The sequence below is a fragment of the Camelina sativa genome, chromosome 5 (assembly GCF_030686135.1).
Source record: "Camelina sativa cultivar CO46 ecotype springtype chromosome 5, ASM3068613v1".
Lineage (NCBI taxonomy): Eukaryota > Viridiplantae > Streptophyta > Magnoliopsida > Brassicales > Brassicaceae > Camelina > Camelina sativa.
Genome location: NC_141884.1, coordinates 34,792,400 through 34,862,271, shown reverse-complemented (window position 1 = coordinate 34,862,271; position 69,872 = coordinate 34,792,400). Strand labels below are relative to the sequence as shown.

The 69,872-nt window shown below is 36.1% G+C and overlaps 5 protein-coding genes, 1 long non-coding RNA gene, 1 other non-coding gene and 3 pseudogenes across 23 annotated transcripts; 6 read left to right on the top strand and 4 right to left on the bottom strand.

The window, feature by feature from the left end:
- Positions 1–17,431: 17,431 nt before the first annotated feature.
- On the top strand, positions 17,432–17,538 carry LOC147944756 (small nucleolar RNA R71). The gene has a single exon (XR_015558690.1). It is a non-coding gene; the product is annotated as a small nucleolar RNA R71 (small nucleolar RNA).
- An 11,894-nt stretch (positions 17,539–29,432) lies between these two features.
- Positions 29,433–30,770, bottom strand: LOC104787738 (arabinogalactan O-methyltransferase 2 pseudogene; annotated as a pseudogene). The gene has a single exon (XR_015557713.1). The product of XR_015557713.1 is annotated as an arabinogalactan O-methyltransferase 2 pseudogene (transcript).
- Positions 30,771–33,156: 2,386 nt separating this feature from the next.
- LOC104787737 (diphthine--ammonia ligase-like) lies at positions 33,157–36,547 on the bottom strand (annotated as a pseudogene). Its single transcript, XR_015557712.1, has 12 exons — positions 36,395–36,547; positions 36,201–36,272; positions 35,889–35,968; positions 35,634–35,819; positions 35,510–35,542; positions 35,346–35,428; positions 35,180–35,252; positions 34,815–35,108; positions 34,406–34,738; positions 33,998–34,323; positions 33,585–33,906; positions 33,157–33,501 (listed from the first exon to the last, which is right to left on the bottom strand). The product of XR_015557712.1 is annotated as a diphthine--ammonia ligase-like (transcript).
- A 1,944-nt stretch (positions 36,548–38,491) lies between these two features.
- On the top strand, positions 38,492–41,829 carry LOC104787736 (ranBP2-type zinc finger protein At1g67325). Of its 2 annotated transcripts, none has more exons than XM_010513358.3 (10): positions 38,492–38,669; positions 38,945–38,990; positions 39,211–39,326; positions 40,035–40,308; positions 40,433–40,512; positions 40,626–40,671; positions 40,780–40,889; positions 41,071–41,095; positions 41,180–41,334; positions 41,544–41,829. In XM_010513358.3, exons 1-10 carry the CDS (start codon positions 38,661–38,663, stop codon positions 41,544–41,546), a joined length of 864 nt encoding a protein of 287 aa, XP_010511660.1. In that variant the 5' UTR covers positions 38,492–38,660; the 3' UTR covers positions 41,547–41,829. The 2 variants fall into 2 exon arrangements, with proteins under 2 accessions (XP_010511660.1, XP_010511658.1); XM_010513356.3 differs by having other exon boundaries at positions 41,068–41,095.
- A 257-nt stretch (positions 41,830–42,086) lies between these two features.
- On the bottom strand, positions 42,087–44,289 carry LOC104789666 (putative L-type lectin-domain containing receptor kinase II.2 pseudogene; annotated as a pseudogene). The gene has a single exon (XR_015557711.1). The product of XR_015557711.1 is annotated as a putative L-type lectin-domain containing receptor kinase II.2 pseudogene (transcript).
- A 2,448-nt stretch (positions 44,290–46,737) lies between these two features.
- Positions 46,738–50,774, top strand: LOC104787735 (putative DNA primase large subunit). Of its 2 annotated transcripts, XM_010513355.3 has the most exons (18): positions 46,777–47,046; positions 47,143–47,204; positions 47,292–47,395; positions 47,480–47,561; positions 47,641–47,700; positions 47,851–47,908; positions 48,192–48,211; positions 48,302–48,385; positions 48,485–48,549; positions 48,632–48,680; positions 48,755–48,802; positions 48,880–48,969; positions 49,062–49,121; positions 49,300–49,359; positions 49,612–49,686; positions 49,787–49,872; positions 50,232–50,325; positions 50,428–50,774. In XM_010513355.3, the coding sequence occupies exons 1-18, from the start codon at positions 46,908–46,910 to the stop codon at positions 50,554–50,556; spliced, it is 1,365 nt and encodes a 454-aa protein (XP_010511657.1). In that variant the 5' UTR covers positions 46,777–46,907; the 3' UTR covers positions 50,557–50,774. The 2 variants fall into 2 exon arrangements, with proteins under 2 accessions (XP_087307202.1, XP_010511657.1); XM_087451076.1 differs by lacking the exon at positions 48,192–48,211 and having other exon boundaries at positions 46,738–47,046; positions 48,278–48,385.
- A 2,212-nt stretch (positions 50,775–52,986) lies between these two features.
- Positions 52,987–60,996, top strand: LOC104787734 (calmodulin-binding transcription activator 4). 11 transcript variants are annotated; one of them, XM_087451069.1, is made up of 14 exons: positions 52,987–53,220; positions 53,334–53,371; positions 56,323–56,448; positions 56,563–56,678; positions 56,769–56,857; positions 56,946–57,000; positions 57,095–57,590; positions 57,912–57,988; positions 58,136–58,220; positions 58,306–58,526; positions 58,698–59,377; positions 59,520–60,099; positions 60,174–60,467; positions 60,592–60,996. In XM_087451069.1, the coding sequence occupies exons 5-14, from the start codon at positions 56,847–56,849 to the stop codon at positions 60,688–60,690; spliced, it is 2,598 nt and encodes an 865-aa protein (XP_087307195.1). In that variant the 5' UTR covers positions 52,987–53,220; positions 53,334–53,371; positions 56,323–56,448; positions 56,563–56,678; positions 56,769–56,846; the 3' UTR covers positions 60,691–60,996. The 11 variants fall into 11 exon arrangements, with proteins under 11 accessions (XP_087307195.1, XP_087307198.1, XP_087307200.1 ...); XM_087451072.1 differs by having other exon boundaries at positions 53,021–53,220; positions 58,136–58,210; XM_087451074.1 differs by having other exon boundaries at positions 53,021–53,220; positions 58,133–58,210.
- On the bottom strand, positions 53,365–53,862 carry LOC147944755 (uncharacterized). Its single transcript, XR_015557710.1, has 2 exons — positions 53,729–53,862; positions 53,365–53,644 (listed from the first exon to the last, which is right to left on the bottom strand). It is a non-coding gene; the product is annotated as an uncharacterized LOC147944755 (long non-coding RNA).
- A 2,558-nt stretch (positions 60,997–63,554) lies between the features above and the next one.
- On the top strand, positions 63,555–66,055 carry LOC104787731 (uncharacterized). Of its 2 annotated transcripts, XR_015557709.1 has the most exons (3): positions 63,592–63,868; positions 63,969–65,114; positions 65,234–66,055. XR_015557709.1 is itself a non-coding variant. In XM_087451065.1 (2 exons), the coding sequence occupies exons 1-2, from the start codon at positions 63,809–63,811 to the stop codon at positions 65,061–65,063; spliced, it is 1,155 nt and encodes a 384-aa protein (XP_087307191.1). In that variant the 5' UTR covers positions 63,555–63,808; the 3' UTR covers positions 65,064–65,183. The 2 variants fall into 2 exon arrangements, 1 of the variants encoding a protein (XP_087307191.1); XM_087451065.1 differs by lacking the exon at positions 65,234–66,055 and having other exon boundaries at positions 63,555–63,868; positions 63,969–65,183.
- Positions 66,056–66,299: 244 nt separating this feature from the next.
- Positions 66,300–67,970, top strand: LOC104787733 (uncharacterized). Its single transcript, XM_010513349.3, has 3 exons — positions 66,300–66,568; positions 66,675–67,399; positions 67,492–67,970. Exons 1-3 carry the CDS (start codon positions 66,509–66,511, stop codon positions 67,877–67,879), a joined length of 1,173 nt encoding a protein of 390 aa, XP_010511651.1. The 5' UTR covers positions 66,300–66,508; the 3' UTR covers positions 67,880–67,970.
- Positions 67,971–69,872: the final 1,902 nt, after the last annotated feature.

The following is a 69,872-nucleotide window of genomic DNA, read 5'->3' as shown; positions in this document are numbered from 1 at the left end:
CAAGGCAAACAAGCTAGCAAATAATCAAAGCAACGCAACAGAAACAATAGCGGAAGCAATAAACAACACACCTGCGTGAAATGGTTAGATCTACGCGACTCCACTCGGACGATCTAGACTCGCAAAGACGACTAGAAATAGACAAGAAACACTTGAATACTCTAGACTCTTCCTACTCAACAAACCAACAACCAAGGACATCTAGAGAATACTACAAGGAACACTTGAATACCCTAGACTCCTTCACCTATGGGCCCTCGATAATCTGTTCCATCCCACAACAACTCTCATGCCTAGACCACAAAGGTAACCGGCATGAGCCACATAAGTGCTACATCGTCATGTAGCGGTCACACTAGTAGCTAGCTAGTCGTGATATTGTCCGGCGCGAGTGGTCATCGGGAACTCTCGCGAGACAAACCGCATTTGGAAACAGAAGATCGACACTCTATTCTAGCTAGGACTCGAGAAAAAAATTCAAGAGACTTCGCTAAAATACACCTACACATTCAAGCAATATAAGCAAGAAATTGTAGCAAGAAAACATGCAACAATCAACAAGCATTACGAATGACAATTCAACTTAGATTGTTCTACATGCATGCAACCGTTTTAATATACTTAAGCAAATTAATGCAACAAGTTTGTTTATGCATGCAAGCCAATTTTTAAGCGATTTAACTCAATTAAATCTTTTAAGTCCGATTAGGCATGCAAGTTAATTTACGCGTTTTAACCCATTTAAATCCTTAAGTCCATTTATGCATGCAAGCTAACCTCACTCGATTTTATGCAATAAAATTGCAAATAAACTTTACCAAGTTTTAATCATGCATGCAACCGGTTTTAAGCAAATAAAGTTGCTAAACACTTCAATTCTCATTTCGCATGCAATAGCCTTGCCCAAATTTGAAGTATGTCCAATTTACTTAAATGCATCCAAATTCATTCGCGGTCTTGCATGGTGATCCCTAGCTCAAATTCGATATAATTTTAACATGAATCTAGCATGAATCCTACCAAATTTATGCATGCAACAATTTAACTGATTCTTCCTTGAATCTAGTCTACATGCAACACACAATTACCGCAGAACTCACCTTTACATGATCGGTGATGAGTGGACTTCACGGCACCGCGGTCAGACAGTCTTCCCCTTTCGCGTTAGACAGCTTCCTGCTCTCGTCCGCCTTTACCGCAAACTCCGTCTCTTCTCGTCTCCCGCTCTCGACGCAAGCAGCACTTTGCTTCGATCTCCCTCTCGACGATCTCTCTTGTCTCTCTCGGCAATCTCTCTCGGCGATCTCTCAATCTCGTCTCTCTCTCTTTCTCTCGGATTTGAGAGAAAAATAAGCTTTTGTGTTTTGAGTGGAATGAGAGAAATGAGAGAAAATGAGCAAATGAAGCCACAAAGCCTCTATATATAGGCTCGACCTCCCCTTTTCTTCCCTTAGTGCGTTTGGACAAGTGGCGAAAATTTGGCTGCATGTGGAGCGTGCATTACACTGCCCAATCCTCGATCAACATTTTTCTTGCAACTCCAAAATTCTCTCTGCATGCCTTGCATGTAAGCTGATTGGTCAGTTTTTCAAGGGAAAACGATTCCGCATTTTCTCGGCAAAACCCGTCCTCTCGTCCGATGCTCTCGACGTTTTCTCGGATTTCTCGGTCTCGCTCGGACACGCCTCTCGGTCATTCTCGGCATTTCTCGGTATCGCTCGGACACGTCTCTCGGTCATTCTCGGCAGTTCTCGGACACTCTCGGACATCTTCGGAAACTCTCGGATGTCTTGGTCCTCTCGGTAAAATCCAGGCAATTTTCTCGGTTCCTCGGACGCTATCGGTTCTCCCGGCATTCCTCGGACAGTTCACTCGGTCTCTCGGACAGTTTTCTCGATGACTTCTGGACTTTTTGCAATTTCCTCGATCATCTCTCGGCCATCTCGATCTTCCCTCAGACATCTCGATCTTTTTCCGGACATCTCGATCTTCTCTCAGAAATCACCCGGACATCTCTCTCGGTACTTAACCATTTCTTCCGCAGATGCCATTTCCGCAAAAACTGATAATTTTCGATCGGTCTTATGGTCTCGATCGCACCTCCGGTCACTTCAGTTTTGGCTCGGCCATTCTCCGACTCACGAATATTTCTTCGAACTTCCTTTGGTCGTTCTTCTTTGTTTTACTCCCTCTTTCTTCTCAAGTCTTTTCCGGGCCATTTCCTCGAGTTTTTATTTTGGAATTTTTGTCCTAAGGATCATTACAATAACAGCATGAATATTATTCTCTGTGAAAATATGGTCATGGTCGGCTCTTAGAATAATGTGATATAGGCTATATAGCAAATAACATGACTAACAAAAAATATCTAACAGATTACAGATAGTATATAAAACAATGGCTAAGAAAATAAATGGGTTACTGATGTCTTGCTAGCTCATCCGAAAATTGAAAATGAAACAACCCAAAATTTTAAGTATAATAATTTTAAACTCTCTCTTTTCCAAATTAGTATGATCATAATTATTTTTATTATCTATTTGGTTTAAGTATAATAGTTTTAAACTCTCTCTTTTCAAATTAGTATGATCACAATTTTTTTTTTATTATCTATTTGGTGACATAATTAAACGAATTGGGCTAGGCTTATATTATATATTTTGATTTAAGTAGCATAATTTTTCTAGTTTAGTAAGCTCATTTTTAGACATGATTGTCTTGTCTTCTCAAATGGGCCTTATTAAGAAAGTTATTAAAAGTCTAGCCCAATTTCTTTAATTAGGCTGAATCACAATTATGGTTTTTTTGGAGGGGACATTCACCAAATTGTATAAGGGGCTGTACTTTGGTCGTTTATGTTTACGTGTTCGCTCCACTCTTGTAATTTCCACCTTCGCAGTTGGAAGTCAACTCCCTTTAGTCTGAGTTATAACATCAATGGATTGTACTTAGTCCTATAGAAGAGGCTCAAGTTTGGCCGAGAATATGGTTTTGCTATCTAAAGTGGGAATTACCTTTACCACGGAGACTTTTGTCAATCATATTAGTTACCATGATGGCCATTCAAAATCTATTTATTTTTATGAGAAATTCTCTAAAATAGCACTAAAACAAGTTTTGTGGACAACTATAGCACATATTCCATAAATGTCTAAAATAGCACTATTTAACACATTAAAATATTTAAAATTAATTTTTAGAATTTGTTTTTTTAGGTTTGGGTTCCCAATTTCACATTTAGGATATAGTTTTGAGGGGTATGGTTTAGTATTTTGAATTTAGAATTTAATTTTGAAATATTAATTGGTGCTATTTTTGGAATTTTAGAAATGTTGTGCTAAGTTTGGGAGAAAAACTTTTTTTAGTGCTGTTTTTGAGAATCTCCTTTTATTTATTTTCATATTATATCAACAAAATCACAAAAAAACATGTAAATCGCTCTTCCCTAAATAGGCAAATGTAACTAGGCCTCATCACAATTATATAGCACAAGAGACCCTGACATGGTGGAGAAGGAACATATGGCATTGAAAGCATTTCTTAGCTTGGTCAGTCGATGAAAATATGCAGTATTGAGGTCACCTTCTTTTAACCAATTGATTCGAGATCTTTGTTTAAAATAGGCTTCCTCAACTCTTCTTAACATCTCCCATTTTCCATGCAACATTTTTTCCTGCTGGAACAGGCCAGTGGAGGGGTTATCTAAAGCTTGTACCTGCACAATTTGAAGCAAACAGTTAGTTTCTCTCACTCTATTTTGAATATCAGAAAAATTCTCTCTAGAAAGTGTTTTTAGCTCTTGTTTAAGAGTTTTTTGTTTTGCACACAGTGTGGACAAACATGTTTCCAAGGGATGTAGATTTCCAGCCAAAATCCATGCAGTTTCAATCGTTTGGAGGAATTTGGGATGGGAGGTGAGGAAGTTGAAGAATTTGAATGGTTTTGTTCCCCCAGTTGGAAGGGTTGTATCAAGGTTTAAAAGGCAAAGAGAATGATATGAGAATTCAGGAGCCAGGAAGGACGCCACACTGTTCGGGTAAGAGGTAAACCAACCATTATTGACAAGAGCCCTGTCTAGTTTTTTATACACTGGGTTTGATGGACTCTTGTTTGACCAGGTGAACAAGGAGCCTTGGTAACGCAAATCAAAAAGCTCAAGTTGCAAAAGACAGTCGCGGAGCTCCATCATTCTAGTAGTCAGATGGTTTACCGTTGGGCTAGAGTGTTCACTCGGGTGGATAATTTGGTTGAAATCCCCACATACCAACCTAGGGCATAGAGTCCAACTGAAACATTTGTTGAAGTCCAAGGAATTCACACCAAAGGTCAGTGCGATCATCACCAGTGTTTGGAGCATATATGGTGGTAAAACAGAACCTGTGACCACCATGGATTGTTATCTCACTAGTTATCATATGTTTAGACTGGTGTAGGACAGTAACTGTGACAGGCGGTTTCCAGATGAGGACTATTCTCCCACTTTCTTCTTCAGTATGATTCGAGGTTAAATGCTAACTAGGACAGGTAAGATTCATGACACGGTTCAGGTTTGGTTCCTTAATATGGGTTTCTATAATAGCACCAAAAGAAGGCTTATTAATAGCAAGCCAAGTAGCAAAAGGCCGATGCTTATCCGGGTTATTTAATCCTCGGACATTCCAAAAAAAAGGTTTTATATACATGAGGGTTAAAAAAGGTTAGTGAGAGTGAGAAAACTCTCCCACAACTGGGAGACTTTTCACAGTGGAGGAAGTAGGTGGATTGGGGTCTAGATGAATAGATGGGCTAGAGGAGGCTTGAGGCTCAGGTAAGGCTGAGTTTTTTAGAGTAGTAGTAGATGAAAGTACATCGAACGGGTTAGAAATGGAAATTGCTGAATGTGACAGGGGGGAGGTGGAGCAGTCCATGGGGGAATGGGAAGAACTTTCAGGAGGTTCATGGAGGTTTCCGGATAAAGGAGGCTGGTTGAGGTTAACAGATGAAGACGATTGAGGTAGGGGGTAACAACATAATCAGATAAATCAATGATTGGAGGATCAACAGAGCACCTTGCAGAGGAAGAGGAAGCTTTCTCCTTGCCTTTTGTTCCCTTGGGAACAAAAACTTGCTTAGGAGGTACTTTTTCTTTCTCCTTACTTTCCTTTGGCAATTCGGCTTTTTTAGTATCTGACCAGGAAGGCTTGACAGTAGGGCAGAATCTAACAACATGGCCAATTTCCTTGCAGTGAGAGCAAGTAGGAGGCAACCAAGGGTACTCAACTGAAATGGTGATGAGCTCGCCACTGTCTCTAACAATTTCCACAGAAGAAGGAGGAGGTACAGTTAGATCTCTCTCCACTTTTACATGAGCTTCAGAAATGCTTACTAAATTTCGAGTAAAGTCATCCATCTCCTTTGGTTCACCAACTAGACCTGCCACTAAACTTATTCCTTTATAGTGCATCAAGTCAAAAGGCATTTCTTTGAGATGAGCCCAGATAGGAATGACATTTAAATCCGTGTGAGTCCCACCTGACGAATCCCACTGAGCAACTAAAAACATACATTCACCAATGTACCACAGTTTTTTCTCCTAGACCTTAGTACGAATATATTCATTAGGCAGCCGTACCAACATAGAATTTTTGGCATGATTTAAGTGAATTTCCAACTTCTGACCTCTACCCCACATATGACTGAGTACACTCTGAATGTGTTTATAAGTTGGTAGCAGGCCTTTGAACTTACCAATAATAAAATCCTTGTGAATTTCAGCCCCTTCATGGAATACTGAGTCAGGGATGGCTAACCGAGGATGACCATCAGTCAAGGGGACAACAGGAGCCAAGCGGGTGAGTGATCTATCAGCAACTTTCCTCAGCTTTTGAACCATCGTAGCCGAAGCAGTGGGAGGAGGGGGAGAACAGGGAAGTGGTTTTGAGGAAACTGCAGGTAACGGCAAAGTTGAGTCATCTTGTTGCAGGGAGGGAGGAGGGATTACTGTTGGGGTTTTATCTAACGGCAAAGGTAGGAGTGGCGGTAAGACATGAGCAGGGAGGGTTGTGGTTTGGGTAGTTACAGAGGGTATGTCTGACAGAGATGGAGAAATGATCTTTCGAGCAACCTTAGGCAGAGCTTGAGGAAGGAGACCATCAGTTTGATATTGAACTGCAGTCTTACCTAAAGTTACTGTAGCACAGTTTTCAGATCTAGGGTTAAGCTTCAGAGAATGGGTGTAGGATTTTAGAATAGCTTGAGCTTGGGCATTCACTACTACAGGAGTAGATTTGTGTTGAGCAGGGAGAGCAAGAATCACATTCTCAAACTCAGGAAAAGCAGTGCGAGATTGTGGGGAGAGGGAAGCAGGGGAGACAGGGAGAAATTCAGATAAAAAAATGAAGGGTGGATAGTCAGGACGGTCGGGGAGGGGAGGGAGACGAAAGGAACTATCTTTTGCCGTGGCTGAAGCTGGATTTTGTCCAGAAATCTGGTCCTCAGAAAACCAGCGGTTCACCATTGACATTCTCCAGACCTAAACTCTAACACTAGAATGGTCATATATGGAGACATTCCATTTTTGTTATTATTCTAATAACCGAAAATATATAAATTGTACAAAGTCAGTTCGTTAAATCCTAATACTTCTCAAGTATAATAACAAATGAGCGTGAGACAACTCTTCTATTTGGATAAGTGCACTGAAATTCTTAATTGTTATTAACACATGATGGATAGTATATATAGTTTAGTGGTGCCTTACCGATAGAATCATTAAAGCTTTTCTGATTAGTTTAGAGTGATCATAATAGCATATTAAAATAATTCCTTTCTAATCATATACTGTAAAAATACTATGACATTTTATTAATTTATAGTGATATTAATTTGTAAATAAATTAATATCTATTATTTTTTAGTGTAAATTAATAATTAATAATTTATAGATATATATTTTAATTGTTTAAATTCTTAAAAATTATTAGTTGAAAATTTTTTATTAAAAGAAAATTAGACTTTTCAATGTTATAATTTTTATAGTTTTAGAATTGAATTTGTAAATTATAGAAAACATTATTGACCATAAATTACAAATATTATAAACAATATCGATTATACATATGACATAGATAAATTAAATTTATCGATAATAATATTAATTGTCGTATTTTAATAGTCTATATTACTATCAAAATGAAAATGATGCATATCTAGAAATTTGAGTTTTTTTTTTTTAAAAACTAACTATTTTTATGATATGTTATATAGTATTTTATATCAATATAGTTTGAAAATACAACATAACAATTGTTTATATATGAGCTCTTGGAAAAAATCAAAATTATAAAAAATACATTTGTTTGGGCTATTAGTTTGGGGTTCAGTTTTATCGAAACCGTCGGAAAAAGAAAAACAGTGGAGGTGGTTAACGATCCAGACATGGTCGTCGACGAGATTATTGCGTTGAGCCAACTAATTTGTCCGTATGCTGAATTGCTATTGTCACGCCAAGAAGTACTTGGAAGAGTCCAATGATCCAATCCCCAACCCCGAGCAACTGAGACCAGTTTCATGTATCATTGTTGTTTTAATAAATTATACATCACTCTCTATACTTTACGTAGTCATTGTGATTTATTTAATTTTATTTTTTGAATTTTAGATGCTCAAGTGAGCGCTTACCTTTCTCTGTTGACGGCCTCGCCATATCCTCAACTTTCGGTATAATATTCATTCTAACAATCACCATAAACTCCTTTTCTAATCTTTTTATTCTCTATTTCTAATCTTTTTATTTTTCCAGGTCCAAAAAGTTAATTATGGTAAATCCATAATCGGTTGTTTCTGGAATCTCGATGATTCTAGGTTATCATTCGACTTCAACACTTTCGATGGTTTTAATCAAATTCAAAAAAAAACTTGCAAGAGAATCTCAAGGCCAACAATGTGGAGTTCAGTGGCGACATTACATACAAGGTTTTTGGTAATAGTGACGCCTATGCCGGTATAAAATTTGAAACATTAGAAATCAATTTTATTTTAATCTACACTCTTTATTACAAACTTACAATTCTATTCTGTATGTGTAGTTCATACTCGCTATGGTACGAAAACAACCAGCGACAAAAAGATAATAGAAGCAGCTGTTCGCTGGACTTACGAGTACCTAAACGAATACAATCAACCTGGTAACATTATGTTCATCACTGAGGATACTGATATCATCTCTGCTGTGCTCGAGGCTAAGAAGAATCACTTTCGTGTCCTTGTTGCTCATGGTAGTGGAGCTATAACTCGTGAGCTACGTTATCTCAAAAGTTTCACATACTTTCGTGGTGAATGGGAGACACTTGCTTCACGTGCTTCAGCTTAAGTATCAGATACAGTTTTATTTGGTTAGAAATCTATGTGCCTTGTTTAGCTCTCATTAACTCCTTTGGATTTTATTGCATTAAATAACGTTGAAATGTATTGAAAACAGGGGGATTTTTCAGATATTTCTATATAAATCATACCAAGAGATATAAATATAAAAATAAAAATAGTTGAATTTTTGGTGTAAATAAAAAAATAACCCATACCCATGTGAAAATTAGTTTAACAAAATTCTTGATCCATGTGAAATTCTAAGGGTACATTAAGCCTTATGAACAATATTAAGCCCAATAACTTTTTTTTTGTAAATATACTATATTTTTAAGCTCATTCCTATAAATTAACCTAAATATTTAATATCTAATTTTTTTTTTAATTATCGTTAGTCTAAAACAATTTAGTTAAATTTATGTATTTTTTGTTTTAAAAAATATTATGATCCTAGAGGATAGATTTTTTGGCTCCGCCACTGAATACAAATCCTAGATTAATGACTTTACGAACCATGATGCCGTAATTGGGCTATTATTTGTTTGTTAATTTTTGTTACGAACACTGATTATAAATCTTAGTTGATCTAAAGGTTGAATCCAACGTAGAATGGTCATATATGGAGACATTCCATTTTTGTTATTATTCTAATAACCGAAAATATATAAATTGTACAAAGTCAGTTCGTTAAATCCTGATACTTCTAAAGTATAAGAACGAATGAGCGTGAGACAACTCTTCTATTTGGATAAGTGCATTGAAATTCTTAATTTGTTATTAACACATGATGTATAGTATATATAGTTTAGTGGTGTGAAACAAGTCTTTTGTATGGATGGTGAATGATGATGAATGTATGCAATGAGATATGAATGGATGGATGGTAAGGTGTTTCAATTCCCCTTATGCAGTTGCAGTATAAGAGGTATCAATCCTAAATGAGTGTTTGTGAACAATTAAGATATGTATATGAATCTAAGTTAAGCCAAATGTAAAGATTGTTTGTCACTAACAATCCTATGATTAAAATGCAAAGTGCAGAAAGTAAACTACAAGAACTAAGAGCTAAATGCAAATAGAACAGAATGATTGCAGTAGTTATGAACCAAGAGCAGAAATAGAAACTATGCTAATGAGCTAATGCAAGACAATAATGAACAGGACAATGAGTAAACGAAACAGAAATGCAAATAGAATGATACTAGAGATAAGACAGAACAACTACAAATCATAAACAAGAGTTCTGGGGATGAACTCGAGCAAGCACTCGATCGAGTGTAGATCGAGTGCAGGGTCGAGCTGGATAAATCCGGGAGACAGAGCAACACAATAAAAACAGAGCAATGCAAATACGAATCAAACAATAAGCAAGCAACATGATTAAGACTTTAAAATCAATAAACAAAGAAGGTCCTGAGGAGGGATTCATGGGCTGAACTAACCATTGTGGTTATCTAACTTGGTCAACAAATCTCAAGCAAACTTTGAGCTAATCTCTAGACATATTATTCTAAGACAAGCTTCTTCCACTCTCATGGCAAGAAATAATCAAACCTATGCATCTCTAGACTTGTTTTCACAAAGAAAAGAATCTACACAAGCATGCATTAAGCAATACATCTCAAACCAAACAAGACCTCTAATCTCTTAGCAAATCTAATGGTAAGCTCTAGATCTAGCCTTATCTATGCTTCTTAAACATTGGTGTGATGCTAAGATGCTTGAAATCAAACCCTACCCTCTCAGATATAGGATCAGCATTAAGATCATCTAGCCTAGAAGAGATCTACAACAATCAAGCTTGACCAAATCAAACAAACCACAAGATCAATCCATCCTAACCCATCCTCAAGATCCTAGAGAACTACTCACAAGAACACATGATGAACAAAGTCAAAAACCCAGAAAATACGAAACTTGCATCATTAGAAAGATGAAACAAAGATCTTCAATATTGGAGAAAGAATCAAACTCGAATTCTCAATATTAAGAAAGTTATGGAACCAACAATATTGAAGAATTTAGCTTTTTCTCCTTAAAAACAAGTACAAGATCTAAAAATAAAAGAAGTGCAAAGGGAATAATTCCCAAAAGGGTAAAAACTAGGTTTAGAGAATATCTAAAAAGCTGGACTCTTTTGGTGGCTGCAGGTACAAGGCTTTATATAGGAGAGGGAGTGGAAGCCCTAAAAATACTAAAAGACAAAATAGTCAACGGCTCGGTCAACTTGACCTGTGCTCGGTCGAGTGGCAGGTCGAGCTGGCTTCTCTCTTGCATCCTCCACTCGGTCGAGTCCTCCTTAGCACACGGTCGAGTGTCTGGTCGAGTGTGCGGTCGAGTTGGACTCTGGACCTTGGTTCTTCAGCCTTAACTCTCTTGCTTTCCCTTCATGTTTGGCTCACTTCTCCTCAGAATTGCTTCCATGCTCCTTAAGCTCCAAAATCACCTTATTATGCATGAAAAGATGCAAATGCAATGCAACTAAACTCTAATGCATGATTAGTGCTAAAACTACACAATAATGGCCTAAATGGATAGCAAAAGATGTGAATAAACTAAGGGAAAACATGGTAAAATATATGAACATCAACACCCCCAAACTTAGTCTTTGCTTGCCCTCAAGCAAATAAGCAAGACATAAGAAGGTAAGTGAGGTTTGAAAGTGGGATCTCAGCTCCTAAAGCTTGCAAATAGACCATCTAGAATCAATGTCCAAGTTACTAATACTATGATGCAAGTTGAATGAGCTGTACTTAAAGACTTTAGACAAGCATATCACAACCTTTACTGATTTGAGCCTTAGACATTCACATGCATTCAAATCAACCATTTCCTTTAACATTCATTAATCAAGAACATGAATCAATTCTATGCAATGCTTAAACTCATTTGGCTTGGAGATAAAGGTTTAGAGACAATGATGGTCTCTTTTTAGAGTGGGGCTTGTCAATATCAAGGTTCTCTCATAAAATGGATTGAGCTTTAGAAGAATGCAAAAGGTAAGAACACTTAGACACATACAAGAACAAAACCTTGTCTACCCAAAGGTACCTAAAGTGTTTATCCTAGCAATCTAAACCCAAATGATCCTAGTGCTACCCTTTACTTCTTCTTTTCTCTTTCACCCTTTTCTCTTTTGGTTTTCAAGTCTTAGGAGAGGTTTCTTATTTGATCTTTCTAGTGGGATGGGGGATTCTTACTTATTTGCTATGGTTCTCTTTTCTTCTTTTCCTTAAGATATACAAGCATTTTGCTAGACTTTCCTTTTCTTTCTTTTCCTTTCTTTAGCTAGAACTATTTTCATCAACATTTTACTTCCCATCCTTTCACTAGACTTTGTTTAAACTCAATCTCCTCTTAAAGACTCTACCCTTTTTCTTTCTCTTTTCTTTCTTTTCTTTTTATAACAGCCAAGTCCCAAACCCAACAAGTGAACCACCTAGTCTTATCTAGTTTGAAAAATGCAAACTAGAACTACACAAGGTTTTACTCTTGTCAGTTCAAACCTAACATTTTCTACCAAGCTCAATCCCAAAAATAGGCCTCACACACACAAGAATAAATATGGCTTGAAAGAAGGGTTGGTTTAGGGGTAGGGGAACTGATTCTTAATGAGGAAATCAGCTACTTGGATCAACAAGAGTGGTAAGAAGGAGAAAGATGATCCAAATATATATATTGTATCCATGAGTTTAAAGCAATGCACACATTGATAATTTAGATTCAATATTAGGTTCTTATAAATAGGAAATAATGTCAAATCACAACATGCTTCAATATAGACCAAATACAATGCAGGAATTCAAAGCTTGGTTCAACCTTATGCTTCTAACTACTCAACTAGCATCAAAGTACTATTAACTTGGGCATTGATCCTAGTCTAGTGAATAAGCAAGCTAACAAGGAAAAACTCATCATAGATCCCTAATGCAAATATACAATCCTAAATGAAACATGCTAAACAAGATCCTAATATGCAATGCAAACTACATGAACACTCTTTTTTTATAAAGATTTTTTCAAAAAATTTTCAAATTTTTAGGGTTTTTCTATGCCTTAGATGCTTATGCAAAACTAACATGAGGATGCTAAAAATTTGAAATAAGAACACAAAACACAACATCAAATGCTATCTCAAACCCTCCCCCAAACTTAAATCACACATTCCCCTGTGTGAAAGAAATTTGTAAGAGGATTCAAGATTAAAAATAAAACACAACTATGAAATACAATGATATTTACAAGTGAAGGTGATGGTGGTACCTTAGGGATTGTGGAAGAAGTTGTCCACATCCATCTGCATGCTGTCATAGGAGTAGTTGGAGTCTTGTTGGTGACTTGGAGATGGAGTTTGGGGCAGCTCGACGATGGCGATCGACCGTGACTCGGTCGAGTGCGTGTCCGAGTGGGGGGTCGAGCTGGACCGCGTGTGTCAAAATGTTGACCTTGCTGCTGGCAAAACTGCTGGTAGAGAGCTTGATCCATGTAGTATTGAGGTGGGATGGGAGGGTAACTTGGATAACCTGGATAAGCAGCTGGAGGTGGGAAGCCATAGGGTGATCTGGGAAGGAGCTCGGTCGAGTACGTCGGTGGTGCTCGGTCGAGTGGGTGCTCGAGTGACCCGGTCGAGTCCCTCGAAGACTGATGTTCTCGGGTACTTGAGCTCCTCTTCCTCTGATTTGGCTCATACATTGAAGCCCTAGCTGGTTCCAAAGGATTTGCAACTCTTGAAAGTGTTCTAGTTGAGCTGCTTCTCCTCAAAGGGCTTGATGGTGAAGGTGAAGAATTCCCACTCTTCAAGTCAGCAACCTCCTTCTTTAAGCCCTTGATAGACTTAGCCATGTTGGTCATCTTTTTCGTCAGCTTATCAAACCTCTTCCCATGCTACTTGTTCCACTTTTGCAAAAGTGTCAACCTCTTGCTAGTCTCCCTCACTCCTCTACTATCCCTTGGGTTGGGCTCATAATCCTCAAAATAAAACTGCTCCTCCCCATCAGCCACTTGTGCATTCCCAGCTTCCTCAACTCTAGCTTGAACTACTCCATCAAATAAGTGCTCCTCAGCTGGCCAAAAGTCAATGTTGGCTCCTTCTTGAATGGTGGTGAGCTCTTGGTTAGGCAAGATCAATTGTTTCTTTCCAAGTGTAGGAAGCTCAAAATTGAAGATGTGATGGGGAGGATGAGAGTAGAGGTGAGGTAGCTTGAGTCAATCCATCTTGGTGAGACCCTTTCTCCTCTAAGTGGGACCTTGGCAGCTTGTAGAATTGGAGTAATGATGCCTCCAATGGTTAGTGCTCCTCTTGAGCATTTGTTCTCCAACTTGCCTACCCAACTTCTCAAATATATCATATGGTCTATGAGCACCATTGCAAGATCAGTCTCTACAGTGCTCCCAAGGATGATGGTCCCATCTATTGCTTTGAGGATGATCCCTTTGAGAGCCATATCAATCATCTTTAGCTCCTCCTCATTGATATTTCCAGTTTCCTTCCTTGCAAAGAAGGTGTTGGCAAAAGCTTTGTGGAAGTACCTTAGGACTGGGCTCCTTATCCTTGAGCTCTTGGAATTGGAGGATGAGTAGAGTTTGTTGTCCCCAATGGTTTCCCAAACTGAATAGAGCTCCTCTCTTGGTATCATCAAGCTCCTATTGCTCCCAACTTCAAAACCAAACACATTGGCTATCTTTCTCATTAAAAGCTCATGCTTCTTCCCCTTGATTGTGAAGGAAATGTGACCAGCTCCAGCCTCAGCATCCTTCCTTGCATATGTATGCAACTTGACAGTGGCTAGGAACTCACAACTTTCTTCTTTGTAGCCCTCCATGGAAAGCCCCATGAACTTGGTTAAATTACTTTTCTCAAAAAGAAACTCCACATCTTCATCAATGGCAAGCTTCTCCATGGTTTCCTTGTGAGGATATCTAGTCCCCAAGAACTCCATTCTCATAAAAGCATCATAAAGCTGCCTCTTTGACAACCCACAAGATTCTGCTTCCCCATCATCCTCTAACTCTTCTTCTTCACTTTCTTCCTCACTCTCATTTTCACTCTCCTCTTGCTCAACCTCAACTGTTGGCCTCTTCCCTTTGGCCTTGTGTCTCCTCATAAACTCATTGAGAGTTGGCTCCCTTTCCTCCTCACTTTCAGTCCTCTCAGGATCTTCCTCAACTGATTCTCTCCTTGGACTCGGCATCTGGCTCGACCGGCTGCTCGAACCACCACTCGGTCGAGTGCATGATCGAGTGGGGCGTCGAGTTGTCTTTCCAGCTTCTCTCCTTCTTTCAAGGCCAGCATCACGATGTTCCATGGAGCTTGCAGCGGTTTGTTGAGACTTCCTGGTGATCTTAGAAGACATTTTCAAAAGGAACTGAAAGGAATAGACTCAAAGCTCAAAGTTAATAGGTTAGTGACCCAAAAACTTGAAAGAACAAAGCTTGAGCAAAAGATGAACTTTGAGAGAGATTTTAAAACTTGAAGTTAGTTGTTTTTAGCAAATGAGAGAGTGTGAGAGGTATAGGATCGTGCAAGTCCTATTTAAAGGAGCTAAGGGGATAAGGAGACAAGGGTGGAGCGTCCATACCATTCAAATTTGAATTGGGAATCTTTGACTTGCTTTTGGCTGCCACTCGACCCCACACTCGACCAGCACGTGGTCGAGCTCCCTTGACCAAAGTTTGAAAATTCAAAATTTTCTTCTTGTTCTTCCCTCCACTTGATCGTTCTAGCGATTTGAAGATCAAATGGGCCTTAGTTCCTTTCCAGCTCGGTCGAGTACCTCTCGTGGGCTGGCCGAGTGGGCTTGCGTTTCTCCTTCTCCAAGTCCAAATCTCTCCTTACCCAACTACATTCTCACTAAAAGGCCTGTCCAACACAAACATAAAAGAAAACACATCAAAACTACTAAGAAATTAAACCATATTTACAAAGGATACCTTAGGGACTTCCTCCCTAGTGAGCTTGTTTAGAGTCACTAAGCTTGACTTTGGTTTACTTCTTAGACTTGGTCTAGGTACCAAGGAGGTGATGAAATCCTCCCTGGAACCTCTTGGTCACTGTGAAGTTGATCCTTGATCACCTCACCCTTAGCACACAAACCATACTTCTTCTTGATTTTGAGCCTTGGTCTTGCTTTCCTCAAAGACCTCTTGTTCAGCTTAACTTGGAGATCCTCAACCATACTAGACAGCTCTTGAACAGACCTCTTAAGCTTTTCCACAGAATCTTCTTGAAGAGAGAGCTCAGCCTTTGGAGTTGCCTTATCACATAAGACCTCTTGACCACCTTTGTCTTTGATAGTAAAAGGCTGATCATCAATGGTGGGAAGGTTGGTTGGGTTATAGATATTGAACTTCATAACTACACCCTCAGCAATATTCAAGGTCACAAGACCTTCCTTGACATCAATGACTGCTCCAACAGTGGCTAAGAATGGCCTCCCAAGGATGATAGGATCTTCAGGTTCTTTGTCCATCTCCAATACCACAAAATCTGTGTGAACCCTTGCCTTCCCTATCTTGAGAGGGATATTCTCCAATCTTCCAACTACTTCTCTGTTTGACCCATCAGCTAGGCATACATGGAGGTTGGTGGATTTGAAATCAGTTCTCCCAAGCTTTTGAGCTATGGAGTATGGCATCACACTAGTTGAAGCTCCCAAATCACAAAGGCATTGGTTGTAGTGAAGGTAACTGATTGTGCAAGGCAGATAGAATGGCCCTGGATCCTTAAGCTTAATTGGGATGATCACTCCTCCAAGGTTCTCAAGATCCTTCTCATCTTGAGTTTGAGCCTTCTTCTTTGACAAATCAAGCAAAAAATCTCTATAGAGAGGATAAGGTTCATATTGTTCCAAGGGAGGTCCTCTCTCCTCTTCTTGGTAAGCAATGATGATCTCTTGAATAGCCATCACTTCCTCTTGTTTCTCAACCACAACTTCTTCTTTCAAAACCCTTACTTCCTCTTGTTGCTTAGCCAACATTTCTTTTCTCTCAATGATTTTCCTTAATTCCTTGATCCTTTATGCTTTGAAACGACCTGGCAAAAGGTAGAGGTTTTTTGTAAGCAGGAGGAATGTACTTAGCAGGTTTAACAGCTCCTGATCCTTCAGCTCGATCAACCACTCGATCAGGCACTCGGTCGAGTGCTTGCTCGAGTACCTGGTCGAGTGCAATGGTGGATTCAGATTTCTCTGCACAAACTTCAGTTAAAGCTTTAATAACTGACCAATCCTCCCCATCTTGAACATCACTGTCCTCAGTGACTTCCTCATCAGAGATATGGATGGCTTTTGCAGTGAACTCCCTTGGATTTTGAACAGCTTTTCCAGGGAGTTGGTTGGGTTTAGGAGCAGAAGTAGAGGCAATGTTTCTCTCCATATACTTAACTCTAGAGTTGAGACCTTCAAACTTCATGTTAAGGTCATTATACTAGGATGTGAGCCTTTGATTCAATTCAGCAAACTGCTTGGCTTCCTCAATCTTTCCTTGTGTTTGCCCAATCAACAACTGTTGCATCATAGCTCTTACGTCTTGTTCTTGGCCTTGGTTAGTCTGAAACCCTGGTGGGGGACACAACTGAGGCTGGAACAATTGATGTTGTTGTTTGGGGACATAGTTTTGTTGCTGTTGAGGCTGTTGAGGTGGGTAGACTCGGTCTTGAGGGTTGGCTACATTGGTACTCCTATAAGAGAGATTGTTGTTCTTGAAACCTCCTTGGTTGTAGCCTTTGAAGCCACCCTGGTTTTGCATGTAGCACAACTCAACAAATTCAGTCCCCCCCTCTTGAACTGGAACCTCTTATTCACCAATGAAGTGAATAGACTTTTGTTGGCTAAGAAGGATCTTGTCAAGCTTCTCATTGACCATCTTCAAGTCCTTCTTGAACTTGTCCTCTTGATCAGTTGATGATGACCTTATGGTTCTGTCATAGTCCTCATTATAGTTGCCATCTGACTGAGCAAGATTCTCAACTAACTCCCAACCTTCTTCCACATTCTTGTTGAGGAAGTTGCCATTAGAAGCTGTGTCAAGAAGCATCCTGATCTTGGGAAGCACTCTTTTATACAATGTACTCAAGAGTGACTCATTGCTGAAGCCATAATGAGGACATTGAGTCTGAAATCCTTTGAACCTCTCCCAAGCTTCACAAAAGCTTTCATTGTTTCTTTGAGCAAACCCAGAAATTTCATTCCTCAATCTAGCAGTCCTTGCATTTGAGAAAATGTTTGCCAAGAAAGCCTTCTTGCAAGCATCCCATGTGGTTATTGCTCCAGTAGGAAGAGTCTTCTCCCAAAGGTGTGCCTTATCTCCAAGTGAGAATGGGAAGAGCCTCAACTTGAATCCATCTTCACTCACTCCATTGATCTTTGTAAGACCACAAATTCTGTCAAACTCATCAAGATGATCTAGTGGATCCTCCATTGGCAACCCATGGAACTTGTTGGCTTGAATCATGGAGATCAATCCACTTTTGATCTCAAAGTTGTTGTTTGGCACTGTTGGAGGCACAATACCAGCCCTTTGGTTGTGGGTGTTGGGTGCATCTCCAGCACCAATGTGCCTAGGTCTCTGCTCATGGTTAGCTTGTTGCTCCATGATCACTGGATCCTCTTGCTGAACTTGAACTACTCTTCTTCTCTGATTTCCCAAACCCTTTTGCTTCCTATGGATGTTGTCAATAGGCCTCTGAAGATTGTCTTTCCCCTTAGACCTTGTGTGCATCAACAAACACGAGTACAGACTCGAACAGGTTAACAATTGAGCTCAGGCTCGTGTGGGTGGTTGAGTTGACTGGGAAGTGGTGTCCAAATGTACACGGCTTCTGACTCGATCAAGTGCTCGATCACTGCTCGGTCGAGTGGGTACCTGAAACTCAAGACAACCCAACAACAGAAGATTCGAGTCCAGCAACTCCGCAAGTGTATAAACGAACTTAATCTTAGACTAATATGGATCCTAAATGTCACAAAAACACACTCAAATGGGCAACGACGCCAAATTGAAACAAGTCTTTTGTATGGATGGTGAATGATGATGAATGTATGCAATGAGATATGAATGGATGGATGGTAAGGTGTTTCAATTCTCCTTATGCAGTTGCAGTATAAGAGGTATCAATCCTAAATGAGTGTTTGTGAACAATTAAGATATGTATATGAATCTAAGTTAAGCCAAATGTAAAGATTGTTTGTCACTAACAATCTTATGATTAAAATGCAAAGTACAGAAAGTAAACTACAAGAACTAAGAGCTAAATGCAAATAGAACATAATGATTGCAGTAGTTATGAACCAAGAACAGAAATAGAAACTATGCTAATGAGCTAATGCAAGACAATAATGAACAGGACAATGAGTAAATGAAACAGAAATGCAAATAGAATGATACTAGAGATAAGACAGAACAACTACAAATCATAAACAAGAGTTCTGGGGATGAACTCGAGCAAGCACTCGATCGAGTTAGATCGAGTGCAGGGTCGAGCTGGATAAATCCGGGAAACAGAGCAACACAATAAAAACAGAGCAATGCAAATACGAATCAAACAACAAGCAAGCAACAAGATTAAGACTTTAAAATCAATAAACAAAGAAGGTCCTGAGGAGGGAATCATGGGCTGAACTAACCATTGTGGTTATCTAACTTGGTCAACAAATCTCAAGCAAACTTTGAGCTAATCTCTAGACATATTATTCTAAGACAAGCTTCTTCCACTCTCATGGCAAGAAACAATCAAACCTATGCATCTCTAGACTTGTTTTCACAAAGAAAAGAATCTACACAAGCAGGCATTAAGCAATACATCTCAAACCAAACAAGACCTCTAATCTCTTAGCAAGCCTAATGGTAAGCTCTAGATCTAGCCTTATCTATGCTTCTTAAACATTGGTGTGATGCTAAGATGCTTGAAATCAAACCCCACCCTCTCAGATATAGGATCAGCATTAAGATCATCTAGCCTAGAAGAGATCTACAACAATCAAGCTTGACCAAATCAAACAAACCACAAGATCAATCCAACCTAAGCCATCCTCAAGATCCTAGAGAACTACTCACAAGAACACATGATAAACAAAATCAAAAACCCAGAAAAATACGAAACTTGCATCATTAGAAAGATGAAACAAAGATCTTCAATATTGGAGAAAGAATCAAACTCGAATTCTCAATATTAAGAAAGTTATGGAACCAACAATATTGAAGAATTTAGCATTTTCTCCTTAAAAACAAGTACAAGATCTAAAAATAAAAGAAGTGCAAAGGGAATAATTCCCAAAAGGGTAAAAACTAGGTTTAGAGAATATCTAAAAAGCTAGACTCTTTTGGTGGCTGCAGGTACAAGGCTTTATATAGGAGAGGGAGTGGAAGCCCTAAAAATACTAAAAGACAAAATAGTCAACGGCTCGGTCAACTCGACCTGTGCTCGGTCGAGTGGCAGGTCGAGCTGACTTCTCTCGTGCATCCTCCACTCGGTCGAGTCCTCCTCAGCACACGGTCGAGTGTCTGGTCGAGTGTGCGGTCGAGTTGGACTCTGGACCTTGGTTCTTCAGCCTTAACTCTCTTGCTTTCCCTTCATGATTGGCTCACTTCTCCTCAGCATTGCTTCCATGCTCTTTAAGCTCCAAAATCACCTGATTATGCATGAAAAGATGCAAATGCAATGCAACTAAACTCTAATGCATGATTAGTGCTAAAGCTACACAATAATGGCCTAAATGGATAGCAAGATGCAAAAGATGTGAATAAACTGAGGGAAAACATGGTAAAATATATGAACATCATGGTGTCTTACTGATGGAATCATTAAAGCTTTTCTGATTAGTTAGAGTGATCATAATAGCATATTAAAATAATTCTTCTACGTTCTAACCATATAGGCATATACTGTAAAAATATTATGATATTTTATTAATTTATATTGATATTAATGTAAAAATTAATATCTATTATTTTATAGTGTAAATTAACAATTATTAATTTATAGATATATATTTTAATTGTTTAAATTCTTAAAAATTATTAGTTGAGAAAAATTTATCAAAAGAAGATTAGACTTATCGATGTTATAAATTTTATAGTTTTAGAATTGAATTTGTAAATTATAGAAAATATTATTAACCATAAATTATAAATATTATAAACAATATCAATTATACACATGACATAGATAAATTTAAATTTATCGATAATAATATTAGTTGTCGTATTTTAATAGTCTATATTACTATCAAAATGAAAATGATGCATATCTAGAAATTTGAATTTTTTAAAAAAAAAAAATAACTATTTTTATAACATGTTATATAGTATTTTATATTAATATAGTTTGAAAATATAACATAATAATTATTTATATATGAGCTCTTGGAAAAAATCAAAATTATAGAAAATACATTTATATCAGCAGATATATATATATATATGAAAATTACATGATTATTAATTTATGATATTATTGGGACCCTATTTTATAAGGGAATTTCAAAAGAATATATTATCTTATTATCCTATCAAATTTTACTATTTTTTATATTTGCCTGACTTGGAACAAGTAAAATTTATTAATTTATAATGTTTTGTTAACTTATAAAAATAGAGTTTAAACTGTATATCAAAGAAAGTCATGCGACCTAATATAATACAAAATTGAATCTATCTAATTCATCAAATTAAATTTAATATACGAATTCTCACATTACTGTAGTCACTATTGTCCCTTAAGTGACATTAATGCATATTCTATTAAAAAATTAATGGATGCCTTAACTATATTATAAAAAAACATAAGTAGAGCGTTTGAGACATAAACTGATAGAAAGATGCAATATCTAGGAGTTTCTAATAAAACAAAGAGTAATATTAGTAACTACCACTAGAAAAAGAATTGAGAAAATACCACTGAGTCATAAAACTTTGGAAACTACCATTTTTTAGTGATGTGAAATATCAAAACTGCCCTCAAACAAAAACAAAAGATGTATCAGCATTACATGTGATCTTAATAAATAACGTCTAATACAAAAAAAATGCATGTTATAAAAACAAAAGACGATGGAGATTCCAAGAAAATTTGAGATTCAGTGAAATAAAAATGAAAATCTTTGACTATTAAAGGGAGAATGCACACATAAGCATGTAGAGAGTTAGGATGACACTACTGTTGATAGCATAGAAGAGGTAAAGAAGGTGGAGAATCAAGAGCAGTTGGAGAATGAAAAGAGAGAAAGTGATGGTGGTGTTGGTCTTCATGACTGTAGTTAATGGTTAAAAAAAAAGAAAAAAAAAAGTAAGGGATGAAGATGAACAGAAATGGAAGTTGTTGTATCTTTGAACTAAAAAAAAAAAGGGTATTATGGAGAAGATGAAGGCAATTATACTGTAAATTTTGGGTACTATTTGGTCAAATGGTAGTTCCTTAATTTCTTTTAGAAATTGTGCTATCTACTATATATACTCTAAAACAAAAGCATCCAATGAGTTATGTGGTCAGCTTTTCTTCACGCATCTATTTAGTATTATGTGGTTTACATTTGGGATAACCAATTATATGCAGATTGGTATCAACGGAACGAAAACATATAAACAAGCACATTCCAACCAAAGATAACCAAAGCATGACATATGGAACAAATCAAATGGTGGTCTTACCATTTGTAAAAGATCAAACCAAAAAAGAAACAGGTAACGATTTTTTTTCTAAACATATAAGTGACCAAAGAAATATTTTGGCCAAAACACAAGAGTAGGTTTAAAGTTTGCTATCTTGGTGGATTTTCTAAACATATGACCAACTCACCACGTACATAAAAAAGTAGAATCAGTTCATAAAAAATTGGCCAACTCACCACGTACACGTGATCCTCAATCAGAAATCTAAAAAGCTTCCATTTAGCAATAAGGTAATTGTCATACTGCTCATATTTTGCATTTGTCCAGTTCACCATGTTTTTGGTTTTAGGAGACTTGGGCAACTCCCAGACAAATATGGGATCCGCCTCAATGTTGTTGAAAGCATTGTAGACATGAGGTCTCTCATCATCAGAAGATCCGGAACTGCTGTCACTACCTCCATCTCCTATAAAGACCATTAGAAAAATACTAACTAACATAATAACATTGATTGCATATGTCATGTTTGTTGTCTTTGGTGTGACTATCTTATTTGTCATGTCATGTTAGCAGGACTAGTTTTTAAATGTTTGTGACTTAAAGCATATTTCAATAATTTGGTTTTCTATATAAAAATTAATGAATTTTTTTCACACTAAAATAATAAAAATATAATTAAAAAAATTATTGAATATTTTAACAATGTAAAAAATTTATTAGCCAAGTTAAATCAAATACTTTATTGAATATTATAATATTTAGTAGCCAAATTAAACCAAATATTTGAAGATTTTTTGTAAAAAAATGGGAATTAATCCAAAATATAATTAAATAATAAAAAAATTCGAATACGCCAACCAGAAAAATTGGAAAACATAAAACCATAAAAAAGCAAACAAAAACAAAAATAAATAAACAAAAAAACTGTAAAAGAAAAAACAAAAAAAAACTGTAAAATAGAAGCTGCTAAATTTGAAGACTCTGAACACATGAATTGCCACATGATTGATTGTACCATTCATAATCATCTAAATTTGAAGTCTTTTAGAACCTCAAAGTTGCTGATCTTCTCCTGCCAACACCAGGGAATGGAATCTGGACCTTATCAAACACATACTACCAGCATATGAGAAAGATATACTGTTGGTTGTTGCTGAAGCCAAGTTTAAAAGGAGCAGAGGATTTTTGGGCCTGGCTACCTACCAAAGACGGTTGCTACACGGTCAAATCTGGTTACTTTAAATCTACAAACTCTGATGTCGATCCTCCAGAAGATAATCCAACTGACAGATCCCTTTAGTTGGCAAAGCAGTATCTGGTCTCTTAAAACTTCCCCAAAAACCAAGTTGCTACTCTGGAAAGCCGCACAGAACGCTCCAGGTAGGTGCAAATCTTCTCCACCAGACAATAAGTGACTCAGCAAAATGCCCACATTGCGATGAAGAGGAAACAGCCCTCCATCTGTTCTTTCATTGTGGCTTTGCACGCCGGATCTGGTCAAAGATTCCAGTCAAGTCATCACTACAACCGGATACCATAACCTCAACAAAAGAGAGAATTGAATTGACAAATAGACTTATCTGTTTACCTCCAACTGGTATTGGAGCTGGACCAATCTCCCCTTGGCTCTTGTAGTCGATCTGGACTACTCGAAATCAGCTAATCTTCAGCAAAAAATGGATCTCGGAGGAGGAAACAAAGCATCTAGCCTTGGCAAGAGCCAAAGATTGGCAGAACACACAATCCTCCTTTGCCAGACCCGATCCACCCCCAAAGACTCGCTTACAACCCTCAACCCCTAGATCAAATTTAGTATGTTTCACCGACGCTTCTAGGTGTGACGATGCTGCAAGTTTAGGCTGGGTGATCAAAGATCAATTTGATCAGGTGATAGGGGAAAGCTCTACCTCGATGAATCACGTAGGCTCTCCTTTGATGGCCGAAGCACTGGCAACTCTTACCGCGGTAGGAGTTGCAATTGAATCGAACATCACAGAAATATCTTTCGCTTCCGACTCGCTCATGCTGGTCCAAACCCTGAATCAGAAGCTCCACTTAAAGGAAATTCACAGGACTCTCCACGACGTCCTTGCACTATCCTCTAATTTCACGTATTGCTCGTTTAATTTCATCCCCCGATCACATAATCGGCAAGCTGACCTTTTGGCAAAAGAGGCTTTCCTTTTGTATAAGAATACCTAATTTCTAAATGAAAGGTCTTTTTCGTTCCAAAAAAACAAAATTATCTATTTACCTAAACTCTTGTGGATGTGGCCTTAAAAAGTTTAATATAATGTGTGGTCTAAAGTAAATGCTTTGGCTGCTTTATGGGTGGCCGCTAGGCCGGACCTACATGTTAGAATACAATTTAACTTTATCTTCTAATTAAATGAATTGATGTTTATCATGTTGACTTAATGTTCACAAGATATCATATAAGCTACTTCCCTTCGTGTTAGATTTGATTAGTAAAGAAAGCTATATTTCATATTAGATGCCATATTAGATGCCTTGAATTAATATATTTCCACAGTTTTAAATTTATCTATTTGTCCTTGTTTGTGTTGTGACTTTGTAGGCAGTAGGCGTTTTAAATTTGTCAAAGTATATAAATACACCATCTTTTGTACAGACAACAAGTTTCTCTAACATACAAATAGCTAGAATAATTCATAGATTCTTCAAAAACTGTCTGATGTGACCGAGGGACACGGATGCGGAATGGACGGAGTAAACGCCTTCGGACAGAACTCGACACGTGAGACTTTTCTTGGACAAGGTTTGAGGTTTCGAATCTAGGGACGATTCAAACGACAGGAACAAGAAATGACGAGATTCCAACGAGCCGTTTGTGAATACGGTCGTGTAGCCTCTATCGGATCAAACGGATGGAACGGATGTGAAGCGACCAAGTGTGGTTTTTGGTGAGATGCGAAGATGGAAGCGATAAGAGATGGAACAATGGAAAAGAGGATGGATTGAATGACGATACAAGAGGTTTGGCTCTCCTCTTGATACGGTCACTAACAAGGTCGAACCTGGTTTGAACCTTGTTAGGTTTTCCTCGATGTTCAATCCCGGATTGAAGAAAGAGAAGAGTGAGACAAGTCAAGAATCTCTCTTGAGAAAAGTTTTATTTTCATTCAAGTCTAAAGGAGAACAAAGGCTAAGAGAGGGTTTAAATACATTAGGTCAAGTGAGGGCTTAGGGACACGCGGATTCGTTATGATCCGCACAATCGTCCTTAGACGTGTTTCCCTTGTAAATGGAACACGTCGCCCCCAATGACTTTCAACGCAACACTCTCAACGGTACGAAAAAAGAATATTCCAAAGTTCAAATTTAAACCAAAAATCTTAAGGGAAGAAAGAACCGCCTTAGGCTTAGACGCGGGAAACACCTTAACCTCAGAGCGTTGTGCCCTTAGCACCATGCCTCGTTAAAACCTTCTCCGGTAAACCCACTGCGAAAAACTCGGAGTAAGGAAAAAGAGTACACTTTCTTGCTTAAGCGGCTTGATCGCCTTCACTCTTGGGTAAGAGTGAAGACTAAGCGAACTGAGCCTTCGGAGTCTTCATGGATCGGTTGACGTTGGGTGAATGACCGGACAAATAGGTTGATCCGTTGCTTGGCTGCCTTTGCTGAGCTCATTGATCGTGTGGTGGCTCCCGGGAGGATCGTTGGTGCCTTGGCCGCGTCCGAAGTAGGCGTCTTGGCCGCGTCCGATGCATCTTGGTCAGGCGTCTCGGTCGCGTCTGGCGTGTCTTGGTCGTTTTGGCCGAGCTCCCGTCCTGCGATCACATCACTGTCGATCTTGATTCTTTGGTTAAGACCGTACGCTTATACCAAAAGCAACACGGTGACTTGGATCAATTTAACTACATGTAAATCCGAGGGTTTTGGACCATACAGAATGAACCAGACCAACTAAATAATAGTGGTTTTATAGTAAATTAGCACATGAACCAGAACCAACCGTAAGTTTGCGATATCGCGGAGGAAGTATTTTAGAAAAAAATAATTTAAATTTAAAATTTAAAAATATATATTATGAAATTATTTGAATGTAATAGAACAGTTTGAATACATAAACTGTTAATAAAAACATAATCATCAAAATGAAAACTTATAACAAAAAATATTATTTAGAATAGACACAACTTTGCAAAACATATTGTTTAAAGTATTATAAATATAAGATATTTTTATGAAGAATTATGGTAAAGAACTACAATTAAAAACAATCATTATGACAAAGTGATTCTTACTGAAAATATTGAACTAATGGTTATAATGAGTAATGTATTTTTCTATTAAATAACTATAATTTAAAATATATTTAATAATGAGTGAAGCAGTATCAACGGAAAATTAAAATAAAAATACACAACTATTAAGAACAAAAAATAAATTTTAAATATTAAAGTAGTGTTTAACAAAAGTTACGATAAATAGCCCCAACTGTAAATTCTATATTAAGTTTTCTTAAATTTATATATTACTATAATCATTTCTAAAATTTTAGTTAGATGATAGAATAACATTGAATATTAGATATAAAAAAATAAAAAATAATATTCAACTAACAATGATTTGTTAGTTATTGATGAAGACACAAATAAATAGAGAGTTCAAAAGATATAACTATTTAAATAGACACACCTATTATAACAAAAAATTGTGATAAAAATATGAATAAAATATACTGAAAAGACAAAACTATACAATGAACAAATACAATTATTTGACTTTTTTAAAAAAGAACAAATAAAACTAATTTTTTTACAAAAAGTACTATGAAAAGTTGCAATTGCTGTCCTCATTTATTCAAATTGTTATTATTATTTTTAAATATTAGAATATTTTTTTTAACAGAAAGTTAAGATAAATAGACACAACTAAAAATTCAATATTAAGTTGTATAAAATTTCTCTATTGCTATAATAATTTCTAAATTTTTTGTTAGATTATAGAATATATTCAATTATCTAGACTCAACATAAAATGGAAAATTTGTTTCAACGAACTTGTTAGTTAGTGATGAAGAGACAAATATAAAGAGAGTTCAAAAAGCATAACTATTTAAATAGATACATATATTAGAACGAAAAGTTGTGATGAAAAAATATAAATAAAATATAGTGAAAAGACACAACTCTATAATGAATAGATACAACCGTTTGAATTAAAAAAAAAAACGAATAAAAATATTTTTTACGAAAAGGTACTACGAAAAAGCGCAACTATTGTTTCTTCACTTGATTATTCCTACAAACTCATATAAACTGATTTTAAATAGAAGACATCTTTATTATCATATTCAAAAGTCAGATCCAAAAGCTCATTATATTATCCATCTAACTCTTGAAAAAAGACTATAGGTATAAAATTACCTAAAAGTTGTAAATTAGATTCATCATTCCAAAAATATTTTGTTAAATCAAGAATTGGAGGAATCTCTTTATTTTTAAAAGAATGAATGCTAAAGAATAATTTAGAGCGCTGTAAAAGCCGTTGAGATTGAAATTTTATATTATTTGGTATCATGGCAAAAAAAATGAAACAGTTAAAAGTAGTCATGGGCATTCGGGTATCCGATCGGATTCGGGTTCGGATGTTCGGGTTTTTGAATTTTCGGATGTAGAGATATAAAATCCGGTCGGGTATTTTATAACTTCGGGTCGGGTTCGGGTAATTTGGCTTCGGGTTCGGGTAATTTCGGGTATACCCGAATTCATAAAAAAAAAAATTGTCGTGAAAAGAAAAAAAAAAATTTGTCGTGAAAAAAAAAAAATTATCTTCTACCTCCCTCTTCTTCATCTCTCTTCTTCAGCCAAAAACCCTAGATTTATTCATCCATAGCCACCACTTCAAAAACCAAATATTTCAAATCTCCTACCAAATCTAACAATAACTATAGCAAATTATATGATATGATTCATATTAATCTCTGTTTGCAATCTCACTCACTCCTCAAAAGTCAAATACCACAAACTATCAATCAGTTTTTTAGATTTTCTTGTCATATTTCTCATAAAATTGATCTGGATAATGAAAAAAAAAATTGATTTAAGGGATTCTAGAATTCTTCCGGTTATTGAGAAGAAAAAAATAAATCAATTAGGAATTTTAGATTACAGATGTATATATATATAGATAAATATTTAATGTTTTCATACTAAACATAATAACTAAGATGGTAAAATGGTTTATGATGCACCAATTAATGTATAGGTACTGGGTTCAAATCCACTTAGGTGCATTTTTGTATTTATTTCGGGTCAATTCGGATCTTCTTCGGGTATCGGGTATTACCCAAACCCGATCGGGTATCCGAATCTCAGAAAAACTAAATCCGATCGGGTATTACATGCCACCTGAATCCGAACCGAACTGCCTATTTCGGGTTGGGTTCGGGATTCAGATTCGGTTAAAATGCCCAGACCTATTCAAAAGATACGAATATTCGAATAGACACAACTCTACAATGAACAGTTGCCACTTTACAAAAAAAATCGTTACAATGAACAATCACAACTTTGTATAAAACACACAATTTAAGTTTTCTACAGTTTTTTTTGAAAAAATATCCAAAAAGTATGATTGGAAAAATACAACTTTTGGTGGCATTTATTCGGATTGCTATTATATAGGTACTTCCTTAATTATATATATATATATATATATATATATATATATAACTAAAAGTTGTAAATTAGATTCATCATTCCAAAAATCTTTTGTTAAATCAGGAATTGGAGGAATTTCTTACTTTTAAAAGAATGAATGCTAGAGAATAATTTAGAGAGTTGTAAAAACCGTTGAGATTGAAATTTTATATTATTTTGTGTTATGCCAAAAAAAAAAAAGTTCAAATAGACAAATATATAGATTTCAAAAGATATGAATATTCGAATAGACACAAATCTACAATGAACAGTTGTAACTTTACAAAAAACCGTTACAATGAATAATCGCAACTTTGTGTAAAACACACAATTTAAATTTTTTACAGATTTTTTTGGAAAATTATCCAAAAAGTACGATTGAAAAAACAAAACTTTTGGTGGCATTTATTCGAGATAAATTCATTATTCCAAAATTTTTTTGTTAAATCAATAATTAGAGGAATTTCTTGATTTTTAAAAGAATGAATGCTAGAAAATAATTTAGAAAAATGAATAAACCGTTGAGATTGAAATTTTAGTTGATTTTGTATCATAACAAAAATATTGAAAACAGTTCAAACAGACAAATATATATAGATTTCAAAAGATACGAATGTTCCAATCAACACAACTTTACAGTGAATAGTTGTAACTTTTCATAAATAACCGTTTTAATGATCCATCACGACTTTTCAAAAAATATGCAAAAGATACGATTGAAAAAACACAATTGTTGATCGCATTTATTCGGTTTGTTATTATTATATAGATTTATCATTTTTCTTATACTTGTATGTCTTTTTAAATAGGCAAATGTAACTAGGCCTCATCACAAGACCAACCATATCAGACAAAGAGTTATAACAATAGAATACATAATTTATTTTAATGCTTAAGCCTCTGGATAATTTATGAATTATAATAACGATTTTTAAACTCAGAAGAAGAACTATGCGGTGTTCCAATTAAAAGAAGTAACGAAGATCTCTCTGCGCTCTTTAGCAAAACCGGTCACCTGGCTGGTCGCTCATGTTAGCAGCATTGGGTATCTCGAAGTGCCAGAGTCTACCAGCGGAGGTCGTTTTATACTTCTCGCAAAGGAACTCATTGGCGAAAGCCTTCTCCACTTTGCGGTCAACGTCATGAAGGAAGACGTGTGTGGTGCCAGCACCTTTCCGGTTACGTGCCATGACAGCTGAGGAAAATATCGCAGCCATCCTCCCTGGCGCTAGCGGGAAGTACCCTTTCGGTGCGTCCACCATGATCAGATCCCACTCGGTATCATAGAACTCATCAGGAAGTGAGGTCAACGCCAACGGACACTTTTGGTTGTAGCGGATCGGGAAAGCATTAGCCGGTAAACACATGGGTTCGTTCTTGTAATACGAGAGAAGGCTCCCGGCTTGAGAAAGGTGGGTACGGTACTTTACATGGTGGGCTCTGAGGGACGGTGCATCCTTGAGGACGGCTTCTATCCACTCAGGATCCTCCTCCAAGAACACAGTGTTGCCACCTGGATTAAGGGATGCCCACATGAGGGAATCACGGCCAAGGCCAAAGACTAAGAAATTGCAAGGGAGACGCTCCTTGAGGACGTTTAAGGAGATCGAGATCTCTTCGAAGGATTGTTGTGGGACGGTATGTGAGGTGGCGTAGTGGACGATGGATTGGAGTTGGATTGGGGTGGCTGTGTATTCGGCTATGGATGCAGCCGTGTTTTTAGCTGTGGAACAGAGTGACAAAGTGTTGTCCGTAGCTCGGATGAAGCTTGTGATGAGGAGTGCGCCACCTAAAAGACCAGCTAGAGCAACCACGAGGAACCATGGTCGCTCTAGAAGCATTTGCTTTCCATTTTTGGACTTGTCTTGAGTCATGTTTGATTTGGTTTTTCTTGTTGGGTTTGGCGAGAGAGGCTGTTGAGTCGTGGTTATACTAAGATGAGGGGATCGGATGAGAAAGTGGAGAAATAATGCTAATGGGAGAGTCAACGAATGTGAAGCACGTCGGTCTCAATCATTGCACGTATGTATTATTATGATTGATCAATCTTCGTTGTTTTTTTAATCTAATTTACTTATCTCTATCAAGACAAATCTCAACTGATCAAAAATGTTTTATTTACATCTTGATGAAAAAACTTTAAAATTGGGTGATTGTAAAGATTTGTCGCAGTTAAAATTGGGTAATTGTAAACATTTTCATATATGCATAAATATATATTTAGTTAAATAATTAATTACTTTTTGGGTCACATTTAATTCAGTGTATCAATTTAGTTTTGTTAAAATGTAATAGTTTACTAAATTAATAAAATAATCTTGGTTCACAATTTATATATTTAAGTGTATATATATACACACAATACGACTGTTGAAATGGATGTGACAAAATGAATAGAAATACTAAGAACAAACACATCTTTTTGTGGTTCATCAACCTTACCGGGAAAAAAACGATATTACTATAGGAAGAGAAACATATTTTTTCAGAATACAACAATCAGAACAAGCTTTTATGGCCTTGTCATATTCATGAATATTCCTACCAATTTAGATGTAACTTGTACTGCTAGTCTGCTAAGTTTGATATTTGTTTCCCATTTATATATGATGAGGTTGTTGCAAGAGTAAATTAATTTAAACTTGGACGTATTAAGACAATTCGAAACTTGGACGTTTTAAAAACAATTTTAAATTGGACGTTTTAATAACTTCTGAATTGACACATACCTTATGGACAAAAAAAGTAAGAAACCATATATAGATTTGTTTATTATATAAACACTATATGTAGTACGTATAAAAATCAATAAACTTAATTAGTCGACTATATATGGAAACTTGGGGCAGAAAATGACTACGTACTATTACGTATAATTCAACCAAATGGTACAAGTGAGACATTCAAATCATCATCATTCATACAATATTAGTACACACTATAACAACGAACGATGGTTTTGGGAAAACGAAATGGAAAAAATTCATGTTGAATAGAAATGCATTAACATTAAGTAGTTCATTGAAAGCAAAGTAAAATAAAAATGATTAGTCTCCTTTTCTTCCCAACAATATCGTAGAATAAATTAATATTTATGAGATTAAATATTGAAAACCCGTCTAGCTCAGTTGGTTGAAGGCTCTTAATCGCTACAATTAATCTTCTTTGATAATGAATGCTACAAAAACTGCCTCAAAATGATATTAATCCATTGCGTGTGAAAAATGTAATTTATGAAAACACTGGGGGAGATGATCAATCAAACCCTTCTCTGAAGACTATACAACTACCTTTGCTTATGGTTTACTCACTTTCAAACTATAAACAAAAAAGGGCAGATTTAGTTACCTGAAGGGTTTTCCCTAGGCCCATGTCATCAGCAAGAATTCCACCACCTTTATCTTTTGTGTGCAGTGACCAAAGCCAAAAATGTCTCTGCTTATACACTATAAATAAAAGGGTATCTCTTAAATAAATATATATATATATATATATATATATATATATCAATCAAACCCACCATTTTCTCTAAAATCATTTTTGTTCCAAAAAAAGTTTTTTTTTTCGTCTTGCCATCAAATTCCTAAAAAACATTTAAACTGAAAAGTTCATTTTCAAAGAAAAAGTGATAACTTTTAACATCCGCTATTATTGGTTAATGGTTAAAACTTAGAACGACATTTTTTTTTCAAAAATTGACTTGGAAAAAATAATCTATAATACCAAATTACTTATTACAAACAGAACTAGATTTTGGACCCGTGCTCTAAATTTCTTTTATTTATATTATAATTTTAGAATAAAATATAGTTTATATGATTGTTTAAAAAAATATTTGGATAAAAAATTATGCAATAAAATCATACGCTAAATATGATGGCTTGAAAAAAACACCTATTTTGTAAGTTTTATATTGTTAATTTTGTAATTTTATGTATGAGAAATGGTTATGTTTGTTGTTTGTTTTTATTTTAATATTTGAACATGTTTGGTGAAAGTGTTTTAATATGATCTGTGCTTAGGTAAAATTTTATTTTTAACTGCAGAATAAGATCTCAGAAATCACGATTAAGTGTAATAAATTGCCAAGATTTTATTAACAGTATATATTTTGTAACAATACATGGAATACTAAAGATTTTATTTTAGAAATTGTATAAATCATTGGAATATTCTCTTTAAGAGGATTTTTTGGGATATTCTTAAGTGTATTCATATAATCCACAGATTGACCAATTAATCTATAATTTTTTTTGTAACCAATCAATATTTAATGTATAATCAACTTATAAAAACTATATAGTCTACCAAAAAGGTCGTGTACATCCGTTTTATTATATAGGGGATAAATATTTTAAAACCAAAAAAATTCCTCAAATTAATCCTAATCAATATGTTGGCTACATAAAATATCATGTTATGACTTTTGAGGATAAACTCGCCATGTTGTAGGAGATTTTTATTTTTTGGACAAAGTTGTAGAAGATAGAGTTATTTAATTAAGCTAATTAAAAAAATGAAGAATTTGGGAAATAGTATATACAAAATTTACTCTCTTTCCCTTAATTTTGATTTTGATATTTTCAAAAAATTGATAGTTTGTTTCAATATATCTGGTAAATCATATTCATGTATGATGTTGTAATGTATTGACCTTAAAAAGCTAAGACCTTAGGGCAAATAGTTCACAGGTGATTATGTTGTCGAGTGAAGCACAAGTGTTTCCAGCACCGAGGACAGGGACGAGATTGAAGATAGGTTCTTTCGAGCTGCCGACTTTTACTCCATCACTCATCTCTTTAAGCTCTCTGAATGCAGACGCAAAAATGTCTGATAATCTCTCTACGGACATACCAAGACTAGTAGAGAAGTGTATTCTTAAGCTCTGCATCAACCAAAAACAAGATTATAAGCAAAGCTTCTGATGAGAGGCTAACATACACAGAGTTTAAAGAATCTCATTCTCACCGTCGTGTCTTGCCAAGAAAATGTATTTTCAGACAAGGTTTTGTTGAGAAGATATACACAGAATCTTGATACACTCTCCAGTTGTTGTTGTTCTTCTCCGGAAGCTTCTTGAAGCTTCCTCATTAGTTCAACTGATATAGAGAGAACGGTAACACAAATTTTCCCATCAACAACTCGTTTCTGCAGACAATCTTGGTGCCATTTCTCTGGCTTAAATCCCCAAAAACTGTAGTCTCCTCCACCCGATTGATCTCCGCTGGTTTCATTTTCAGTTCCTGTATTTTCGTCCACGTATAAAGTCGGTTTCACTTCAACAAGAGCCCTGGAGAACATCAGTTACTGTTAAAAACCTGAAACTGTTGGGAAGATCAGGGACAAGGATGTAAAAGGAAGATTCTATGCAGTATTCTAACCTTTTCGGAAGATCGGGGACAAGGATGTAAAGGAACATAGGATCTAGGACATTTAGTACCCTCCAAGAAGACTTTGCCAAATCCAAGAAAGTAACAAACTTTTCGTGAAGTTGGTCCCTCTCTGATTGTTTTGTGCGCGCTGAACAGAAAACCACAAAGAGTATAGCTGATGAAGAGATTGAGTGGTTAAAAGACTCTGCTATTGCCTCGCTGTTCGTCAATGCTTGATTCAGCTCAGCGATTGCACCTTCGTTTCGAAGACTCATGGTGGGAGGGTCAAGTCCTAATTGTCCAGCCATGTGAAGAACACTCTTGTGCAACGTGGCCTGGAGTAGATGATATTGAAGTAACTGAGTTTGCTAATCAGTTTGAAGCTTATTTAGAATTCAACAAGGAGATTTTATTAACCTGACTGTAAGGTCCAATGCAGCTAGGTACCCAGCAAGATATGCTTTGTACATGTAGAAACTCTTTTGCTTTCGTCATTCGCTACTAAAACCTCGACGTAAGCTTTTCCAAGACCCGCTTGTACCAAAGGGAGTTCTATTGTACTACGTGAAGGAACACCGAAACGGCACTTCTCTTGTGTGATAAATATCACATATGTCTCATTCGCCACAGCAAATTCACTCATGTCAGAGATATAAAGATGAACGTACAGTACATTCTGCCAGTTATACCCGTGTTTTAAAAGCTGGGATTCAAGTTCCGTAAGAACAGTCTCGAGATCTTCTTTCATACCTGTTTAAAGAGGGTAAAGCAAATATAAGGTACGTCTGCGGAGAAATCTTGAAGATCTGGTCTATTTTTTAGTTACCTGTTGAAGATTCTTGTGAATCTTCCAACCAGCAGCAGATGGAGAATGTGTTGTGTTTCTCAGTCCTTGATATCTGAAGTCTATTACTTGTGTGTTCAACCAGATCAACGATTCCATTATCTCGTTGGCGAGTAGACTCTGATGTGTTAGGACCATCTCCAAGTACCTCAGACACTAAACTCGATTCCCTTTCTTTTCAAGATGGAACGTAGATGGATGAAGAACACCAACAGGTGCAATCGAATCTGGTGAGTGTAACACAACTTGAAATTCATCAAGCACGATGCTCGCATTCTACGAAAATGCAAATTGTCAAACTACAAAATACATGTGAGGAACCAATGAACACAAATATGAGGACATACAGTGAAAAGCGGGCAATCTAGAGTCAGAGTTTCATATTCTCCTCCTTCACCGCAAACATTACTTCCATATTTCCTAAGTAGATAGATGCATTCATAAGCTTTAGAACCAATGTAACACAAATAAACAATACTCTAAATGAAGCCATAAAACAGAACTGTGGCATACTCTTTTAACTTCAAAAGATATGGTTCCATGAAGGCTAAGTCTTTACCTTAATGCTTTGAGGGATCTAACCCTATTGCCGCGACCTTTAAAATTAAACAAACCATAATTATTAGAAGAAGTTGATGTTAATAGAAGCGGTAAAATATAACAACGATCCATATTACCTTGACTAAAATAGCTTTTATCCCATTGTCTATCTGCAAGTATACGAGAAACGAGTTAAATAAAACAAATTCAAAAAAAGAAAAAGCTTGAATCTTCAGTTTCTCTTTTCCTGAAACAGTTTACCATTTCTCGAAGAAGCAATGTCTGATCTTGTTTCCACAAACCACCCGCAGTCGTTGGTAATCCGAGGCAATAGCACCAGACGATACAGCAGTGATGGAAGGTATTTGTCTCTTCACTTCACTTAACAACAAAAACATATCTTCCACTTCATCATCCGGAGTCATTTGGTAGCTAAGTTTCTGATGCCTGAAAACAAAACTATTTCATTAAATCATGCCTTGAAATCTCAAAAGCAGAAAGCCTAACGATTCTCACCTCGAAGATCCTCGGATTCTTCTTCTGAACAATGGCACATTCATACACTCTGCATAGCCCACTATAATCTGGTGGCCTACCTGAACAAGAGTGCATCCAATCAAAGAACAGAACTTAGGATTCACAATATCATAAATCCTATATATCATTCTTACTTTCAAATATCTAATCTTATTCTTCTCAAGAACTACAACCTGATTAACAAATCACATAAACACCAATGAGATAGAAAAGGCTCAATCTTTCTTCAAGCCCCTTGTTCTTACATAGAACCAGAGATAGATAGACAAGGAATAAGCAGCAGAATCTTACAGTTTGATACATATAGCTGTCCAATTCATCGACTCAATCATCAACCGGTAACAGATTAGCCAATGCCACGATCTGTGGAAACACAAATCAAGATTTTGAGTTAAAAAAAAATCGAACTTTGAAGAGGCAATTTCACAGAGAAACTCTTTAAAAACTAGCAAAAAACTAAGACAAGGTAAGAGAAGGAAACGAACCTCGTGGCCGTATTGAATACACTTCATCATAGCATAACAGCTATCTTTGCCTCCACTGACTAACGCCACGACCTTCATCGGAGTTGCGGTGAGGTTTCTACTTTATTTCGTCGGAGAAACTCTGTAGTCGACGAGAGAATCAAGTCAATACAGTTTGAGGGCGACTTTGAAAATATAGAATTTTAATAAAATTTAGGAATTTGGCGTTACTTTTCTACTTATTATTAGATTGGCCCCTTTATTTATGAGAGAGAGCTTTTTGTCAAAAACATAAAAAACCAATAAATTTCTGATAAATATTCAAAAATATCAATAAATTAAATTTTATTCCATAAGTATCGTCATTATATTTCTTTTCTGAAAATACCACTTACATTTTTTAGTCCGAAACTACTATAAACATTAGAGAATTTTAACAAATGTACCACAAATGATTAACTTTCTCAACGATTCTACCACAATCTATAAAAGATTTTTTATTCTACCATAAGCTTTATTTAAAATAACGAAACTACCCCTAACCAACTCCAACAATTCCTCTCTCATTGATATAACAAATAAAACAATTGTCCTGTCTTTTCAGTTTTGTGTCAGACCAATAATTAAAGTAGCATTTGAAAATCGAAAAATAATTACCTCTTCTACTCTGGCGATTCACTATTCTTCTTCATTTCCATCTCCATCTCTCTTGAAAAGTTAAAGTTTTTATTGCCAATTTAAAAAAAAAAAAAAATAGTGGACAACGCTAATTGTTGCATAATATTTTTCAAAACTGGTAGACGTCGTATTCAGTTTTGAAAGAGTGTGTCTTGGTGAATCCCGCTATAAAGTTTCATTTCTTGCATATTTTGTCTCCAATTTTGGGTATGTTTTTTTTTTTAATTTTGTATGTTTCCTAAAATTACAGTGTCTACTAACACTTTTTTTGTCCATTAATTTGTTGTCTATTATGTCGAATAAACCAGTCAAGTCTGATTTGCAGGCATATTCATCTCATTTTCCCACCGTAAGTGATAGACAAATTATGTTGACATAAATATGGACAAGTTGTTTTTAACGCAAACGGGAATTTTGTCCACAATATTTGTTCACAAAGTAAATGAAAACATTTGTCCACTATAACTTGTCAATTGAAGAGGATTTCAATTATATGTTTATTAACAACATGTCATACGTACACCTAAACTCTTGTCCACATACACCTAAACTCTTCTCGGATTTTAATTGTCCATTGTAAATTATTCCTTCATGCATAACTTGTCCATAATATATAGCAAAAGTTGTCCCCAATAGCGAATCAGACCAATAGACAACATTGATACTCCAAGTAATGGACAAGTTACGTTGTAAACTCCAAGTAATGGACAAGTTACGTTTACAACTTGTCCACTAGTCAACATACTTGACAAATAAAAAAGTTTTAGTAGTGGAACTGTTGATACACATTTTGTCCACAAGTCTAATTTTATCCATTCCCTTATATCATTCCATCTTATAATTTTAATTTTAGAGGTACGTATCTTTTTGATAAATTCAATCTAATTTATTCAAAAAAAATATTTTATGATGATTTATCATTAATGCACCATTTCTCAAAGCCTTTTAATGTCACATCATCTAACAGATTTTTTTTCTCTCTCTACTGATCCACACATTTATGTTTCAGTTGTGTCATAAAAGAACACAGTTACTTCCAAATTTTCGTTCATAAACATGGGGATATTATTGTCTTTTTGGATACCTTTTGTGGTAGAATAGAAAAAGTAAGTTCTAATGTGGTAGAATCAAAAAGTTTGAAAGAGAATGTGGTAGAATTAATTAAATTCCCTAAACATTAACTTAAAAAAAAAAGAATTGGATATTTGTTATTAATTTTAGGTTTATGCTTTAGTTTTAAGGGTTTACAATTTCATTTTTAAGATTTAGAATTTAAACCTAAAATTTTTAATTTAATGATATTTTGAGAAACAAAACTAATGATAGTTTTTTTGAAAGATACTTATTTTATCGATATCTATGAAAATTACTCTAATTTTAAATGTTTTCTATTTGAACAAAATAATATTAAATTTTCGTGGATTTTTTTTTTTACTCGTTAAATTTATTATAAAACAATATTGTCCAAAATTCACCTACTTATTATTATTTCTCCTCCCGTGTCGAGCTAAATCTTAGGGCGAAAAGGTGATATCGCCGAGGGACGTCTAGCCACCGCGCCGCCTCCTTCTCCGGTTGTCTCTCTACTTATCAGACTATTCCAACAGCTATGTCACAGGTAACACTGCCCACTCTATTCGTCGGTCCCTTCTTATATTGCTGCTAGACCTCAATATCGCAGATCTGACCACTTTAATTGACACCGAGCTCTGCCTTTAGTGCTTTGTGATCGATTTCTACGGTTACAGTTACTAGAACCGTATCGAATCATTCAATTTCAACTTTCAATTGCGCCACTCTGAATTAGTTTTGGAGATCCTTCGTCATACCACTGATCTCACTGTCGTTTGATTGGTGAATTTGACTTGTTTTCCCATTGAATTTTTTTTTTAGGTAGACAACAGAAATTCATCAGCTGCTAAGCGTGCTAGAACTGACGGTAATGACATTTTTTCTTGCTTCCAAAAAACTATACTGTTATGTTCTCTAGAGTATAGCTCGGATAATTCGATTCCATATACCTGAAGATAGTTTCTGTGTGTACATTGCATCCAATGCCTTGCATGCTTTTAGTATTAGAAATTACCCTGTGTTATATAAACTTATGTACTTTTGAGATGCATGACATATTTCGAAACAATTGCCCAATGTGTTTATAGGGGGCCGCAGAGAAGATGATTGGATCTGCCCAAGTTGTGGCAATGTCAACTTTTCATTCAGGACAACTTGCAATATGCGTAATTGCACTCAGCCTAGACCTGCAGATCACAATGGAGTAAGTCATTTTCAATTGCAATTTCTAGTATGTGTCTTTACTGCTTTGAAACAGTTTGTGTTTAGTCATATTTGAGCATTGATTTTGCAAAGTAGACATTGGCTTCTTTGCATGGGGATGACTTTAGAAATGTTATTTTATGTCTTTATGTATAACTATAACCCTTATGTTATCGGTTCTAGTAGAGCTCTTTGAGTCACACATTTATCGAAAAGTAAAGATGGTGAGTAGTTTCGATCAGGAGTTTCTGGTGTTTGTTATGCAAACTGAAGTGAAAGAACAGCCTTAGTGTTTTGTCTCTTGTTATTGCATATACTGTAGTCTGTGTGCACGAAATTTTAGCTGTGTGACAAGTGCTCAGCACCAGCAGGTGTTGTTTGCTTGCTGGAAGTTGATAGGTTAAGTAAGGGATTAGCAGAATGTAAAGGGTATTCAGGATATTTCTTGAGTTTTGTTGGGTCATGTGAGAGAACTGGGTTCTCTTGAATCATCCCTTGGTTCTAGGTTTTGTACTTTGATTCTATTTACGGATATAAAAGAGATTCATTCAACTGTACAATTCATACGTTATCTAATTTTCAACAAGAGCCGCAGTATGCAGACTAACAGTTGCAATTTTGTGATCCCTGTTTAAAAAATTATCTACTTTCGTTTTTATTTACATGCCTGTTGATAAGTGATAACCTATTTGCTGCATATCTGTAACAGAAGTCTGCTCCCAAACCTATGCAACCGCAACAAGGTTTCTCCTCACCTGGGCCATATTTAGGATCTGGGGGTCCCCCTCCAGTATATATGGGCGGTTCACCATATGGATCTTCTCTCTTTAATGGGTCGTCTATGCCTCCTTATGACGTCCCATTTTCTGGGGGTTCGCCTTATCACTTTAACTATAATAGTCGAATGCCTGCCGGAGCTCATTACAGACCGCTACATATGTCTGGACCACCACCATATCACGGCGGATCTATGATGGGAAGTGGTATGTATTTCTAATCAGTTTTTGGTTTCTGGCTGTTTCCCAACTAGTGTTAAGTCTTCCAGGTACCATCATTGTACTTGTGTGTAATTTGGCTGGTGTATTGTTGGGTTTCTTTTATTTTCAGGTGGTATGTATGGCATGCCTCCACCGATGGACAGGTTTGGCCTTGGTATGGCAATGGGTCCTAGTGCTGCCGCTGCTATGGTATGTATAACAGTAAGATGCTTGGTTTTGATCATAAGAAAAATCTTATAAGTCACTGGACTTGTAACATGAGCTGAAATCTTTTCACAATATCTGTGTGCCATTATTTGCAGATGCCAAGACCAAGATTTTACCCAGATGAAAAATCACAAAAGAGAGGTATGTGCTAGACAGTTTATTTTATTCCCTATTCTATAATATGTCAGATGTAAAGCTGGCCTTTATTTTATAGTGATATTCAACTTGATACATTCTGTTGTTTTACAGATTCTACTCGCGATAATGATTGGACATGTCCTAATTGTGGAAATGTAAATTTCTCATTCAGAATTGTATGTAACATGAGGAAGTGCAACACTCCAAAGCCTGGTTCCCAGGTTTGTGCTGCTTTTTGTTTCAGTTTGGTCTTTTCATATAGCGAACGTGTACACTATTTAAATTTCTAGAGCAGGATTTGCCTATTGAAAACAGCTTGCTTAATCACTATAGATTGCTTACTTGTATAGATCTTGGTTTTTTTCTTAATTTCTGACCTTTAACCTCTTATAATTGCAGCAGGGTGGGAGTTCAGATAAAACATCCAGTAAGCCCCTGAAAATTCCTAAATATTGCAGCTTACTTGATGAATTTTGAGACTGACATATGGATATGTGTTGCTGTTTATCAGAACAAAATGCACCGGAAGGGAGCTGGAAGTGTGATAATTGTGGGAATATAAACTATCCCTTCAGGAGCAAATGCAACAGGCAGAACTGTGGAGCTGATAAACCAGCGGATCAGTCGAATGAATCTCCTTCCCGTGCACCAGAAGAGAACGATCAGGTTTGTCAGATGTATCTATGTGGCCACATCTGTTTGTTAATAGACTGTTTGCCTCTGAATCTCGTGTATGTAACAAACGGTGTAGATTTTATGCCTTGCGAAAGCAGCAGTTATTTGTTTATGAAATATTTGACTCTGACTATGTTAAAATTTTTTAAACCCAATTTAGAGTCTCTGAACGGTGTGTTTGAATTTGTGGTCTGTTCCAGTGAGTCGTAGACATGTTTGGGGGTTGAGAAGGGTGAGTCTGATCCAGCGGGTGTCGTAATGTCAGTCAATGTCTCGTCAGGTCGTCCATGTTGAAGCGGTCTCGTCAAGTTTGCTTCCTTGCATTTGTCTCTTTACCACTCTTTGGGTGGCTATGTTGTATTAATAATGCATAAATTGTTCTATCTACTTTGTGGTCGTCGTGGATCTTGTCTTCCTATAGAATTGTCCTTCAGGTCGTCCATACTGTTTACATCCTAATCTTAGTTGGCACTTATGGTTTGGTTCTTTGTGATCCCCCTAGTCATTTTTACGTTAAAACCATTTTCCTAAAATTAGAAACACTAAGATAGTTTTCCGGGTTATAGAGTCTATCTGTGGACGTTCGTATCCACTCATTTTTCTAAGAACAAACTGAAACATGAACTAGCGTTAACTAAAAAGTAATCTATCTCACTACTAAGTTGCAGTATGGTTAGAAGCATAAATTTAGTAGTGATGTTCTCGTCAATCTATCATTGCTTGTGTCTACTGTCTAGCAAGTATTTTCTTTTGCATGTTATGTTTTCTTGTATTGATACATATGAAATGTACAAACCGTAAACTTTCATACATAAGGGAAGATTGTGGTCATATACAGTCTGCTTCCAATATTTATTTGCACACAACACCACATCACAAACACAATAATTCAAATCACGAAAAGGCAGAGAAAGCTCTAATAAGCAATTATTCCTGGCGAGTATAGCAGTTTGTGATGCAGGCTTCAGCGACCGCGAAATAACACTGTGATAGTGTCATACCAGAAACTAGCAAACGAGGAAGTAGTTCCATGTGATGTTGCCATTTCATTGTTTATCTGAGGTACAATAGGTATACCTATTTGGGCTATATCGAACGTTATGTTTGGCATGCTCTTTTTTTTATCAAGATACTCTGTTATATCTTTCATAGTAGGTCTGTTTTCTGGATCTCTCTGTGAACAGAGCATGCCTAGCTTCAAAAGTAACTTGGCCTCTTCAGTTCTAAAGTTGCCTTCCAGTTTACTATCAACGGTATCCATTAAACAACCTCTTCTCCCGCAACCAGCAACCCATTCAACCAAAATTCTTTGTTCGGGTGATCTCTCTAGGTCTAGTGGCCTCCTCCCGCAAACCACCTCAAGGATGAGAGCTCCAAACGCATACACATCAGTTAGCTCATTAGCCACACCAAGTGTGGCAATTTCTGGAGCCATGTAACCAATGGTTCCTACCACACGAGTGGGTTGGAGAGTCTCGCCACGATCATGGAATCTAGCAAGCCCAAAATCTCCAACTTTCCCATTTAAATTAGAATCCAGAAGAATGTTGCTAGCTTTTATATCTCTATGTAGCACGACTTGTTCCCAACCTTCATGTAGGTAATGAAGAGCAGAGGCCACTCCCTTTATTATATGAACTCTCTCAGACCAACTAAGACTGTTGTCACCGAACAAGTAATCAGAAAGACTTCCATGTGGCATGTACTCATAGACCAATAACAATTCACCTTTCCTTCTGCAGTAACCACGTAGTTGAACCAAGTTCCTGTGACCTAGTCTTCCCATAGTAGCAATTTCTGAAACATACTCTTGCATGCCTTGTTCTGCACCATGAGAGACTCTCTTAACTGCAATTTGAGTACCATCAGAAAGATCTCCTCTATAAACCTTGCCAAAGCCTCCTGCTCCAAGTACCCGATTCTCCTTAAAACCTTTGGTTGCTTTGTAGAGGGTCCTAAAGGAAAATCTTTGGGGACTATATTTCTTTTCCCATTGTTCAAACACTTCTGCATATCTTCTTTGGTGGTAAAGATATGCGAATCCGCATGCTATTACAAGAAACGTGGTTGTTGTTGCAAAAGCAAGTATAAGCGGGGTAAGTGATTGGGCGGTGGTCGAGGGAGATCCAAAACTTTAGAAACGTCAAGGCTTTGTGCTTTTTCTCCTATAGCCAATGCCCATCCAAGGATGTATTGGTGACTTCTAATTGTACCTGTCGACCCCGAAAAACCAAAATACATCTGTTCGTTGAAGATTTTAGAAAGATCTATAAATCTTGACAACAGAGGCAAACTTGGTTTTGGAGTCTTGAGTGGAGCAAGAGTTACGTTTAGTACTCTATGCTCACCATCATAATCTATCCAAATATGAATTCTTTGTTTGCTCGCAAGCACAAGTTTTTTCCTCAACCCTTCCGTATCATCAAAGTAACTAGCATCAACAGAGTAAATTGATACTATACTGTTTATATCTATCCCTACATGGTTATCACTTTCTTCAAGTGCTTCAGAGCTTGCATTAGTGTCAAGCTCGACGGCAAGGATATGGTTTTCTGTTTTGTTATCATTCGTCCTATTGAATATCCCTAGATAAGATGTTGCAGCACCATACCTCAGATCAATGCTCGGAGATATAAGAAAAGCCATACCTTGACCGTAGCTGGTACTCTCTTCTGGGACGATTGCAAATACGAATTCAGTTGAAAATGAAAAAGACGTGTTTGTGAAATTTATGGGTGTTTTGTGGAAGGCATGCCCCGTGGCTCTCTTTGAACTATTAGTAAGTTTCAACCGACCATCTTCGATCGTTGCCATTCCATCTATGTACAGATCTGCTTTCTTGAAGTCGTAATGCACAAATTGGTTACTATCTTGAGCTAATGACATAGAAATTGCATGGATCGAAGCTATCACCAAGAAAATAAGTAGTTTCATAGTTACAACCATATGAAAATGTCAAGTCTCTTGACGTTCAAACTTTTTTTATTTTGTAAACCCACTTCTTTCCGAATTATTTTTCATGAGAATGTTGGTTGACTAAACTAAAAGAACATGCAGAATATATCAGCACATACGAATCAAATAAATTAGAGAGAAGCATGAGAGTTGACTCTTAGGAAATTTCCTTTCTTTTGAATTGGCAATAGATGATCTGATGTGTTTGAATTGGTCTTGGGTCACTCTGCTTATATATGGCATCATAGCTTATCTTAATTAACCTGCTTCTTTATTTATTTATTCCCGAAATGGTAATTATTTAACCGTTAACTAGCTAGTGTCTATAAATAATGTACGTCCACCGCTTTGATTGTTTATGAAAAAAAATTATGGGTGATCCATGGAAAACATGTCCTATGCCTATCTTTGAACTGTTTGTAAATTTCAGCCGTACATGTTTTGATAGTTGTCATTCATCTATGTACAATTTTTTTTTTTTGTTGAAATATTGATAATAAATTATTTCTTTTGTAAAAAAAAATGATCTTCATTATTGTAAATCTCTGTGCTCACATTACAAAAGTTTATAGAAGATTTAAAGATTTCAGATATATTGAAAAAGAGTTAAACAACTGAAAATTACTCTATTTAGGTTTAAACATTTTGTTTAATTAACTATTTTTAATAAAATTTTATTTACTGATTGGTGAATTTCAAATGTAATGTAACATGTTTGCGTTACAGAAAATTTTATTTAAACGTACGTGTATACCAAGTTTATGTTGACTCGAAAATGCATATTTGGATCAACAATATTTTAAATGGCATTTCACATATTTTAAATTCACTTATGCTCAAAACTAATTTTCTATTTTTAGTCAAAACATAATTGGTTATCATCTCGAACAACACAATCTGAAGACTCTTTTTTTTTAGGTTAAATAGTTTTTTTCCTTGGGTATATCAACATCATATACAAATTTGTATAACCCATTGGCTAAATTATTTTGACTACTATGGATCAATGTATCATGGTGTTAAAAGTACACACATTTTAAACCGCTTGTCAATAATTGAAACAGTTATAAGTCACATAATTTTACTTTTTTATTTAAATATTATTCGTAACAATTTTCAATGCTTGATGTTTTGTACTGTTGATGCAAATACATGTTTGAAAGTAATTTTATGTTGCCACGCATATTTGAATAAATAATATCTCAAAAAAATAATTCAAATTTTGTTAATTCCAAGATAAGTTGATGAAAAATATTTCACTATAAGTTTCTTAACATAATTTGTAATTATATCTAACAAAAAATATCTGAAAAGATATTTTGACACTCTTTGAAGTAAAAATTTATTTTTCTATAATAAGGTTAATATTAGATCCTCACTTTTTCTTCATTGCTTGAGTTACATGTCCGTTTTTCAAAATTCATCACGACAAATGTAACAAAATCTAGAATTTTATGTATTATATGATCATTCAATGCAACAAAAAAATATTAAAAAAGATGATATAAAAATCATGATATTAAATCTAAATTTTTTAATCTAAATATCTATAATATTAATGATGGAACATTATTTGGATATTTTAAATTTTATAATTTAAAATTAAAGTTTTTTAATTGTGTTTGGTTATATGTATAGTATAGAATTAATTGCAGAAGTTATTTGGATACATGTATAAGTATTTTCATATTTCATGTTTATCCTTAATGAGCTTTTTAAAATCAATGACATTTTATGTAATATCTTGCAAAATAAGAGTATCTCTTTAAAACATATTTCAAAAATGATAATATAAATATTTTGTATCTATTTAAAAAAAAATGTTTAGAAAGATTACGCAGATGAATTATGTGATCTTTGTCAATTGTCAAATTCAAAAAAATGATAAAAAAAACTTTGAGAATATATCTTGCATAAATTTGATAACTTTATTTTGGGAAATAGTATAGAAGCTACGATGTGATAATTAAATACAATGAGAATATGAGTTTTTTTTGCACAAAACTCTTTATTAAATTATGAATCCAATAACCCTAAACTTATCAAGATTTAAGATTATTTCTCTACACCACTTATTGTCATGATACTTATTATTTTCAATTGTAAAATCATATATTTTTTTTAAACTAATTATCATATTCATGATTCTTCTTCTAAATAACATTTTTTTTGGTCGAGCAATCAATTTTTTTTTTTTTTTTAAATGTCAGAAAAATGTCTCCAACTTCCAAAAATGATTGGAACAACACCAAATTTCGGATTGTTGAAAAAATCCAGTACTTTTATTGATTTTACATCTTAGTTACCAATTTTTATTTAACTGAACCAAATTTATCCCATCGTTAAGTGGTTTGACGGAACCGTTAATTCTTTTGAGACGACTTATAACGACGTTAAACGACATGAACAATTTGGATAGGAGATTTTTGATTATCTTTTGGGTCCATTAAAGGCCCAACAAAGAAACTCCCGCTCCTCACCCTACAACTCTCCCGCGCTTTCTCGTCGAACCCTTTTGCCGCACACTGTTGCTTTCAAGTGCTCACGAACAGAGAACACCGAAGAAGAAGAAGAAGAAGAAGAAGAAGAAGAAGACGAAGCAGTGAAAAATGGAAGTGATTCGGTCTCAGAAGCGAACAGTCTCCAACGACATCGTTTCAACTCCAACGCTTCCCCTCTATCTTACAGCCCCACCCATGGAAGTCCGCTTAGAAGAGTTCGAGCTCTTCGCCATAGATCGCCTACGAGGTTTCAAATCAAAATTAACTCACAATTTGTTGCTTTTAGAGGAGAAATCCATCTGGGTTTTCGATAAAAATTGTTAATTTGTATATTTTGTGATAGTTCTGAAAGGAGTCTCAGATGGATTAGCTCGTGGACGAAACCCTAATGAAATGGATGATCTTGTAAGTTCATTAAAAAATTTGATTTTTTTAGTGAATAATTTTTTTCAAATTTGATATCATTTAAAGCTCGTTTCTTTTTGATTGTAGGTAGATACTTTGTGGAAAGAACATATGAGACTTCCTGATGTTTCAGAAATGATCAATAAAGATATAATCTCACATTTCGTACTACGTCTTGTTTATTGTAGATCGTAAGCTCTTGTCTCTTGTGTTCCTTTGTCTTTTGTTTTTTACTTTCCATATAGTTTTATACTTTTTTGGATCTTTGATTTTAGGGATGAATTGAAGAAATGGTTTCTTAGTATGGAAACTGCTCTTTTCCGCCATAGATTCCGGATTAAAAAGATTGAAGAACAGGTACTGCCTTTGTTTTTGTTTGATGCGTCCGGATGTGGACTGGCTCCTAAATTTTGGCTTTTTGTTTGTTTGTTCACAGAGAGCAATTGTGGGAGAATTTGGATTACCTTATAAAGCAGTCATAGGGGCAGAACTTGAGGTAATTGTTAGTTTCAAGAGTTTATTCAGAAATATGTACCTGAACTTTTAGAATGTTACATTGTCCTGTGATATTCCAGGATTGTGGTTGGTGGTTATTCAGAATTCAAATGATTGAGAGGTTAAGAAATTGATCTTTGACCATTTGCAGAGTTTGAAGGAGAGGTTGGTGCTAGTTGCACGTTCACTTTGTCAAACTTCATCTGATGGTAATCAACAGATAAATCTCAGATTCCTTTTCTGTTTCTTAGCTCTGGTGTGTGTCCTCGTCTTGTATGTGGTTTTGTTATCCTTTAGTATTAGCATATCTGGTGATCTATCTTTTCAATATTTTTCGGTCAGTAGCTAGTCATATATTAAATTTGTTGTAGTTCGATACAATTTAAGCATCATCTAGTTCCAGAAATTATATCCTCTTCGCCTGAAATTATTTAGCTGTAAGACTTGTACCTTTTCTAATGGAAATTTTCTTTTCGTTCTTATCCTTTGCAGTTGAAAACATATACTACAAGGTTGGTGTTCCTCTTCTTTCGTATTTGTTCATATACTACAAGCTACAAATACATTTATCTGAGCAGTTGATTCATTTTCACCTGAAAAAGGTTCCTTTTGAAGAGGTTCCTGACCTTGTAGCTACCCGGAGAGTGTTATTACAGAAAGGGTATGCCTTTGTAGCTGGTAGTCAGGTAAGTCATGGTTTCGATTTCAATTTGAAAACTTAAATTCTCCTCGGTAGAGAATAGTGTCTCTTTAGCTAACTCGGATTTTCTTTCTTCTCTTTGCAGTTGGTTTCCCTTGTTGTTACCCAATTTCGATCTCATTTATCAAAGGCCCTCATTCTGACAAACAGGTTATTCTGGTTATATGAATATTTAGAAGTTCCTCTTATATCCATCACACCTTATTAACCGGAGTTTTCTTGTTGTCTGCAGGAAATGGACAACTACCATTCGAGAACGAGAAAAAGACAGACTAACTCCAGTAAGCACAGACCTTAAATCAGCTGCTGCATTTCATGTCCCCTGTTTCCATAACTTATCATTGTTCTCATTCAGATAGTGGAAGCATTATCTACAAGCTACTTGGGTCCTGATTATACTCAGGTGAGGACCATCCTGTGAACTTTTTTATATACAATTATAGATTTGAAATCATTGAAGTTGTTAATATGCCTCCACAGTCAAGTGAGTACGCTGACATATCACTGAAGGATATTGATCAAGTTTCCAAGAGTTCCTTTCCCCTTTGTATGAGACATCTATTTGAAAAAGTAAGTTGCTTCATGGGTTTTAAATCTTCGATTCTTCATTAGTTACATATCATGCTTCCATGCAACTGTAACATGTGAATGTTTGCACACAGCTTCGAGAAGATCACCATCTAAAACATGGAGGAAGAATGCAACTGGGTCTTTTCTTGAAGGTTTCATTTTAACCTCTCTCTCTGCCTGTCAAGTTTAGTAGTAACTGAATGCGATATGATGCAGATAAATTCACTTCTAGATTTGAGGCTAGGCAACTTCATAGTAAATAAGCACCAGTTCTTGTTACATGTTCTGTGTTCTACTTCTAACTCTTTGAAGTTGTCTACCGACATGTAGGGTGTAGGTCTGAAGTTGGATGACGCCCTAGCATTTTGGAGAGAAGAATTCACAAAAAAGGTAACTTGATTCTCACATGTTTTATCTGTTAATTTTGTCATATCCGTTTTATGTTTCTCCTAGATATTAATGTGTATCATGTCCAGTTTAGACCAACAAAAGAAGCTAATTTCTTGTGGTCCTCAAGCCATTTTACATGTTTTTGTGTGTGGTAGCAAATTTGAATGCAGAGATGTTGGGTAGACATTTGTCTGCAGAAACTAAGTAATACTGAGCTAGATACTTATTTATTTTTTTCCGTTTTATCCTCAGGTTGGCTCTGAAAGATTTGATAAAGAGTATGCGTATGCCATTCGCCATAACTATGGGAAGGAAGGGAAGAGAACAGTAAGAATCTAAATGTCCTTTTTAGTCCATTTTTCAGAGTTGTCATCTCTTCTTTAGGCAATGGTCAGCTTCTGATACCAAATTCACATTACAATTTCAGGATTATACGCCTTATGCTTGTTCAAAGATCATCACATCGGCTCCTGGTGCTGGGGATCATCATGGCTGTCCTTATCGACATTTCAGGTCAGTGTGCTCAGTAAAAATATATTCTCATTCTGTGAAAGAAAAGGGAAAGCGTTATATATTATTCATGTAGTATCTGTTATCTATCACCAAAATCACATATCAACACTACGAGCGACATTTGATTAGTGAACATAAGGAGAACATCTTTACAGAAACAGAAACTCCTTTCTTGAACTATATATATTGTGCACAAAAGCGAGTTAGAGTGCATAAGGCTTCTTAAGTCTTGTTTAGCAGAATTTGTTGCCCGAGGCCTTTGTCTAACTAAAAAGCGAAACAATAATACATATGCAAAGATGTGTGAATGATTCGGTGAATCCCAAAGTAATGTATCTTATTGTGGTGCTTGGTGACAGTGAGGATAACCTGAAAGCAGCACTTAGTAGGATGGGATTGAGTTCTCGTGGGATGGAAGACGTAATGGACAAAGTGCGAAACAGACATTATCAGGTGATTCATCTCACTAAACCTAAATCTCTTTTACTTCAGTTTTAGCAATAACTAAAACAGGGTCGTCTTCATATGCATGTGGTGGACTCTTCAAAACTAAAGCTCGCATGTACCTTAACCTTCGAAGCTGTTTATGGTACATCATGTGATACTGGGATCAACCATCCAAACCAATACTTTGAGGAGAGTCAGAAGATTTTGAAATCTAAGAACCCAACTGCTCCGGTTTAATCTTCCTATGGTTCAATGTAAACCAAAGCATATATATAAAGAAGCTAAGCATATCTACATGCTTACTCTTGTTCCAACTTCCAATATTGTCTTATTGTTGGATGCTTTCAATTTTGGATCCGGATTCTTAATGCATGCACTTGGAAAAAGCTGCGTCATTAGGATCTTGATTTTGTAGGAAACGACAAATACTAATTAGGAGTGTCAGTTTAAAGTTATGCACATGTTTCTTTAATTAATCAAGGAGATCAATGGAAATGAAGTGAATCTCTTGCTCACACATCTGTCCTCGTGAGTCGTGACTTGCAATAAAATACTATCCAGTTGTATGAAAATCAACATCTAGATAATGTCATAAGTTTTAAGGCCATAGTATAATCTAATGGTTTAAGGTGAATGATATCAGATTCAACATTAGAGATCTTTTCTACAAGCATGGTAAGATAGACTTGTTTGCTACTACTATATATCAGATGTGAGATGTGACTACTGTGACCACAAATTCTACGGGGAGGGACCTTCCAATAAGAAAAAAAAGGAGTATAAATTAAAACTGTTCATTCCTACTTATTTCATGTTAAGACTTTTTTTTTTTTTTTTTTTTTTTTTTTAACTTTGTTTTCTGTAATTGAAACACAAAGGACAAGATTGAAGAAAATTGATAGGTACATACTTCATATTTCATGATGGATGTTCTTTACTATTTTTGTTTTTTCTTTGCTTGCCCCTCATCGTTCACAAAAAAATTGCCAGAGAAAGATAAGTGAATAGAGAGAATATCACTTACGGTGGGTCATACACATAACTATTAATTAAATTGAAAGAATTGAAGATGACAATGGAGGTCAAAAAGTAGTATGTAGTTTAGTTCCATAGAGGCACTGTAGAGTCGGATCAGACTACTTAAAATAATCAACTCATCCTAGAATTATTTTTTGATAGTTTAATACTAGTATATTGATTCATTCATTTCCAAATTGGGTTCAACTCTTAGAATCATGGATGCATAAACTTTCTGCACACATAAAATCACCAGAATGAAATAACAAAAACTAAATCATATTAAGATGTTATATTAACAAAACTACAACCAAAATAACATATTACGAAAAAATGCATATGATAGTTTTGTAGTTACTAGCGAGGTGTGTAAACCAAGCGGTGATTTAGCGGTCCTCTAGGTTTAGGTGCGAGATTAATCCCCATCAAACGCAAAATTTATTGAACCCTTCTATACACGTTTATTTATATTTGTATAGTAGAACCTCTATAAATTAATACTCGGTAAATTAATAATCTCTATAAATTAATAAATTTCTCTGTTCCTAAGTTGGGACTAGTGTAATTTTGGATACTATTCAATAATATAATAAATTAATAATTTTTTTGAAACTCCTTTGTAAATATATGGTCCCATCAATAATATAAATTAATAATTATATAAAATTATCTAAATATATGTATATATCTACACATTAATTTTTATTAGAGTTCATTTTTAATATTTTTACTATACAAAAATCTTTGAATGCTATCTTCAAAACATGATAATTGTTATTTTCATTGTAACTGATTTTATAAAAATATTAGTTATAAAGATTAAATTTTACTTTTACTTTTTTTACCAAATTAGGAAAGTCTCTCTATAAATTAATAATCATTAATTTATCGATAAATTAAAACCTCTATAAATTAATAAAATTTCATGGTCCCGACTTTATTATTTTATAGAATTTTCCATCAAATTATCACGAATTTATGATAAATTAGGTAATGGAATTGGTCTATCAACATTAAATAGAAATTCAAGTATGGTATTTTGTTGAGCGTACTAGGATCTACCCCGTGGTGTACCACGGGGCAATTGTTTTTTTCTCCTTTTTCTAAATTACTTTTCCACTATTAGTTTTCATACAATTGGCAAAATTATGTTGTAGTTTTAAAATAATTACATATGTTATACATATATATAAATATATTGTTATATATGTCTAGAATTTACCCGTGGTACATCATGGGATAATAAATTTTCATAAGTAACTGTGTTTCTTTGAATTGAAATATATATGTTATATCATTATATAAATATATATGTTACGTCACGATATACCAGTTATACAGCTAATTTATTTTATTTTATTTTACACTCTCTTTATTAAATTAATACAATTTGATATATCTAGGATTCTAGTATCATGGTGTTAATAAAATACATTAAATAGAGAATTTAACCCGTTGTAATATTGGAATACAATGATATATATATATATATATATATTTTTAATATCGTTTCAAATTCGTCCATTCATATAAACTTGTTCCGTGTTATTTAAAAATTGTTGGAATATTATGATATAGAAGGAGTATATAGACATACAGATATAATTATTATAAAAAATGGATTAAATGAATTTTTTTGTGCAAAGGATTAATGAATAAAAAAGGAAAAAGTCGGGTTCTCTTTGAAACATCCGCCAACTGAAAAAAGATTCAGAAAAAACACTCTCTAGATCCAAATCAACGATTTCTTACATTGATTTGTTCGACTCTTACCTATTGTCAATTCCAAATCGCTTAACTCATGAACAATTTCATCAGTTTGTTTAGACACCAAAAAATTCTTCATCCTAATTTTGTAGATTCATTTTGGGAGTCGATATAGAGGTAAGCAACTTCTAATCTACTTTCACTTTATGGTTTGGGGTTTTCTATTAAAAACCACTCTAGATCATTTTAAATAATTTTAATGGCTGTTATGGCTTTGTAAATAACCGCAGGTTGATAAAGCTTTGCTTTTAACATGGACAATTCAGAGGTAATCAACTACTTTACTGATAGATTTAGTATGTTCTTAAAACATGTAGAATATGCACAAACAATTAATCTTTTAACTGAGAAAGAGAGTTAACCAAAAAAATATCCTCTAAAACATGTGGAATATGCACAAACAATTAAAAGAAAGCTTATACCATCTCAATGGAAAGATAGATTAAAATAGAAAATTAAATCTACAACCATATCAGCTTGTATATTAAATCAAGCTTCTTCAGACTTATGTCTTCTTCCTGATAGACTCATGCTTCGGAGCCTGTAAACAAAGATAAATGAATACATACAGTCAGATCATTATAATAACGAATTGAGACATGAAAATAATTTAGCTCTTGTGTACATGTTTCGGTTTTGGTTTTTGTGTAATGAGCAGCGGGGAAAGAGAACTATTTTATAGTGTCAATGAGATGGAAGGGTTTTATGTGAGTGCTTAAATATAAGCTTGGTGAGCAAGTAGGTAATAATATTTCCGGAGATCTCACAGTTTTGGAAGGTGTGAGTAGATTTTTGTTAGGAGTTTATGGAATATGCTAGTTTATAATTAAGGTTCTGCCATATTTATAAATCGTGAAATATTTTATAAGATAATATTGCTTATTATTGTATATTAGTGAATGTGATTTTCTTTGATTGTAAAATATTATTAGGGAAGATCCGATTTAATTAGGATTATATCTCGAATGATTCTGATTAATATAGGTATAACTACTTACCAAATTGTTTGTGTAGTTTCGATATTTTAGGGATGTTGCAAATTGTATATTGGCTAAATTTTAGGAAAGATCCGATTATCACAAGCGGATAAATTGTTTTAAATAAACCCGACCCGTGTGATAAGATAAGGAAAGATCCGATTTATTAAATCGGTTTAAATTTTTTAAAAAAACTCGACCCTGGTGTAAAAAAGAAGGAAACAAATTTGTACTCCAAAAATGTATAGATAGATACAACATCAATATCTCCAGGGTTTTATCTTAAAATTATCATGTATTTATTATATTTTTGATAGACATATCACCGTCTATAACTTTATATATAAACAAAAAGAATATTTATATTTTCACTTTATGACACTGAAATAACAAAGAATACTCATACTCTAGCAAATAGTAGTAAATTTTTACAATTTTTGAAATAGTAATTCATATCACTTAGTTGTATTGGAACATGTTATTCATTTCCATCATATGTTACCTCTTAAAATTCTTTAGGAGGTAAGTAATCACTTAGTAAAACATTTGACCGATTATTCCAATTTTGCATTCAAAATGGTGTAATTTACTAAAAATTGAAGTGCTTGAAGGCTCATAAGTGCTTAAACGAACGTCTATTAATAAACACTTAAACCAAATTTTGAACTTTGGTGTACATAAATATCACATTTATTATTTATTTGTACATACACGTCATATCAAATGAAGCTTGAAACTTGAAAGTAGGTTTTCTTTTATCATTTAGGTGTTGTATGATTTTTGTCTCTTAATCATATTATTTTTAACATGATAAACAGTTTATTTTTGGTTATCTAATTATTTATTTTTTATTGCTGTAACTCAGGTTGTATTGCGTTGGTTTTCCTATCATTGAATATAGCCTCGCCTTTATGATTTAGTTTAAGAGATGCTTTTGGTTTTATGTCCCTTGCATCCCTAACTGAAGATTCCTGAAACCGAAATGGATTGTATTTTGTTAATTAGGTATTTTCTCATTTTTTTTCCCTAATAGAACTCTAGATTCAATCATTTTAAGAGGTGGCAATAGGATGTTTTCGTTTAATGCAAAATGGATATATGTTATCCATTTGTGGCTAGTTTTGTTCAGTTTGGTATGGGAGTAAGTTTGGCAAATCAATTTTATCTTGAGCTCTTGTTTAAGTTTTTGACCTTTGGTTACTCTCTTAGATTATTTTATGAGTCTCATTTTTTTTTGGACTTTAGATTTCCTTTATTGATTTTTTTTTTTTTTTGAACTTTTAATCTTCAGATATATTTTTCCAAAACAAATACAATCTTATCACCATTTTTGTCCCTATATTTTTTGTTATATCTGAGTACCACTTTTTATATTTGCCATTTTCTTAAATACAGTCTTATCACCAATTTCCTGAGATAAGAAAATGTTATGTGGCCAAAATATCATTTTCAGAATATTTTAGATCTTTGGACCCTTTTTTCCTCTTTCCTTTATATTGATGTGGATGCGACAAGAAGGTTAATAATGTGTTAATTGATAATACAAATTGACAATTGTACCTTCGATTTTCTTCACCGACGAGTAGTTTTCTCTTTGGTGTCTCGTGCCGACGTGCTCTCTAGTCTTCTTCTAGTAATTAAGTAAGTCAAATCAAAAGATTGGGGTTAATTCCGTAATTTGCCATCATAACTCCATGACGTACACGTGTTAATTTTTAAATTATTTAATCTATTTCGCCGACTCCTAAACAAAAATCAAGACACTCTAAGATCATGACACGTGGACAACAATTATTGATTGAACTTAATAATATCCGTAGAATAAACATGAGAAGCGTCGCAGAGGATTCCACCCTTAAACCTGTGACATAGCCACCATCTTCGTGGCTATCTGTCGGAACCCTCCTTTGAGATTCTTATTGCATCAGTCCATAGTCAAATTTTTTACACCATCTTTGTCGTTATCCTTTCTTCTTCTTCTTACTTTTTTTTTTTTTTTTTTTTTGTGTTTGGTCCCTCGTACTACTTGGTTAAACGACTCTAGGTCTGAATCTTTATCTCTCTTTAGACCAAACTTGATCTCATGTTTGTGTTGTTAGATTGAATCATTTATTTGAGTTTCCTCTCCAATCGATATGCAATCCGGTTAGTTTTTGAGGGTTTTCTTCATTTTCCCTCTCGAAAGTATCAAACTTTGTGTATTTTGATGTCTAAAGGTTAAACCTTTTTTTTTGTATCTCAGAATATGATATTAGTACTCTGTACCAAGAAGCTCAGACTCGTTGGTTGAAACCTCCAGAGGTTCAATTCATATTGCAGAATCATGAAAGATTGACGCTTACAGATGTGGCTCCTCAAAGGCCTACGAGTATGCTTTGACTTGCTTCTCTGACTTTTTTTTTACTGGTTTTGTGTTTTTGATTCGAGGTTGACTTGATCAATTGTTTGGGTAAAACTCATCATGTCTCTCTCTAAAATTCAGGTGGGTCTTTGTTTCTTTTCAATAGAAGGGTTCTTAAATTCTTCCGTAAAGATGGTCATCAATGGCGGAAAAAAAGGGATGGTAGAGCTATTGCTGAAGCACACGAACGTCTTAAGGTATTTAGGGATACTTCACTTTGACCTCAGAGACTTCTCACATTGTTTCTGCATACTCCTTAGATGTTAATTCGATATGTTTGTGAACAGGTGGGTAATGCTGAGGCCTTGACTTGTTATTATGCGCATGGAGAGCACGATCCCACTTTCCGGAGACGTATCTACTGGATGTTAGATCCGTGAGTGTCATGTACTCATACTATGTGTATACAATTTACTCCTGTTTCTTATTCTCAAAAATGAGTTTATTGCTCTTTTATTGTTCAGGGAATACGAGCATATTGTCCTTGTTCATTACAGGGATGTAAGCGACAGAGAAGAGGTGACTTCTCCGATAAGAAACATTTGTTATTATACTTAAAGCAGAATTTCATTTTCTTCGTTGTATGACCTCATTGTTGGCTTAAATTTTACAGGGATATCAAACTAGTGGACAAGTTTATCAGTTTGCACCAGTTCCTGCAACTCAGAATGCGAGCTATAATCACTACATTGGTGATTCTACTGACATAAATCAGCATTCATCTACTTCACCTGGCACTGCAGAGGTTATCTCTGACTTGGAAGGCAGTGCAAGTTCTTCTGAGTTAGGTCAGGCTTTAAAGAAGCTTAAAGAACAACTGAGTATCGGAGATGACCACGTTGATTCTTTAGTTCAACCCTACATTCAGCCGGAAAGTCTCGACAGTCTCCAGTTTTTAGAGTGTAGTAATGATATAGATCACTTTGCTCAACCACCAACAACTGTATATCAGAGACCAGAGAATAACAGACTAGAGAGATGTTATGGAGGCAATTTTGGAGCTCAATACCATGCCAAGAATGATTCTAACAGACTAGAGAGATGCTATGGAGGGTATGTTGGAGCCCAATACCATTCTAGCAATCTCATGCTCGTAAAGAATGATTCAGGTACGCCAAAGTTATACACCTTTGGTTTTCCTTTCTTTCTATTTCCTCACTATATGATGTCGAGGCTACTCAATATTCAAAAGATGATTAGGGAAGTATATATGTTCATTTACTGTAAGTTTGACTAGTTTGTCTGAGAAAAAATCATTGGTCATTGGCTGAAGTAGACTTTATGACCGATCTGTATCCTTACTCATCTATATGAAGTAGCTTCAGTATGCCCTTAAAGTCTTGTTATGCTTCCTTGTTTGTCTTGTCCATGCGCGGAATTGAAGAATGATATATAGTTATCAAAGAGAGTAAGAAGCAATCTTTTTACAGGTGGTACAGGAGGGAGTGGAGATCAAGGGTCTGAATCTTGGAAAGAGGTGTTGGAGGCATGTGCTCTTAACTCTGAGGTAACTCTCTCGTATATGCGGATCAAACAAAGAAGAATGTCTTGTATCTATTACTTATAAACAGAATCCTAACAGAGGAACACGGCGAATGTGTAATGAGCTAGCTATTAATTTTCTAAACTAATAAGTAAAAAGTTTCTTAAGCAGGAAAGCACACCAAGTTCTGCAAAAGGATTGCTAGCTGGATTGCAGGAACATTCCAACTGGAGTTACAGCAATCAGGTTGACCAATGTATGTCATATGCTTTGCTAAAGAATACTGTTAGGCTTCATACCTTGTTTAAAGTTCTTGGTCCTGATAGTTGTCTTATTTTCAGCTACATTGTTGTTTCCTCAAGATCTTGGTTCTTTCAAAGTTCCTGCTTCTTATTCTGCACTGGTAGCTCCAGAGACTAATGGTGAGTACAGTAGAATGATGGATGATGGGGAACTCGGGCTGCCTTTAGAGCAAGAAATAAGACTGACAGGTGCATATAACCAAAAGTTTACTATTCAGGACATATCACCAGAGTGGGGTTACGCTAATGAAACAACAAAGGTCTAATCTCTTACACTGTCACCACCCATAATATTTCGTTTAGACTTATAAGGAAGTGCATAAATCTACTCTCATGATTGACATACCTGTTTATTTTCTTGCATGGTGAGGACAAATGTTGCTGATCAGCTTGGATTTTTCCGTTTTAAAGTTCCATTTTTGACAATGCAGGTGATAATCATTGGATCATTTCCCTGTAGTCCAGCAGAACCTATGTGGTGTTGCATGTTTGGGAGTGCTGAAGTTCCTTGTGAGATCATTAAAGAAGGTGTTATTCGGTGTGAAGCCCCTCCTGCATGTGGTCCTGGAAAAGTAAATTTATGCATTACCTCTGGAGATGGACTCTCATGTAGTGAGATAAGGGAATTTGAGTATCGCGGTAAGCCCGACACATGTTGCCTTAAGTGCAGTAGGCCACAGAGCTCTGACATGTCCACAAGTCCAGATGAGCTTATAATACTTGCAAGGTTTGTGCAAACACTTCTATCAGACCGATCATCAGAAGGAGAGAGTAACTCAGAGTTGGGAAATGATAAGCTGTTGAAGAAACTGAAAGCTGATGATGATCAATGGACACATGTCATAGCAGAGGTCCTAAATGGCAGTTCATCATCAACAAAAACAGTTGATTGGCTTCTACAGGAACTGTTTAAAGACAAGCTGGATGTGTGGCTGTCTTCAAGATTCCAAGATAGAGGTTTCTTGTCAAAGAAAGAACAAGGCATTATCCATATGATAGCAGGCCTTGGCTTCGAGTGGGCACTCTATCCAATCCTTGATCATGGTGTCAGTGTTGATTTTCGTGATATTAACGGATGGAGCGCTCTTCATTGGGCTGCGCGATTTGGGAGGTGAGTAGTGTCTTAATGTCTTAGCATCATAACTAAAAGATTGTTTTCACTTAGTCAAAATGTTAAAAAGAGTGTAAGATGGCATCTTTCTTAGACAATAGCTTCAAAATGTATCTAATAACCGATACTATGTCTTTGCTAGTGAAAAAATGGTGGCTGCCCTTATAGCTTCAGGGGCATCGGCTGGAGCAGTGACTGATCCCACTCAACAAGATCCGAATGGCAAAACTGCGGCTTCAATAGCTTCCTCTTATGGCCACAAGGGTATTGCAGGTTATCTATCAGAGGTGGCATTAACAAACCATCTCTCATCACTCACACTTGAAGAAACCGAGATTTCTAAAGATTCTGCTCAAGTGCAAGCAGAGATAACTGTGAATTCAATCTCAGAACCAGGTCCTTCTGGTAGTGAGGATCAACTCTCAATGGAGAAAACGCTGGCTGCAGTACGAAATGCAGCTCAAGCAGCTACAAGAATTCAGGCAGCTTTTCGCGCACATTCATTCAGAAAGCGAAAGCAGAGAGAAGCAGCTATGGCTGCTTGCTTACAAGAGTACGGAATCTATTGTGAAGATATTGAAGGGATCGCAGCCATGTCAAAGCGTACTTTTGGAAAGGTCAAGAACTACCATTCAGCAGCTCTATCTATTCAGAAAAAGTATCGTGGCTATAAAGGTCGAAAAGAGTTTCTGGAGCTTCGGCAGAAAGTTGTAAAGATTCAGGTATTTTAACCTAGTTTTTTCCCATTAGGCTTTGTCGCCTCGTGCAGCTCTTTATGCTCTTATATTTTTGGTAGGCTCATGTGCGAGGTTACCAAACAAGGAAGCATTACAGAGTTATCTGCTGGGCAGTAGGAGTATTAGATAAGGTTGTACTCAGATGGAGAAGAAAAGGAGTTGGGCTAAGAGGGTTCAGGCCAGACGTAGAAACTACAGAGGACAGCGAAGATGAAGACATTCTCAAGGTGTTCCGTAAGCAGAAAGTAGATGGAGCTGTGAACGAGGCTTTCTCTCGTGTTCTATCGATGGCCAATTCTCCAGAGGCTCGCCAGCAATACCACCGTGTGCTCAAGAGATATTGTCAGACAAAGGTTAGTAGTTTACAAGAGTTGATTCACAAAAGTTATAAATAATCATGGTGGATGTGGGATATTTAATATAAAGTCAGTATTAGAATTGAGCAGCTGATGAAGATTCTTGAATGAATCGTTGCAGGCTGAGCTTGGAAAAACAGAGACATTACTTGGAGATGATGATGATGGGTTGTTTGACATAGCTGATATGGAATTTGACTCTTTGTTTACACTGCCTTGAGGGAAAAGATAGGCAAGAAGAGCTGTGTGGGGTTTTAGAGGTTTATTATAAGTATGTAGATTTGTGAAGTTTCAAGAGTGAATAGCTTAGATTTGTAGAGTTGCAAAGAAAAAAAGAGAAGGAAGAGTCCTTGTTAGTAGTGTCTGTAAAGTGTCTTATTGGGGCTAACTCAAAAGCTTGAATGCTTGGGATGTGGTTGAAAAACAAAACAATGTAAATACTAAATTTGTGATCGCATTTTTTTATGTATCTACTGCACCTCCATAGCAAATGAAAAAATATGGGATGAGTTTGGTTTTTGTTTAATTGTTGTGGTAATATGGTTCTTTCTAAATTCTAATGTAGATCAATTCTTTACTACGTTTTATATCGTTGCTATGTTATATGGTTTAGTCTCCGTCTCTTCTCCACAAACAACATGTTTGACTCATGTTAGAAGACAATGCATCTGGATCAGGATCAAGATCATGTTGATCACTGCATGGATTCTTTCCAACAGCAAATTTTTAGTCTTATAATATGATTATACTGAGAGAGGAGAAGAAAATCTCCCATTTTTGATGGCCTTGCTGTCTGTAGAAGGTGTTCCAGGTGATGATCCGACATCCAAGCATTGAGAGAAGTTGCAGAGCACATCTCTGAGAATCTCCTGAAATAGGTGAACCAATATTCAAGAAGGGGATTCTTCTTTAGAGTCCAAGACCTGAGATGCATCCACAAGGCCCTTGCAGCTCTCTATCTGGCTATCCTTGTGAGCTATCAACTCGCTGAAGCGCCATTGATCGCTGCTTCTAAACCTTAGTCTGCATCAAATGATAGCTGCTTCTCAACCTTAATTAGTCTCAACCATTCCATTTACCTGCACGTTTCTGTTAAGAGTTTTGCTCTTGTATGTATTACACCTGAAGCGCCATATATTGCTTCAAATACAGAGAGCATGGTAGAGAATACAGAGAATGAAAAAGTGGAAAACTTTTCTATTTATTCTCGATATTTACAATATATAAGATCACATCCAACTTTATATAGTTTTCCTAAAGACACGAAAGCAAACAACCATTGCAACTTCCTAATCTAACAACGGTTCGTAACAAGTCACGGTTAACAAGTAAACAACACACACCCTTCGACTTTACAACACACTTACTATACTAAAAAAATTAATTAACATAAGTCTAAACTCAATTATCATTAACCGTTTCATCAAACCAACAAAGTGAGAATCTTTTTGCATGGTTACAAAAGACACAACTACCTTGTTGATCATGTATGACTCAAAAGAAACAAGAACAAAAACCTATATATGATTCTTTTGCTTCTACGTTCTTCTTAATTATTTTCTGCTCTATATATTGTTATACTAAACACAATAATATAGAGTCTTATATATATATATATATATATATATATCTCGAGTTTCGAGGTGACTAACACTAACCTTGCCGTAAAACTTAGCTTTCAAACTTCCCAGCACGATGATCAATGGTAGTCACAGCTGATGCAACTTGACCACCTCCAATCACAACCTAAGTGAGAGAGCAGAAACATCAATTAATACAAAGATAATAACATCTAAGATAACATAAAGGCTACCCGTGATAGACTCTCTGAAAACTTACTGAAAGAGGGCACGCATTAGAGTGTAAACCCCAAACCAGAAACATCTCCATTTTGGTGAATGCTTTGTCATATTCATTGAAACAAGATTCCTTTTCTTTTCTTTGCCTCTTTATAATGATATGTGAGTGAAGGATCGATGTTACAGAATTACAAACCAAATACAACCAAAAGAAAAACAAACAGAGAGAGAGAGATGTCTACAAAATGGTTAGCTAAGAAGCTTATATATTGCTATCGTCAAGGACGATTTCAAAAAGGCGGTGAGAGCAGCGAGAGGGATTCAGGGGATGGTGCCTTACGTGGCAGGAGCCAACAAGGCCGCAGAGTTGCTTGAAGGAGGGAGTGTGGATATGGAAACCACCGTGGATCCAAATGGCTCTAATATCCTAACCTTTGCCCACACCGATAAGGACTTCAAAGAGGTACACGACCAAGAAAGGGATGAGCTTGTGTTGAGACTGATGTGAAGATTGTGACCACGGAAAGGGGAGGGCGTGTTTCTCTGCACATGGTTCACGGAGACGAGTCTCATGCCCTAGCTGAGGTGGCCGGTCCAAAGCCCTAAGATATGGAGATGGAGATCGTGAAGAGGTGATGATGTGGTGAATAATAAATGTGTTAGTGTGATGTAAGATTTTAAACCCGGTATAACTATGTGTAAACGAGGTTTAATCAGCTTTAATTATCTATCTTTGTAACTTTTCTTAGTTCAATGTAACGTAAGTTTCGATTCTCAGATCTCTTGCACCTTGCTTGACACATAAGCAAATTAAACGAATTAAATATTTGAACCAGGACAAACCAAACTGAATCAAAATAGGAAAACCAAACAAAATAGGAAAACCGGACGGTTTCATTGTATAATCCAACTTAATTATGCTTTCTTCTTTTACCCCCATCCCATGTAAAATCGAATCTCATGTTAACTATAAAACTCGTTACATAATATATACATTACATATAATATCCCCTTTTTTTTTTAAAGTACATTTTTGATAAGGACATTATACTTTCTTTAAACTCATTTTTAGTACGTAATATGGTTTTCAATTGTATGTCCTACTATTTATTTTCCTTTCTTCTTAGGTAAATAAATAATTTAGTCAAAATTACTATTATAACATTTGATGATGTGTGGTTGGTTGGTGCGGGTAGAAATAGTAAATAAATGTGATAATAATTGAAGGGGTGGGGGGTAAGAAAGAAAAAAGTACTTGGTGCATACTCCATAGTAAAGAATCTTTGTGTACAAATTTGATCACAAGATATTTCTTTTTCCTTTGTCACAAGATTCTTCTAAAACATGGAAGAGAAAAGTGGAGAAACGTGAAAAATAGATTGAGACAAAGAGAGAGAGAGAGAGAGAGAAAGAGAGATGCAATAATTGTGAAACCTTCTCTTTTCTCGTGGCAAGCACTTTGGTCTTAGATCTTGACTAACTCGACAACCCTTTAGAGAAAGAAAGAAAGAAACAGAGCAAGCACGCGAGATACAACCTATGTCGTCGTCTCTGCTTCTCAGCCTCTCTTCCAAGACCTCTCTCCCCAAACTTGCTCTGGTAAATCTAATCTATTCTCTGTCTCTGATCTTGTTGTTCGTTTCTGTATCATCTCTGTCTTCTTCTTCTTCTGATGTGTCTACTTCATACTCTTCCCTAGAGATGCCACACCCTTCGGATGTTCTCCTCCTCCTCCTCCTCCTCCACCAACCCGTTATTGATGTATAGTGTCATACATTATGGAAAGTCTGTGGATGATATTGATGTAAAAACCGCTATACACTATTTTGACCCGGTCAAGGAAGATGAAGTTATTGTCCGAGACAAGGCCTTTCCCATGGAGTTGCGTAAGACGAGTCTGGTTGGAATGTCCCATGGATGGGGAGTTTTCAACGTGGAGACTGGTGATTTTAGACATAAAGCTGTTTACGTTAGCGACTACTACCATCCTTGTGGCTCCAAATCAAATCCCAAAATCATCCCTTTGCATCCCATGGGTAAACCTAATATTACCCAATTCCGCCTCATCACTAACGCTGCAATGAGTTGTTCACCTGATCAAAATAAAGAGTTTGTACTAGCTGCCAATTGTTTAGGACTTGAGATCCATTTCTTTAGCTCTGGTGGCGGCAAAACCGACAACTACTCGGGGTTAGGTTTTAGAACCGAATCCCACTATTTTGATCAATCAAAGGTCATGTATTCAAAGAGAGATAATAAGTTCTACACTCCTAGTGTTGGGGGCCACTTCTTGGGTTTCTGGGATTCTTGCTTCGAGGATTTGACTAGCTCCGAGATGCATGAGTTGCGGTTTTGCAACCTTCCTGAGGTGACCCAGTCGGAGTGGGAGCTCTTGGACTCATGTTCCCCGCCGACTGCACACCTTGTTGAGTCTCCCTCAGGACAGCGTTTCCTAATCATGTGGTACGCTCAGGACTACAAACCGGGCAAGAAGATGACATTCTTGTGTCGCGGAACAAAGCGTTTCATGGTTTTTAGAGAGGAGGAAGGTATGAACATGTGTTACACAGAGGACATTGGAGATCTCTGCATATTCCTCGGCAGAAGTGAGCCCTTCTGTCTCAAGGCAAGCTCATTCCCTGGCCTAAACCCTAACTCCATCTATTTTGCTGGCGACGGCTTTGGTGTGTACGATATCACCACTAGAAAACCTCGTTCCTTCCGTCCCAAGTCTCCCTCAGCCTTCTCCACAACACCACTCTTCCCTTACTGGATCCCTCCAATGTGTCTCTAATTTACTATATATGCATGCTCTCTGAAAAGTTATGCAAGCGTTTCTCTTCTTGTGAGTGTAGTAAGACTCTTATCACTCGAGTTAATTAAACCATGATTAATACTAACGTTATTTTCAATAGTATGATAGAATATTTCATTATGATGGTTTATTTTTACTTGTGTTTTAAGTCAAATATGATGGTTTATACATCATTCTGCTGCACTGATTAAACAAGCACAGTCGGCAACTCCATCAACCAGATGAAACGCAAATATAGGATCTGCAGGGTCTTTGTATTTGCTACTCAGAATTGCAACACATACCGGGAGAATGTGAGAAGATGAGTCACTCTGTTCTTCTTGAGCTAAGCTTCGTGATGTTCCAGGCTGTGATAATGTATCAGCAAACTGACAAGAGCTAGTATCCAAGGAGGATCCCCTCTCGTTTTCTCCATTCAAACTTATTGGTGCTCGTTTGCGGCAATACAAGCTGCTGAAACTCAGATAATTAGAGCGCAGAGAGAGCTCAAACTTCATACATTCTAGCTTCCCTACATTAATCAGGAAACTCCAGCATCCAGTAGTTGTGGATCTCTCTGTGAAAAAAAGAAGAAAAGGTCTATGAGCAAAACTCGTATGGATAAGGTCAGGTGAACTGTATTTGACAAGTAGCAGGCGCTTGTTGATAGACAAAGTTTGCTTTCTTGGGCTTGAGATCCTCCATTTTCCTGCAAACATCTGTGTTAACAAGAAGCAAATATTCATGGTTAAGATTAAGGAGAAGACACAGCATGGCCACAGTAGTGAAGTCTTTTGCTCGGTCGTGAATCTACCAGATACTAAATGTGGGAGAGAGTCATCAGAATGGAACCCAGATAAGCGTAATAAACCATGCAGTGACCATCTTGTTAGGTTCTTATGGGGTTTTCTGTGTTTGAATGTCTTCTTCTTAAGTTGAGGAAACTACCATGTACCAACTTTATTATTTCAAATAAGTGATGTAAACGCAAAGGACTGATGTTACAAGATGTATGTTCTATGTACTACTAGTGCAGTGTCGCTACCTGTTTAGAGTTGATAACAATGTTATCCGTCTCGGGTCTCGATGCTACTTAGGATTACATCGACTGAGCAACCAACAAGCCCCTCAGCCTTAGTTACACTGCCAACCAGAACGTTCAATGTAATGTAAGTACTTGGTGCATACTCCATAGTAAAGAATCTTTGTGTACAAATTTGATTACAAGATATTTCTTTTTCCTTTGTCACGAGATTCTTCTAAAACATGGAAGAGAAAAGTGGAGAAACGTGAAAAATAGATTGAGACAGACAGAGAGATGTAATAATTGAGAACCCTTCTTTTTTTCTCGTGGCAAGCACTTTGGTCTTAGATCTTGACTAACTCGACAACCCTTTAGAGAAAGAAAAAAAGAAACAGAGCAAGCATAGCACGCGATATAACCTATGTCGTCGTCTCTGCTTCTCCGTCTCTCTTCCAAGACCTTTCTCCCCAAACTTGCTTTGGTAAATCTATTCTCTGTCTCTGATCTTGTCGTTTCTATATCATCTCTGTCTTCTTCTTCTTCTTCTTCTTCTTCTTCTTATGTGTCTACTTCATACTCTTCCCCAGAGATGCCACACCCTTCGGATGTTCTCCTCCTCCACCACCACCAACCCGTACTTGATGTATTGTGTCACCTTTTGTGGTGAAACCCCAGAGTCTGGCGCAATGACAGAGCTCCGAATGTTTGACCCGGCCAAAGAAGAGTATTTTACCGTCCGTGATAAGCAACTTCCCAAAGAGTTAGTTGAGTCGAATCTGGTGGGAAGTTCCCATGGTTGGGGAGTTTTTCTTGGCCCCCGTAATGAAATACTAATTAGCGACTACTGCAATCCTTCGAGCTCTAAATCAAACCCCAAGATGATCCATCTGCCTCTTCGGCGTTATGAAGACTCTTGTCAAAGTGATTTGGTAAGTGGCGTGGCAATGTCCTCTTTTCCTGAAGAAGAAGACTTCGTTGGGGCTGTCAAGTTCATAGGACGTCGGGTGAGTATTTATACGCCGGGTCAACAGTGTAAGGGGAATCACCTCTTTTCGTCTACTGCAATATTTGATTATTTTGAACAAGCCAACTTGATGTATTCAAAGAGAGATCAAAGGTTCTACATGCCAAGTTCGGGAGGCCACCACTTATGGTCTTGGAGTGGTATAAAGTCCACCGAGCCTCAGTTCCATGACTTACGCTTTCACAACCTTCCTCAGTTTTCACTTTCCGAGTTGAAGCTTTTGAGATCTTGTTACAGAACACAACAACTTGTGGAGTCTCCCTCAGGACAACGTTTCCTAGTCAAATGGTAGGGTAGTCTTCTAGTTGTTTGTTTGCTTTTGCGGTTTCATATTTTCATATTATAAGAATATTTGCTTTCTTTTTGCCTTGGCTTGGCAGGTACGTTCAAGCCCTTGGGAAGTATATTCAAAGCCTTGCGCATAGGTCGGTAAAATTCAGTTTTGGGGGCACAAAGCAGTTCATGGTGTTTAGAGAGGAGGAAGATATGAACATGTGTTACACAGAAGATATTGGTGATCTCTGCATATTCCTCGGCAACAACGAGCCTTTTTGTGTCAAGGCCAGCTCGTTCCCGGGCCTTATCCCTAATTCCATCTATTTCTGCGGTGACAATTATGGCGAAGGCTATGGCGTTTACGATATCGCCACTAGAACCACACGTTCCTTCGATCCCAAGTCTTTTTCAGCTTTCTCTGATTTACCTAATGGCCAAGGATTCGTGATTCCTCGTTGGGTTCCTCACTGGATTCCTCCATTTCCTCTCTAGTTGTTTACGTTATTCGTTTTCAAAAGCTTAATTATGCTTCTTTTTTCTTTTTTTTTCTCCTTCTAGTTATAAATCACAATTCGCATGATCATCTCGCTAACTCTTTAATTTGCTCCCATACAAAGTTTTTAGAGATCGCCCCACTCACCATATAATCATGACTTAAACTCTTCATCTGTGTCCAAGGCTGTCACGTTTATTTTTTTGAACCAAATTTTTATTGTCAGACTGTACATCAGAAACACCTTGTGCTACAAGGATATTTGCTGGATTTGCATTGGTGGATGGATGACCTGCGATATTGCACAGCGGAAATTGGAGAATCAGAATGAGAAAGGCTGCTCCAGTGATCTTGTCTTAGACATTTTAGGGGTTTGAAGACAACCGATGATTATTCCTCTTTGAATTGCCGGAACTCAGTGAAGAACCAGATGAGCATCCACCAACTGTGGTATGTTCATTACGAGCATCCTGTGGGATAGCAGTAACAAATGTTCTAGTAATTTCAACTCTGCCATGGTGCCTAGATTGAGATTGAGCAGAACACCGAAAGATTGTACACATTGATGCTTGTGTTTAACGCTGGCCAAACTTGAGAAGAACCAGAAGTTGTACTTTTTATTTGTTTGATGTCTTAGACGAGTAGTCATGGTGTTACTAAGTAAACTCTTTGAGTTGTGTCCAAATCTTGATGGGCGTTTGCTTGCACAGAGAGTGGAGAAAAATAATATTCTCCAAGACGTGAACCTCCAGAGCCTCCCCACATGTTGAAGAAGAGTACTACCGTCGTTAATGGCATAAGATGCTTGAGATTCCAAAGCCTGCAATAGACAGAGACGATAATGTAAATGTGACCCCAAAGAATTCCAGCAATTTCAAGCAAATTTACAAGTTTTAGTGTCAGTTTCTCACTATCTTCAGAGCAACAAAGTGTGACACTGAACATATGAAAAAAAAAGGGACAGAAGAAAAACCTAACCTTTGTAACGAAGAGCGACAGGGCATTCGGTTTTGCAGATACAACATCAATGATCAACTGTTGATTTGTACTTGAAGGAGTCTTAGCCGCTTAGAAAACTTACTATTACAAAACAACCTTATCTTGTTTTTACCATCTGCTTACATATTTATAGTACTAGATTTAGGTTAATTGTTTATTTGTCTCCTAAACCACAAAATATTACTGAGCCTATTACACATAATTGAGCCTTATTGGTTACATGGACTAATGACCTTTTTGCTTGACCTTCTTCTTCTCCCTTATGTTCTTCTTCTTCTTCCTTCCTTCGTCCCTTCTACTCCAAACTTCTACTCCAAACTTCTACATCTGCTTATGATACTCTCTGCTCCTTATCACCTCAGCATCTTCTTCCTCCAATGCCTATTGTTCTTTATTGAGCAAATGATCAACTTCCAACACTCCCTCTTGATCCTTTTGCTCAATCCCCAAAATCTGACCTAAGAAATTGATTCCCTTTGTTTCTGAAACTTCTTTGGTTTGGTTCTTAGTTCCTAGTCCTATGCCTCTCAGAACATCAACATAGCTCACCTGTAGGTTCTCTTGCTCCCTCATCATCTTTATCTTTCCAATCTCATCAACCTTGATATGACTCTTTATTTCTCCGGATTTGGCCATTGGCTTGAAATCTCTTACATTCTCTTCAACCTTGACTGAAACCTGATGCTTGTTCTTGTTATGCAGGTTCTCTTCCAAGTATTGCAAGCCATCGATCCCTTCTGCAACATCTACACATCTCACAGGTAATTTATCTTTCTCCCTTATAATTTCATTCTTTACCTTAGCAATCTTGATTGAGTTTGACCCAGTTTCTGATCTGTTTCTCATCATGACTGATCCCTTGTTCTTGTCATGTGTTTCTGCGATCTAAGGCTTCTTATTCTGCATGTTGGTCTCATTGCAAGTCAAATCATCAATCTCCATTTCATGTGAGTATCGTGAGTTTGAGTTCTTCTTTTTTCTCTCCCTCTTCTC

Excerpts from the sequence above, each read along its gene's own strand:
- LOC104787734 (XM_087451067.1), top strand. Across the intron at positions 56,858-56,945 it reads ATCTACTGGATGTTAGATCC|GGAATACGAGCATATTGTCC; the intron begins GTGAGTGTCATG and ends TTTATTGTTCAG. Across the intron at positions 57,591-57,911 it reads GCTCGTAAAGAATGATTCAG|GTGGTACAGGAGGGAGTGGA; the intron begins GTACGCCAAAGT and ends ATCTTTTTACAG.
- LOC104787733 (XM_010513349.3), top strand. The coding sequence starts at position 66,509 with ATGTCGTCGTCTCTGCTTCTCCGTCTCTCTTCCAAGACCTTTCTCCCC. Across the intron at positions 66,569-66,674 it reads TTCTCCCCAAACTTGCTTTG|AGATGCCACACCCTTCGGAT; the intron begins GTAAATCTATTC and ends ACTCTTCCCCAG. Across the intron at positions 67,400-67,491 it reads CAACGTTTCCTAGTCAAATG|GTACGTTCAAGCCCTTGGGA; the intron begins GTAGGGTAGTCT and ends TTGGCTTGGCAG.
- LOC104787731 (XM_087451065.1), top strand. The coding sequence starts at position 63,809 with ATGTCGTCGTCTCTGCTTCTCAGCCTCTCTTCCAAGACCTCTCTCCCC. Across the intron at positions 63,869-63,968 it reads CTCTCCCCAAACTTGCTCTG|AGATGCCACACCCTTCGGAT; the intron begins GTAAATCTAATC and ends ACTCTTCCCTAG.
- LOC104787735 (XM_010513355.3), top strand. The coding sequence starts at position 46,908 with ATGGAAGTGATTCGGTCTCAGAAGCGAACAGTCTCCAACGACATCGTT. Across the intron at positions 48,681-48,754 it reads AAAAAGACAGACTAACTCCA|ATAGTGGAAGCATTATCTAC; the intron begins GTAAGCACAGAC and ends GTTCTCATTCAG. Across the intron at positions 48,803-48,879 it reads TGGGTCCTGATTATACTCAG|TCAAGTGAGTACGCTGACAT; the intron begins GTGAGGACCATC and ends ATGCCTCCACAG.
- LOC104787736 (XM_010513356.3), top strand. Across the intron at positions 39,327-40,034 it reads GACCTGCAGATCACAATGGA|AAGTCTGCTCCCAAACCTAT; the intron begins GTAAGTCATTTT and ends TATCTGTAACAG. Across the intron at positions 40,890-41,067 it reads CTCCAAAGCCTGGTTCCCAG|CAGGGTGGGAGTTCAGATAA; the intron begins GTTTGTGCTGCT and ends TTATAATTGCAG.